The sequence below is a fragment of the Balaenoptera borealis genome (genome assembly GCF_965194805.1).
Source record: "Balaenoptera borealis genome assembly, chromosome: 1".
Classification (NCBI taxonomy): Eukaryota; Metazoa; Chordata; class Mammalia; order Artiodactyla; family Balaenopteridae; genus Balaenoptera; species Balaenoptera borealis.
In genome coordinates, this window is record NC_138860.1 from 155,703,928 (window position 1) to 155,759,722 (window position 55,795).

The following is a 55,795-nucleotide window of genomic DNA, read 5'->3' on the forward strand; positions in this document are numbered from 1 at the left end:
TATCTGTTATTCAGGTCCAGTTACATCTTTTTGGTTCTGGAATCTCACAATGGAAGCATAATCCAAAAACTTTTACCCAGACCTTTGTTAAATCTTCAAATGCTTTGTGTCAGCATTTTAAATGCTCCAATTTTAAAGACTGGGGAAATCTGTGATTGCCTTGTGATTACTTACTTACTGGTGTAACACATAGATTTGGGGAACACAAGTTGATCTTTATCTTCTCTGGTCATTTTTTTTAAGTCAGCATTTTTACATCCTTTCTGTTTCTGCTTTCTGAAGATATTCATGCCAGGTATGATGAAGCAGAGGCCAATGGAAAACTGAAGAATGTCTGCTATGTACAGAGGCCATTGAAACACTTCCTGCAGCTGGAAGACAGCAGCCCCCTGACAGGAGCATTATTGCATTTGGAATTTCAAGTTTACAGAGGGTCTGCTTTGCAAAGTTGGGCAGACCTATAGGTAAGATTGGATGCACATTTTATTTAACCTTTTAGATTGCATCAGGTTGAAATTGCAGGTTCCCCCACTATCTGAAAGTAGTGTTCCCATGAAACCTTTCTTAAGCAGAAATGGTGTAAAGCAATTATCTTAGGACACTTCTTGCTAACAGATGCACAAAATAAACAGAGGTCAAGCGCAGATGCTCACAGACACAGTTCCAAGCTCTGTCAGCTTGATGCTGAGTGTAGTTCCTGGGGAAGGAGCTTGGCAGTGCCACTCTCACTGCTCGTGGTGCATGGTGCCTCTGTAATGTTCACTGGAAGACAAATGCTGAACCCTATTTTCACTTTTCACCCTTTCTCGTAAATATGAAAATCCTCTTGGTATGTCTTGAAAACAGGTACATACTAATGTAGGTCTTTCATAAAAGCAAAGTGGTGTGAAGCGAACTTTCCGAAAATTGGGAGACCTGTGTCTGATATTTCCAGAGGAAGGGGTGAGTCAGAGACTCCAGTGTTCAGTTGGGCAGCTAGGATTAGCTGGGCTTTCTGGCATGCCTAAGACAGTTACTCAGTAGGGTGGAGCACATTTCTACCAGAATAAACTGGCAGAGAGGGTCATAAGGAAAACTATGCAGTAAGGAAAACATATTTATTCCCTTTTAATTATAAAGGTAAAAACGACTGTATCATAACAAAACAAAATCAAATACAACAAAAGTATAAAAAGTAAAATTCTGTACCCACTCAATTTCATTCTCCCAAAGTAACTATTGTTAATAATGGCTTGAGATGTATCTTTCCAGGGTTTAAAAATTTGTGACATATCTGAGGACATTTTGAAGTGTTCTATATGACACACTATCCTGAGGTCTCATCATGCCTGGTGCGTTATAAACAATGCCTCATTTGTAGATTGTTTCAGATGAGGGCTAGGTGAGAATGGCTTTAGCCTGTTCTGAGAGTTTTCAGACTTTGCTGCTATGTCACCCTCCTTCAACTGAAGCTTTCCAGGGGCACAGTCTTCCCCTGCTCCCCATCCCCAACCAGCTTCCCTTCCTGAATTCTCCCCTTCTTTGATGGTACTACTGCTCAGGTAACTGAGTTACCTGATTTTGGTTAATAAACATATATCGAGGTCCCCCTCTGTGCCTGGTTCCATACAGGGCAGTGGTGATAGAGAGAAATTAGACTCTGTGCCTTCCCTTCAAGGAGGATAGTGGTCTTGGACTCCTCCACCATCTCCAGTCATTGGGCAGGACCAGGAACAGCTTTGCCTCTCTGGCTTCATTCCCTCTCCCCATCACACCCCTCACCTCTTCCTCTTCCTCTTCCTTTCTATCCCCACCTCAGCCACACACCTTCCCTGCCTTCCTCCGGGTTGTTGCCACAGCCTCGCTCTGCCCTCTAGTCCCCCTCCAGCCTCCAGTTTGTTCTGCCATCACAGCTGGTTTGATGGCCCTAAAGCATAGCTCCAGTGGGGCCCAGTCCCTCCCCATTGCCTAGAATAGTGGTTCACAAGTGTGCTCGACAGACCCTGGGGATCCTTGAAAACCTTTCAGGTATCTGCAAGGTCAAAACTACTTTCATAATAGTGCCAAGATGCTATTTGTTGTTGCAAAACAACAGTGGGCAAAACTGCTGATGCCTTAGCGCAAATCAAGGCAGTGGCGCTGAACTGCACCAGCAGTCATTGTAGTCTTATTGCTATGCACTCACAGTTTTTAAAAAATGTCGTTTTCACTTAAGTATGTCCTTGATGAAGCAGTAAAAATTATTAATTTTATTGAATCTCAGCCCTTGAGTACACATCTTTTTAATGTTCTGCGTGACACAGTGGAAATGCTCGAAAGCACTCCTGCTGCATACCAAAGCACAGCGCTTGTCTCAAGGAAAAGCACTTGTGAGGTTGTGAAGCTGAACTGCAAGCTGAACTATCTACTATTTTCATTTTTCCTTGAAAGAATGACTGACTGATGGTTAGTGAGGCTAGAAAGTAGACAGGCACTGGATGTTGGAGGGCCTTGTAGGCCGTATTAATAAGCTTGGATGAGTTGACTTCAGCCTTTTTCAGCTTTTTATACTGTCCTGCTCCCACAAATCCAGTCCTTTACTCCTACTTGCTATTTCTTTTTCTTTTTTTTTTAAATTAAGGTATAATTGACATAACAACATGATACTAGTTTCAAGTGTACAACATAATGATTTGATGTTTGTGAAATGATCACCACAATAAGTCTCATTAGCATCTATCACCATACATAGTTACAGAATTTTTGTGTGTGCTGAGAACTTTTAAGATCTACTGTCTTAGCAACTTTCAAATATGCAGTACAGTATTATTAACTGTAGTTGCCATGCTGTACATTCATCCCATGACTTATTTATTTTATGACTGGAATTTTGTACCTTTTGACCGCTTTTACCCCCAATCTCACCTATCCTCCACCTGCCACCTCCAGGAATCACCAATCTGTTCTCTGTATCTATAAGCTTGTTTTTTGGTTTTGTTTTTAAGATTTCACATATAAGTGAAATCCTACGGATCATATAGTATTTGTCTTTCTCTGTCTGACTTATTTCACTTAGCCTGATATCCTCAAGGACCATCCATACTGTTGCAGACTGCAAGATGTCATTCTTTTTTATGGCTATTCCATTGTACGTATATGTGTATGTGTGTGTGTATCTCCCACTCTGTATCTGCTTATTCATCAGTGGACACTTAGGTTGTTTACTTATCTTTGCTATTGTAAATAATGCTGCTGTGGACATGGGGGAGCAGATATCTTTTCAGGTTAGTGCTTTCATTTTCTTCAGAAAAATACCCAGACGTGGAATTCTACGTCATATGGTAGTTCTGTTTTCCTGCTTGCTATTTCTTAAGTACACACTCCCTTTACCCCCTCCACCTTTCCTGTTCTCATTCCTTCCACCAGGTGATGCAGTGACAGCTCTGAAAGCTGCATATGATCCCAGAATCAGAACCGAGGAAGAATATGGGCCTGAAGCTAGACCTTTTGCTCTTGGGAATCTTACCATCCCAGCCCTGTTTGAGGCCTGTTGTGAATCACCACCCCTCTGGCACCTTAGTGGGCCTCAAGCTGCTTTCACTGTAGTTGAGTGAGAGACTGCAATCTGCGTAATGCTGCCCAGCCCCACTACACACTGGACTCTGCAGCAAACCTGTGAAATACCTTAGCTCCTTGGAATCACATTAACAGACCGTCCTTTGATCAGGACAAGCTGATTTCACAGGGGGCTCCTTTCAACCACCGTGTGTTAAATTTGACTAGCTTCCATTTGAGTGTACCCTTGACCTTGTCCCCTACGTGGTAATGATACCATCAGAAACCAAATCAACCAACTAATAGGTCAGACAGAAGAAGAATACAGTAGCCTTGTCCTGATACCAGAACTGCCATGGAATAATGTGGTTGGACTGGCTTGTAGCTCATCCTACAAAACAGGCCAAAACACAAAATACAAAGCTATCTCAGAGCAAGGAGAGGAAACTTCTGATAAATTAGATTTTAGATTAATATAATAGTGATAATGTGGTCGTAATGCCCTTGTGTTTAAGCTGGAGCAGTGCCACCCAACCTTTTGGACATCGTAGCACACAGAGAAAATGATGTTGTTCAGCCTGGTGAGAGGATCAATATCTCACTCACAGCACATCAGTGGGGAGGCTCTGTGCTAAGGTTTCTAAATTAAAGCATTCTTATTGGTGCCCCACTAACTCTGACTGGCTGTCCCCTTCTGCCTTTCAGCATTAATGTTTAAGTATGCTGTAATAGTCAAAAGCTTGAATTCTGAGCCAGACTGTTTAGATTTAAATCTCAGCTCTGCCACTTAACTAACGATGTGATTGTGGCAACTTACTTAATCTTTTTGCACCCAGTTTCTTCATCTGTAAAATGTGGATAATAATTATACTTACCTCACAGAGTTGTGAAGGTTAAGTAAGTCAGTATATGTAAAACTGTGGTACTTGTAAAATGCTTAGAACATTGCCTGGCATGGGGTAAGCACCATGTAAGTGTGTGTACTACCACTACTATTACTACTGCTTCAGAGAGGTAAGTGTCCCGGGCTAGTCTCCCCATTCCTCCTCACTGCCTCCTCCTCTGCTCAGATTTCTTAGTCTTGGCCTCTTCCTTAGGAGTATCCATCCCCCTTCCTTTCATTTCCTCAGTTTCCTTTCGTTTTCTCAGTTCTCCATTTGTTTGGGGGCCCTCAGCCAGCTGATGACTGAGAAGGCAGATGAATTGATAATTACCCTCATCAGCTTACTGTCACCACTATTCCTTCTCTAGAAAGCTCTAGCGACTGAGGGAACTAGCTCTCACACGTTGAGAAGTGAATCATAGATCTTGAAAAGAACTCTAGGGTGGTTGGGAGAGGAGCATGAGCTAAGTTTGTCAAGCTGAGTTAGCCAGCAAAGTCATGTTCTTGGGGAAGAAGGATCGTCTTTGGTGTGACATACCACATGTTAGAGCTGGTTAGTTCTCTCTAAGCTCTACCAAAAGGTGGAGAACAGATCTGGTGCCTTTGGGGGCGATGTGGCTCATAAGACCTCATGGAGAAATGACACAGTTCTTTCAGAAGGGGGGCCTTGAGGTCAGCTTGTGGGCTGAACAGTGGCTCGGTACTGGCATGTTAGGAATATCTGTGGCTCTTGTAGTCCCACTGGGTGAGACCCCTCAGCCGCTCCTCATCTGCTCTGTGAGTCCTCTGGGCCCTCTCCCCATGCAGGAGCCAGGTTGGTGGTTGGATCTGTATCTTTAGCACCTACTACGCCTCCAGTGAATACCTGTTTTACAAAGAAAGGAGAATATGCATCCCTACACTTATTTTAATGGAGAAAACAAGATAAACTTATGCCTAGGAATAGAAACACATAATAGTGATGATGGTGATGATACTGTGGGGGTGAAGCTGCATATGATCTGCCCCTGCTCACCCCTTCAGCTGACTTGTCATCATTCCCCACATACTCTGTGCTCCAGCCAGCCTGAACAATTCGCAGTGGCGCTAGCCGGCCACGCTGCCTCTCCTTCAGGCCTTAGCTCATGCACCTCCTCTGTCTCTCTCCCCAGCCCCAACCCTGGCTGGTTCCTGCTCATCCTTCAGGTGTCAGCTTAGCTGTCCCTTCTTCTAGTGACCAAACTAGTCACTAGTGACCTATAGTGAGTTAGCCGCCTGTCTTTTGCTCCACAGTACCTGGTACCCCTGTCATAGCACTTGTCCCACTGAATTGAAATCGTTTTACATGTCAGTGGATTTAAATTCCATAAGGGCAGAGACTGTGTCTTCTCTTGTGTTCTCACTGTCTAGCACTGGGCAATCAGTAGGTGCCAAATAAAAAACAGTATTTGTTGAATGAGTAAGTCAGCAGTGCTTTCACTTCTCCTTTCTTATTTGATCCTCACAAAAGCCTTGTGATCTAGGGAGGCCAGGCCTTACTCTGACCTTATTTTGTATATGAAGAAACTGATACTCAGAGAAGCTAAGCAACTTGCCAAAGCTCACACAGTGTGAAGACCAGAATTTAAAAGGGTGTATCTCAGGTGCAGATGTTCAATGCGTTATTTGAGGGTTTTTTCACAAAGTTTTTCCTTTTAAAAAATAGCATTTATAAAGATAAAAGTTAAAATGCCATTTGTTCTTTTTCCAAGATTATAAAAAATCAGGGCCCCAGTATTCCTGAAATATTTTTTCTTTACCTACTGTTGAATTTCAATATAAAGAAATCTAGGTATAATTTGTAAAACTGTACAATCAGACTCTAAATTCCAGTGTGCATTGGAGAAATGTTACTGTGTATTTTGTTGAAAAATGAAAATTGACTGAAACAATAATAGCACTTTAAAAAAGTAATAAACATCATTGTATACAATTTGGAGAATACTGAAAAATATAAAGAAGAAAATAAAAATCACCTATCACACAGAGAAAACTACTATAGATCAGATGTGACCTGGACTTGAAAGGGCAGCATTGTGTTTGAATCCAAGTTAAATCACTAACTAGATGTTTGGTGTTCGGTAGATAATTTAACTTCTGAGCCTCAGTTTCCTCACTTGAAATATGCTGAAATATTTACTTTGGAGATTAGTGTAAGAATTAGAGATAATGTATGTAAAATACCGGTGCTTGGCACATAATAGGCACTCTTTCAGATTGTAGTAGTTTAACAATTTTGTGTATTTCTGTCTAATCTTTCTACTCTGTTGTGTGAGCATACAGACTTATGCATACATATATGTTTTTTTGAAGTGCATTTATATAAGTAGCTCACTGGGTCCTCACAGCATTGCTGGAAAGGGCAGGTGTTATTTTTAAACCTAACCTGTAGATGAGGAAACGGAGACTCTAAGAGGCAAAGTAACTTGGTTTGGGTGCTACGTCTGGTAATATCTGAACCGGACTTTCACTTAGGTATCCTGATGCCAAGCCCACGAGCCTTCCCTGTCAGCAGTGTGCTTCCTCTCCAGCTCTTCCTCGCGGATACACAAGTAGTGGACCGACCGCCAAGCCTGGCCCAAGAGGAAAGCAAGGGCTGGAGGCAGTGAAGTGCTGGGAGCCTCCACGCCAGCTGAGGTCTGTCTACAGACATGAAGGAAGTGCTCACTCCCTCCTCTGAAATAGCAGACACATCACCCAATCCTATAGCAAAGACCAGGCTTCTTGCTAGAAAGTTAAGGACCTTTTGAGTCATAGGGCTTTGTTGAGAGGGAGTTTATCAGGGAATTCATAGACTGAGTAAAGTCTTACTCTGTGCTGCCTGCAGGGCAAAGGTGTACCTACTTTTCTTTCAGCGTGTGCACTCGTTACTTAGAGGACCTGTGTGACAGGCCTGCACCTAACCCCGAGGATGTGCGTCCTCTCATATCATACTCATTTCAGTGCATGTTTTCTGATGCCTGATACATGTCTGACACCACACCACAACTTATAGGAGACGCAGAGATGAACAGGCAAGGATAGCCCTGGCCTTTAGGAACAGTAGAGAGAGCTCAAGGCCAAATAAAACCAGTGCTCTAGTATAGCTGCTAGCAGGGTGTTTGGGAACAGAGGATGGAGCACCGGATTCGAGTTCTGTGCAGTAATGCCATCTATTTGCATAGATTTCAAAAGTGTTTGTGCAAACCTTAACTTACTCTAAGGTGGGGAGACTTTTGAGCTGGGTTTTGATGGCTGAGAGGAGTTCTTAGTCCAAGGGAAGGAGGTAAGCCAGCTTGATTGTGGAGCCTCGCACCCTGAGGAAGCCTTTCTCAAATGATTGCGTGCATAATAAACTAAGGTCCCAATAGAGTGTATGGACAGGCTCCAGGTGAAGAGCTTTCAGCCCTTTGGTAAGATTATGACACGTCTCCATCCCACTCCCCTGCTGTAAACAGGGAAGTTAAGCATGTTTTTTTCACTTCACTGTCTTCCTACATTTTTTTCTTCCTAGTTTCAAAAACAACTCTCCTTCAACAAGTTCTGTTTCCAAGGAAAGTCTTAACCATTTGTCCCTTCTGGCGCACCCTCTTCCATTGAAATCCATGCAGAATAGACCAGGTACTCGATCTTTTTGTGTGTGAAGCCATAAAATCTAATATCGTGTATGCGGCAGTGCTCAGAGGTATGCTTCTTCCACGAGAGGCTCCCTCAGCCCTGCTGTGGTGAAAACCAAGTATAAATTGCAGCTAACGGGGTTTTCTAGCTAGAGTCATAAGTATGTCTGAGCGTCCCCCATGAACTGTAACACTGCCAGCTGTCTTGCTGCTCCTCTCCATTGCTGCCTTTGGGCTGTTTTGCTCGTCCTTCGGCCCTCCTTCAGAGTGTGCGCAGGGGAAGGAGGAAGAGAAGTGAATCCCAAATCTGTCCTCACTGCACTCAGCTCGCAGTGCTGGTGAGAAAATAGATGGGGTGGGGAGGGGTGCCACTGGACTGCACTCAAGGGCAGGGCAAGAGGGACAATGGTCCCTCCTTCTCAGCCTGCTGTCCCAATGGCCAGTACCCCTTTCCTGGGGGGCTGGAGATGAGTGACCCTGTGTTTTATTTCTGTAGAATTTCTCACTATGTTGGGCAGCTCTTTTCCTTTTAATTTCCCTTGGTGAGGGTGGATCTTTGGCTGCTGATGTTTAAGTTCAGTTCTTTGAATTCATAGCATGTTGCAGTCCCCAGGTATATCTTGTGCTTGAAGCTGTTGGCTAGAGTAATACTTTGAGATCCTCTGTGGATTCCTTTTCTCCACATGTTGATCTTCTCTAAAGTGTAAATGAAAGTCTGCTGTCATCAGATCCTAAAAATGGGAGGAAGAATGCACCTCAATTGAGCTGTCAGACACTTGGCTGCTTAACCAGGTTCTGGATTGTGGTATTGAAACGTGCCATTGTTCTGTGTGCTTTCTCCTAATGGTTGTGTGTACTTGCTTCTGAGAACAGTGTGCAGTAGACATGCATAGGCTCTAATCAATCTTCCTGAGCAGACTTGCCATTTTTCTGATCATGTTCAGCTGGGGTCCTCTGAGAAGAGAGTGGGCCTTTCCCCTCAGTGGGCAAAGAACCAGCTTCCATTTCAAAATCTCAGAAAAAAAAATCCAGCAACCCAGAGCCTGTGTTTATTGAAGGTTGGTCTAAAAGTCTCTCACATTGTATGCCCCATCAGTGCTCGACCGCCTCTATTTTAGAAGGATGTAAAGGTTTAATCACCCTGGTGGGGATTTAGACCCAGAGACTTCAGAGAAATCTTATTATTTCTAACTGCAGGCGAAGAGTATTAAGGCTCCACTCTGGATCAAGGGCATGACATGTTCTATAAGTAATTTATCTTTAACATGGGAAGGCCCTTACTCGAGTGTCTTAGAAACAGGACTATGATTGGCTGCTGGTTCATTATTCCTCCTTTTCTCTTTCCCCCTCTCAGTCTTCATGCTTATTCTTTCTGTCCCCACCCTTTCCTGCCCAATCTGTCCAATATCTGAATGTTTGCCTCACAAATCCTCCCTTTAAGGTGGGGAGCCAGGTGCTTGCCAGAGAGATAATAATGTTTTTGCAATAAATGACTGCATCCAGCAACCCGGTGTAGACCCGTCAACTGCAGGCTTCTGAATGGACCCTACCGCCTCCTCTCAAATAAGGAGCTGAGGAGGGAGAGTATGCGCTGGCCTCCCAGGCACTCAAGTCTGTGCTCTTGGACATGAAGGAATTTAGGGCCATCCTCAAACCCACCCCCTGCCCTGTTGTACCGTCACAGAGGCAGCCTCCACTGAGGGCCTTTTGAGTCCCTATGCACATCCACAGGGATGTTATTGAGCAGCATGTGATTTCATTTGCATGGACCCCCCCCCCCCACAAGCCCACCTCCCTTCCTGCTTAAGCTCCCTGGGTCCTGCCTTTCTGGTGCTGAGGCTGAAGGAGGATGTCACATGTGGGATTCTGCTTAAGGATTCATTGTTCAGTTTGGGAGCAGATCTAAATCCATGTGCTAATGAGCTTGGTTACAGCAGGCTTCTGCTGTCCTCTTTTAATCTAGCCTATCTGTCTGAGTTCCTTTCCACAGTTAATGATCTATAATGGTTTTGCTTTTAGTTTTGCCTCTTGGGTCAAAACAGATAAATAGCCCTCATAGATATTTTAAAAACGTGAGTGTAAAGCTCCTGGGTCTCCCCCTCCTTTTTTTCCTTTTGGGTGAACTTATCGCTTGATCAGTCCAGTGATATTTCCCTTCCATCTCCTCTTTTCTCCCAGAGATGGGCAGCAGTGAACCCGTTCCCATTGCAGAAAGTGACAAGAGGAAGAAGAAGAAGCGGAAGGCCCGGGCCACTGACTCCTTGCCAGGAAAATTTGAAGGTTGGTCACTCTCTTTGATCTCTTAGAGCTGGGTTGGTGGCTTCCCAGACATGGGAGGAGTGTCCTGGTAGCCCAGGGGTAAAGGTCATAGGATGCATCATCTTAGAGCCAGCTTCATGGTTCTCCGTGTGATAGGCGTGAAAGATAGGGGTGAGAGAGTTTACAGAAAGAGGTGATAGAGTGCACGGATGGGAAAAGCTCTTGGATGGTGCACAAGCCTCCTCTGAATGGTCTGAGCATTTCATCAGGGAACAGAAAGGCCAATGTGTCACAGTTGCACATGGAGTGAGATCGCCTGGAATGTTTCAACCGCTTTTCAGATGTGATCTTTCCCTCAGCTTGTCCTGGAGGAGCTGCCGAGAGGTAGAACAGCCATGTCAGAGGAAGAGGGAACATCAAGGGCCATGGCTGCAAATGAAACTGAAATCTTCTAGGGAATTCCCTTACGGTCCAGTGGTTAGGACTCTGTGCTTTCACTGCCGTCGCCAGGGTTCAATCCCTGATTGGGGAACTAAGATCCCACAAACCACGTGGCGCGGCAGAAAGAAAGAAAGAGAGAGAGAAAGAGGGAGGGAGGAAGGCAGGGAGGGAAGAAGGAAGGAAGAAAGAAAGAAAGAAGGAAAGAAACTTCAGTCTTCTATAAGCAGAGAATTCAGCTTATAGAGATTGCAACTACTTGTGCTGGATGAGTTTGACTCTGTTTTAATAGTGCATGTTGTGTTCAGGGGACACGATGTTGAGTCGTCAAACATTTTGAACAGTGTGTGTGAGGCACCAGGCTCAGTGCTGGTCCTGTTATCACTGGGCACCAGATGGGATGAAGTGACTCACTGGACACTCCTGCGAAGGACTGAAAGGATAAGTAGCTACTCCTAGGAGTGACCGAGCCCCCGTCATCTATTTTGTTTCTTTCATTGTGAAACTTGAAATAGCTTCTCTTTACGGTCCCTCTTTCCAACACTGCAGACATACTAGTGAATTGACTGTTTTGTAGAGTGGTCCTAAAAACAAGCCCTTTATGAGTCAGGAATATTGGACCTCCAGCTACCAACCTATCCTGACACATGCAAAGGCTAATACCCAAGTGTCCATTGTAAGAGAAGCACGTCATTTAAAATACTTACAAACAGCAGTGTGCTTTCTTACAAACAGCTGTGAGACCAAACCTTGATGGAACCAACAAGGTGCTTAGTGTAGGTTTTGTCTGTTTGTCTTTAACAGTAGATGTGTGTGTATGGCAGAGGGGGTTGGGGAATGAACAAAAGTCCCAAGGTTTTTTAGAATAGTTTCCAAATCAACAGGTCTTTCTCTTTCAATGAACACGAGAGTATTTCCTGTTATTCAAGGATGGCTTGTGCAGTTATGGGGTTTCTCATGACTAAGAGTGATAAAATCTAATTTCACGGTTAAAAGTATTCTGCTCAGTAGTCTGTGGGTTTAAATGCTAGGCTGCCTCAAGAGGAAAAAGCTGACAAATGGAGACCAAGGGAGGAGAGGCCTCGGCAGAGACCATGATAGAGCTATGGCTTCCTTTGGAAGGGGGTCAGAGAGCTTGTGCTCTTTGTGAGGAGCGGGCCTTGGGCAGGCCACCTAAATATACTTTCACCCAAGCCTGTTGCTGTGTTAGAACCGCTCTGACTCAGCACCCTAAAAACCTCAAGGCATCCGTTTGCATCTTACTTCTGTCTCCTATTTCCTGTCGGTGATTTCTGAAAATGTCTCAAAAACCTCCGACTTCCATTGTGTGTGGTATAAAATAAAACAGTGCTTTATTCCCCTTTGTATCACCAGTTCCTAGCACAGAGCTGGGCACATAGCAAGTGCTCAACAAATGAGTAAATGAATGATGATGTCCATTCAAATCACACCCCTTCTGTGAGGATCCCCCAGACTCCCTGAACAGATTTAACCTTTCCCTTCCCCCACTCTTTTTTACTGTGTCTTGTCCCTCTGTGATAGTAGAGTGCTGACCACTGCCTGGTTTATTCTGGGGTCACTTGTGTATGTGTCTGTCTTCCCCACTGGATCGTGACTCTCAAAGGGCAGGGACTATACTTTATTCCTCGCTGTGTCCCTATCGTGAGTCTAATATGTCGTCTGGCACATAGTAGGTACTCGGGAAGCATGTGCCGAATTGAACCTCTTTCACTGACCTCATCTCTAAAATGAGGAACAAGATCCTTCAGCGATGTGGCCTGGTTGTTGTGAAGCTGAGTCCCGAGGCGGCTGGGAGCACTAGCCTCTCTCGTCATTGAGAGCTGCGGAGTCCTCGTGCGCCTGCGCTGTCAGACTGGGGAAGCCAAGTGACACAGCTCTTCTTTCCTTCTATGCAAAGGGGTGACTCATCCTGTTATTCTTCTCACCCATTTCACCTCTAGATACGTACAAACTGACCTCTGAGCTGCTTGGAGAGGGAGCCTATGCGAAAGTTCAGGGTGCCGTGAGCCTGCAGAATGGCAAGGAGTATGCTGTCAAAGTGAGTGTCTCATCTGGGTGCCAGGCTTTACTTTGCAGGTAGTCAGTCTTAGCTTGTCCTAAACCAGATACATTTTATATTCTGTGATATAGTGGCTTAATAAGAATGGGAGCTCTGAAGCTGGATTCACTGGATTCACTGGTTTCTCTGCTTACTTGCCGTGTAACATTGGGCAAGTTACTTAACCTCTTTGTCCTTCAGTTTCCTCATCTGTATAATGAGTGTAATAACAGAACCTATATAGTATTGTCATGAGGATTAAATAAGTTAATATGTGTAAAGTGCTTAGCACAATGCCTCTAATGAATGAAGTTAGCTTCAGGGAGCAGACAGTCAGATTTGGAATTAGAGGGCCTATCTGAATCTCTCTTTTGACAAACTACTACTGTTTGACTTGGGGCAAGTCACTGAACCTCTTTCAGCCTCAGTTCCCGCATCTCTAGAATGAAGATAATAATACCTGTCCTTCCTGTCTCATGGAGTAGTTATGAAGATGAAAACAAAAATGAACTGGTAGAAGTAGAAACATTTTATAAATTACAAGATGCTCTACAAGTGATGTACAGCAATGTGGTGATGAGGACCGAGCACTTGGCTTTGTGGCAGGAGAGGTGACTTCCAGCTGCATGACCGTGGAGTGGCTCACCGTATCCCTCTGTGCTTCCGTTTGCTGACTCTACATGGAAGAAGAGATGGATCTAGAGCAGTGGTTCTCAAAGTGTGGTCCCTGCACCAGCAGTACCGGCATGGCCTGGGAACTTGTTAGAAATACAAATTACCTGGCCCTATCCCAGACCTCCTGAATCAGAAACTAGGGGTAGGCCCCAGCAACATTAATTTTAACAAGCTGTCCGGGTGATTCTGGTATCCAGCAAAGTTTTCAAATCATCTGCCGGAGCCACCAGGTCTAAGTGCTGCCTCATATGGGCAAACCCAGCCAAACTGGCTCCTGAAAGAAATGTTTCTTCTTTTAACCAACTGGTCATAGTCCTAGTCCCAGCTGGATTTATAAAGGAGAACGCTTCTGCTAAGCCATGTCCCTTTTTGCTGGAGTGTTGCTTCATATGGTAACAAAAGCATTATCTCGATTCCTTGTTGGAAACAGATCAGTATAAATTACAAGTAATTTTTTAAAAAAAATATGCCTAAGTGTGGTAAAAACCACAAATGTAAATTGATTTTCAAAGATGTGAATACATTTATGGATGACAGAGCTATTTCTTCAAGGCTGCCGTTCCTTCATGCTCCATGGCATCTTTGGGCAAACACCAGACCTGGTCTTGGCAATTCTTTGGTTTCAGCAGTTCTGCCCATGTCTCACGTCTCTTCTGTTCTTTGAAAGCTCCCCAGACATGGGCTACTTCTCCAGCCTGAATCCACAGTACTTGGTTTTATTAGGACTTTCCCTACAGGCATCCAACTGATGAATCCTAGAGTCTCATGGTTGGAATGGAATTTCAAGATAATCTGGTCCTCAGCCTCCCCTGTAACTCTTCACATAGTTTTCCGTGTTTGGCACCCGCCACCCCCATCCCTGGTAGCAGGAGCTCATTACCTCCTCAGAGAAAATTATGCCATTGCTGAATAGTTGCCTGCTAGAAAGTTCTTCCTGACTTTGATCTGCTTGGTGAACAAATGAGCTGAATAGCTTCTGTGCCCCAACACCTCACCTCTCTGACAGCTCAGAAAATGGGTCCAGTGGTCTACTAACAGACGTGTACTTATTTAGAAAATTAGTCGATTGTGGATGTTTGTGCTGCTGCATATTGGAGAAGTGTGAAGTGTCCTTGACAGCAGTCTTGGAATGAAGGAACCGGATGTCCGCCCACTCCACACATGGGACTATAAGGCAGAGCCAGCTCTGCAGAAGACTTGCCCACAGGCTCTACTAGCAACGGTTTGGGGCTCTGGATGGGTCTGTAGAGATGTGCACGGTCAGCCAGTCCCTGTGTAAACCACCTGCTCAGCTGTTGGCTCCCCCATTCCTTCAGTCAGTACTTGCCAAGCATCTCCAGGTACAGGTGGGGAGGGGGAGCAGCCCACAATATCATAGGAGAGACAGAGCCTCTAGGTTCTGTGAGAAAAAGCTGTGTAGGATATAAGTAGGTATAGGACAGCAAGGGCTTTGGAGGCAGCTCTGGGCTTGAATTGCAGCCCTGCCACTTACCAGAGATGGGGGCAAAATGTTTTACCTCTGCCTATCTTTCGGGATTGTAAGGATTAAGGATTAACTGAGATTATGTACCTAAATGACTTAATACGGTGCCTGCCAAAGGTAGATTCTCAGAAGAATTGCAGAGGTGGCATCTGAGCTGGGCCTTGGGGCTTTAGTTCCTCTTCACTGTATTCCTTATTCCCCTTGCTCTTCCTCCAGCACTAGAAGATCCTTTAGTAGAGCTTGTAAATTCTTACCCTTAAAGCAGAGAGAGATGCCTTCAGGGTAGGAGCTTGGCAGAGCTGGTTCTTTGTCTTGCTGGCTGCCTCGGTCTCCCCTGGGCGGCTGCGGGTAGCAACCTCACAGGCTTCGATGGTGATGTACTTGGCCAGAGTCAAACAAGCCCAGGTGGGCTAGAAAGCCCTGGGGCCTGTCGGTTGCTTTGCTGACAGAGCCGCAAGGCCTACTCCAGACTTGCGCTTGAAACTGGATTTGGGCTGAATTTGACCTTGCACTCTCCCAGAGGGCACCCGCTGAGGGGTGTTTTGACCAGGTGGGTGTATATGACAGATTTTATTTTTCACACAGATCATTGAAAAACATGCAGGACACAGTCGGAGTAGGGTATTTCGGGAGGTGGAGACGCTGTATCAGTGTCAAGGAAACAAGTGAGTATAGTGTTGGGTTACTTGCTGCTTCTCTGGGGGGATGCTTGGCTGCAGAAAAGGAAGTTATTCTTACCATCTCCTGACCCCAGCAGTTAGCTCTCACTCTTTCCCCCACAACTGTGTATAACTCCTTCCATCTTTCAATGTTTAGAGAGAGAGAGAAAGAGGAGAAGCAGCAGCAGCAAAGAAGCTGTCTTCTATTTAGGCTGAAATACTGTACATATCAGGAATTTATGCAAGTTAGAAGAGCAAGCAATCTGAATCAGTGGCTGCTTGGGAAAAAATGGGATTTTATTTCTTTCAAGCACCTGTGGAAAGCAGGCTCACTGAGTGTTGCCTAGTAGAAATCTGTAGGGACCTGCTTTAGTTAATAGATGAGGATGATGAGAACTGTTAAGACTATTTGCGCTGTTTTCTGCTCCTCGCATATTTACATACGTGCAGCTTCTACTAAGGGTCCTGAAACCTTGTTTAACACTCGTTGCTTGATAACTGGGCCAAGGTGGTCTCTAGCCCCATCTTAGTCTACTCACCACCCTCTCCAAATGAATGGCTCTCCCACTGTGGCTTTAAATCAGGGTGACCTCTAAGACGCTGCTCCCCCCTCTCTCTCCCTCCATGGCAGGGTCAGCAGGGAGCCAGTGGTCAGTATTGATGGCTTTGTCATTAAGCTTGGAGGAAGGGGGCTGCTGTTGATTTAACTCCAGGCACTGCCTCTACAATCTTCTTTCAAATTAGGCCATTTGGCCATCTTATTCGGACACCTTTTTGCTAGTAAACGCCCGGTGTCTCCCAAAATGGTCAGCATTTTTTATGAGGGACAGATTTTTATTTTCAGCCCTGCAGCTTCTGAGTTCAGCATTACAGACTCTACTTGGTTTATTTCGTTCTTTAAAAGAAAAAAAGCCCCCAACACCTCCAATATCCAGGCTGGTGGCTTCCCTACTGAGTTACAAGACGACCTTGTTGGCAGAGCGCAGTAATGCTCAGGCAGGCAGAGAGTGCTCACCGGGGAAGGCCACAAGTGCTACAGTGGCCGGGAACGCGGCCGTTTCATTAAGTAGCGCTTAGCAGTTAGGGTCTAGCGGTGCCCACGTTAGGCCCCAAGTCTATTTGACAGATGTTTCCATTTTCTCCAGGCAATGTAAATACTGCCCCGTGATTTATGGGCAAGAGGGAGGGCAGGTAATTATTTGCTGCTTGCCTCCAGGACACACACCTACTATTCAGTGTTATTAGCCGCAATTGCTTCCAGTCGGCTGCAGATTTTATTCAGTTTAATGTGACCGGGACTTTTTTATAACTCTACCTAGTGGGTTTTAGGGTTGGGGTTTGACAGCACAGACTTGGTGAAAACACCAGAGACTAAACATTATGGAAAGATAAGGTGACCTGAATCTTGCTAACACCATTGGCTACTTCTCAAACACGGGGCTTTAATAAGCATTCTGATTTCAAGTTGATTTCTGCCCTGTTACAGGGCATTGGTTTTTGTTTTTTTTTTTTTTCATTGTGTATTTGTAAGTGGGCTTCAATATATAATACTATTTTCCCTATTTAAGGAACATTCTGGAGCTGATTGAGTTCTTTGAAGACGACACAAGGTTTTACTTGGTCTTTGAGAAATTGCAAGGAGGTACTTACTGTTGAGTATGTGTTTGGACTTCTGATTAAGACCCAGGGCGGTGATCATCCATCATGAATCCCAGAGACTTCTAAAACGAGTCAAGCTAATAAAAAGGATGAAGGACTTAAAACTGCCCTTGATTTGGGAGAAGGGAGGCCGGAGGGAAGGATGTAATTAGCATTTTGCAGAACTCAGAATGTCACCTGTGTGGACTTCTATAAATGCCTTCTCATTATAATAGGACTCATATATAGATACATTTAGTCATCAATTTATCAATCCATTGTTTTGACACATTCACTATTTAATGAAGTTAATTATGGGGTGGGAGCTCTTGCATTCATTGTGAAGTCTAAAAAGGCTCACCAGAAGGTGCCATCCTTCAGATGGACAGATGCCATTCTCGACCATCACCACCATCACCCACACACATGATCACCGGAATATATATTTAAGTTGCTTTTCTGACATAGAGAAGCCCTTTCTCTCCCCATCACTCACCCAGCCCTAGGAAGCATTTGCAAGGTGAAGGTTAGGGAGGATGTCTGGAGCCTAGTGGAGGGCTACACGGAGGGGTTTGGTGGTTAAGGGAGCTCCATCACTTACTAGCTGTGTGACCTTGAGCAAGTCACATAATCTTTCCCAACAGTATTCTCTATATCTGTAAATAAGGATAATGACAGCACTGGGACACTGTGAAGATTAAATGAGATAATTCATGTGAAATGCTTAGGTCAGCGCCCCGTAGGCGCTAAGGGTTCAATAAATGTCAGCTGTAACAATTGGGTATGCTGGGGGCTATCTTAGAAGTGTGTAGAGTATTACTCGCCACTCTCCCTTTTAACAAATTTGAAAATAAGAGACTCACTGCAGTAGAGCAAGCCTGAGACCTAGCCAAGAGCCAGTTTTCTCAGAATGTTCCACAGCATGTTGGGATCCTTTGATTGTTTAATCTGGCAAGTGAAAGATCTTTCATCCCCTCCCCATGACAAAAACCAGAGATAATAAGTAAACATGTGCCATTTTTAGGATACAGAGATGACACCTTCTGCCCAAAAATACTGGCTTCCGGTGGTGAGCACAGACCACATGGAGCCAAGCCATATGTTCGTGCCTGTGTCTACCCCACCCCTCCCAACCACACCAGCACCGTGAATTACCTATCTGAGATGCTTGATGCAGCCAGGGTCATCAGTAACTGTATCACTTAGAGCGCAGCTCTACTGAGGGCAGACTCAGCGGGTAAAGAGAGTGTGTGGTTGGCTCAGGAAAACCCATCCCCCCAGGAGTCAGACCATAGGTCCTGCTGAGGAGAAGTCTGCACAGGCTCCGAGACCTGACTTACTGGGCTTGGGTCCTGATGATGCCACCACTTCCTGGTGTATGATCTTGAGCAAGTTGCTTAACCTTTTTTGGCTTCAGGTTCCCCATCTATAGCTGTGTAATGGGGATGACTCTATTTTGTACATCTTGTACAATTGCAGTGAGAATAAGATAATCTATTTAAAGAGTATCACATAGTGCTTGGTATATAGTTAACTACCCAGTAAATGTTAGCCATTGCCAACAAAATAATAAATAACAATAATAATAATAAATGGGAAAGTTCAGGGGGAAAGCCATTTTTTTCCCTTTTACTAGACCTTTACATAACGCGTAAAGGTGTGGCTTTTCCATTTGAAGGCATGTGCTTTTGTTTGGACTGGGATCAGATGCAAGGGAGGAAAAGTTCCTCTAGAGAGGCCCCCAACCCCGTGTGGATTCACTTTTAGTTCTTTTCGATTTCAGAAGCCGAATCTGCCCCAGTGGCATTAATATTTTTTGGTCACTTAAATGGTATTCTCTCTCCCTTCTGTGCTCATCATAGACAGGTACAGAAGATAGGCTTCCAGTTCTGTTTGGTCCAGTTTTGTGCTGGTACCTGCTCTGTGCCAGGTACCACACTGGTGCTGGACATTTAGCGATGAATAAGCCTATGTCCCCACCCCAAACTTTTGAAAACCTGGCCTCTGAGAAGTTACACTTACTAGAGCCTGAAAGGCATTCTTCTGTGTCCCTCTGCTCTCCAGGCTCCATCCTGACCCACATCCAGAAGCAGAAGCACTTCAACGAGCGAGAAGCCAGCCGAGTGGTGCAGGATGTCGCTGCAGCCCTTGACTTCCTGCATACCAAAGGTTAGCCAGGCCTTGGCCGTGGTGGGTGGATTGGGCTGGTTGCCTCTGAGGACCAAGGGAGAGGGGCAGGCCAGGTAGAGGGCTGGGCCAGGAGCTGGTGCAGCTAGCAGGCCCACCCAGGAGGGTGAGGGGGCAGGCCAGGGTGGCTTCTAGATCTCTGATGTGAATGGTGGGTAGATGTGGAGCTATTAAGCAGGATAGGGATACAGGAGAAAGAGCAAGGAGTAAAAAAAAATGAATTTCATGTTGAACAAGGTATGTCTGAGTGTGTATATGTGTATGATCTTTTCCTTTACTAATGAAGAATGCAAAAATCATGCATAATATGACCTAGACTCTAGTATAAATATTTGGATATTATTCAGTCTAGTCTTTTAAAATATATCACCTGTATCTCTCTTTTCAAAATTGGCATGGTAGTATACGTGTAGTTTTATATATTGTTCACAATAAATGGGAAATGCATTTTTCTATTAACATGGTGAGTTTGAGGTATCTGTTGAACATTGTGTAAATAGCAAGCTGCTATTGTTTGAATTACGCTTCAGTTTACAGTTCCTTAGCTAGAACTTTTGTAGTAAATTAAATATTTTTGCAAATGATACGTTTTTGCATTTCTTGAAATATGCTTGACTATTACATATGTTTTTAAAATTTGCCTAACAGCAGTGCCATGGCAAAACTGAACTCTGGCTTCACCTTTTTACCAGCTGTGTGCTCTCTCAGTAACAATGCCTACCTCCTAGAGCTATGGTGAGAATTAAGAGAGATAATAATGACATCATCAACAGTAGCTAACACTTACATAGCGCTTGTTATGTGCCAGGCACCATCCTGGGCCTTTTATATATATTGATTCGCTTACATAATTGTGTGTCTCTTGCATATGTGTTGTATACTTATAACATATACATATATAGGTGGAGCATAGTGCCCGGCACATAGTGGTTCTTCAGTAACATTTCCTCCACCCTCCTCCCCCGCCAGGCAGAAGGCATTTTTACTCCGCATACTGATTCCCTTAAAATTACGCACTCTGCCTGGCGGGCATGGGGGTGGAGCGCATGCCCTGAGGCTTAGTTCTGCTCCCTTCACTTCCATGGACGTTGGCCAGCCTCATCGGTTGTGAGCGCTCAGGTCCACTTGCAGGCATGCTGCTTCCGCATCCTGCATCCCGCTATGTGCCAGTGATAACCGTGCAGACTGGTGAGGCATGTGCCGGAGGGGAGGTTCACCAGTCCACCTCGCTTCCTCCGGTGGCTGAGGAGAGCACTCCATGCTGACGCTGCCCAGGTTGGGGGCCTGACTTGCACATGGGATGAAAATTCCTAGAAGGGAGTGTCTGTACGTTGCACAGCATGATGAATAGCAGTAGTTCTGTTTCTGAAAGCTGGGATGCATGTACGTAACACCCGCCTGACAGAGATTTACAACTGCTCCCCAAGCCGCCTCTGTAGATTGCAAAACTGGGTCACGCTTTTTATAAGATCCATACCTTGGAGGCGGGTAAAGGCGGGTTTTTTTGTGTGTTTTTTTTTTACCAGAATGCACTACAGGGAACAGAGGCTGGTGGTGTCTTAGGAGTTCTGAAGTGCTAGTTAACATCTAGCTGGCCAGCTGCCCATGTGACTAGAAGTTGGAGGTGATGAAAAACAATTTGCAGCTGAATTTGGCTGTTTTCTAAATAACTTCATGCTGGAAAGATGAATTGGGTTAGAATGGGTCAGCCTGAAACAAGTTCCATACTTTTAAATACTGGACATACTGCAGCTCAACCTCTGGGAAATGAACTGGAGCAGTTCGATGGCTGGTGTGCTCACTGAGGCAGGCCCACTATTACGGCCTGGCTCTCAGTTCGCAGGCCGGGGGACAACGGGGCCATCGGCACCTATTTGGAGAGTAAGGCTCCACGTGTGGCTCGCGACCCTTCTGTGGGAGCACTTGCTGTAATGGAAAATATCTTTCACTTTTAGCGCGGCGAGCTGCAGCCCAGCTCAATTTGTGCAGCCTGGACGTAGCCACTCTGGGTTCTCATTCAATTAGGTGACTGATGAAGTTACTTAGCCTGCTGGAGCTCAGGTTCTTCTTCCCTAGTGAAGTGCCTCCTGCTGGGGATCTAGAGGGCTGCCTGAGAAGTTGATCAGCAAGGGAGTTGTAATGAAGCAGAGTCTGCTTTTCCCCATTATTCCACGAATCCTCTGCTGCTTCCCAGTACTTCCAAGCAGTAGCCGTTTGGCTTTTGCTTGACTTTACAGCCCTCTATCTCTGTGCCGTACACTCTGCAGGAGGAAAAAGGAATGGGAGATTTCTGTGTCCACCACTAGAACACCATGGCCATGAGTTGGTTCTTTGTCCCTGTCTTTGGTTAAAAGGGGTTTGCCCCCAGGTGCCTTCTTGGCCAGGTCAGCAACTTTTAATGCCTCACGGGGTAGGCTGTAAATCCGCAGTCTCCTTCAAGGAGGTCTGACCAAAATACAGGAGAGGTTTCTCTTAAGAACAGCACCCTCGGGCCAAAGCAGTCCTTGCTGAGCTTCTGGCAGGACTGTCTTGGACATGCAGAGCAGGTGAGAAGGGAACCAGACAAGCTTTGGGAGACTTGTTAACTAACGCTTGATCCTCTGAACATTCAGGGAGTCCCACGGAAGGAATCATTTTTTTTTGAATCGGCCACACAAGAAGAAATGAGGTAGAGCAGTCCCAGCCCCCTGAGATGCTCTTAAACAAGGCACTAATTATTTCTTCATTGCTGTTCCAAGCATCGCTGTTTGCAGGGCTCTTTGCTGTGCTTCGTATTAGGCTGCTTATTCTGGGTTGTCAGTGCAGTGCTGAGAGGTAGGCTGGCTGGGATTCATTTAGCCCTTCTTATCCCTGACTGACTTCTAAAGCTTCCGCTTCAAAAGAACTTGCAGAATCAACTGTGCTTTTGGTTTGTGTTTCTGGTTACTTCTGCCTCCTGCAGCTCGTTGATTTTTTAATGTACCATAATTGGGAATTAATCTGCGAACAACAGCATTTGGAAAAAATTAATTGTGTGTGGAATGTTTGATAATCAAGTGCATATGTTAACCGTTTCTTTGCTCTTTGTCATTTCAGGCATTGCTCACCGTGATCTGAAGCCAGAAAATATATTGTGTGAATCTCCAGAAAAGGTACTTAGGGCCTGATTTGGGATGTCACAGTTCATACTGACTCAGGGAAGCCACCCTTACTTTCAATGTAAATCATTAGCAGCTCTCTCGGCCTCAGGTACCAAGTTGAACTGATTATTATAGGCACATGAGAATATTATACCTAACGTGTAGTGTTTCTACATCCCAAGTAGGGCTAATCCTTGGCCCTTCTGTGCTCTTTATCAGCAGATTGGCTTAAACCTGAGTGTTTGTAAAATATATGAGACCTGCACAAAATGAATGTTTTCTAATCCAATGCACCTACCTTTAGAGCAGTAGATGTGAGTCAGACAGCAACTCCATCTTACATCAAGCAAATCTCTGCCTGTAAATGATGTTTTTGTTATGGTATATATGCCTGCCGGTGTCCACCACTAGAAGTGATAATTAGGAAGCAAGTTCTTGAAAAGGGTTTCTGCTTCCATTTTTATTTCCAAAGGTGCCCATTAAAAAGAAGACATTTTTACTTGGTGTTGAACAAATGCAACCTATTTTAATCTTTATCTTAATCTACTAGTAAATGGAAGTGTTTGCATCTTCATAGCATGTATGGATTTGACAAAGTCTTTGTTTGTTAGGAGGGACTTAGGCCCAGGTGGTTTTGATGGCCCACATTCCTAGCTGTGTGTGTATACATGTGCATATACATGACACACGTGTCTTGGTCTGGATTAGGGGAGAGCTCATAAATAAGGAGTGGCTGTGAGGGAACATGTGAGTCAGCCTGCTACTTACAATGCTTTTGTGGGGAATAGAAATGTATTCACTCAAATAAATCTTGTGACTTCCTGTCAGTGGCTCTGGCATAAAACTTTATAATTTATCATGATTATCACTATGGTTATTATTAATAATTATGTTTAACATTTCTTGAGCACTTAACATTGTACCAGGCACTTACACTTCTTTTATCTAGTATTTATAAAATCTCATGAGGTGGACACTATTATTATATTCATTTTATGGGGATAAGGAAACTGAAGCTTAGATAGATTTAGAAACTTGCCCAAAGTCACTCAGCTGATAAGTAGTAGAGATTAAAACTAAGGTAGTCTGACCCCAGACTCCACTGGTGCTCTGAACTACTCTGTCATAGTGTCTCTGGTTTACAGTGTACTTTCATGTCCTTTGTTTCATTTGATCTTCATGACACAGATTTGTTCCCCCTTTTTATGGCTGACATTAAAATTAAGAGAGACTGAGTGTAAAAAGGCATCATCAAGAAAGTGAAAAAACAACCCACAGAATGGGAGAAAATATTTGCAAATCATATGTCTGATAAGGGTTTAATACCCAAAATATATAAAGAACTTCTAAAACTCAATATCAAAAAGACAACTTAATTTAAAAATGGGCACAGGGCTTGAAAAGACATTTCTCCAAAGAAGGTATGCAAATGGCCAGTAAGAACACGAAAAGATGCTCAACATCCTTAGTCATCAGGGAAATGCAAATCAAAACCACAGTGAGATACCATGTCACACCTACTGGGATAGTTACAATACAGAAAATAGAAAATAAAAAGTGTTGATGAGGATGTGGGGAAATTGGGACTCTTCCCCATCACTGGTGGGAAAGTAAAACGGTTCAGCCACTGTGGAAGACAGTTTGGCAGTTCCTCAAAAAGCTAAGCATAGCATTACCATAGCACTCAGCAATTCCACACCTGTGTATATACCCAAAAGAGTTGAAGACAGAGACCTGAACATCAGTGTTCATAGCAGCACTAGTCATAATAGCCAAAGCTGGAAACAGCCCAAGTGTCCATCAGCAGATGAATGGGTGAACAAAATGTGGTATATCCATATAATGGAATATTGTTCAGCCGTAAAACAGAATGAAGTTCTGACGCGTGCTACCACATGGATGAACCTTGAAACCAGTATGCTAAATGAAATAAGCCAGACACAAAAGGACAAATTTTGTGTGATTCCACTTATATGAAATATCTGGAATAGGCAAATTCATAGAGACGAAAAGTAGATTAAATGTTACTGGGGCTGGAGAGCAGGGGAATGGGGAGTTATTGCTTAATGGGTAGAGTTTCTGTTTGATGTGATGTGACAGTTTTGGAAAAATACTGGTAATGGTTGCCCAACAGTATGAATGTAATAATGCTACTGAATTGTACACTTGAAAATGGTTAAAATGGCATGTTTATGTTATATGTATTTTAACCACAATGAAAAAGAGAAGCTAAGTGAAAAAGAGAAGAAGAAAGCTAGAATGTAAGGCAGAGAAAAGGGAGGGAGGAAAGAAACAGAGGTGGGAGCTGCAGCAGGTAAATGGCGAATGGGGACTAGCACTTTTTTTTTTTTGACTCGCTCGCTGTGCTACTCCACCACGCAGGCCGTTCTCATGCATGCACACAGCACCTCCCGCTCGGCTCCAGAGATGACTCATGCTCTGTGCAGTCTCGGGTGCAGCATCTAGTCCCAGTGGACTGGGCTGCTATGTTGATGCTGCCTAGAGTGACCAGCCATCCCAGTTTGCTCGGGCCTAAGGGATTTCCTGGAATGCAGGACTTTTCGGTGCTTAAACCCAACAAAACCCCAAGTAAGCAAAGACAGGTTGGTCACCCTAAGCCACCTGAGGTGCTCAAGGGTTTTATGCAAAACTCCGTTGCCCTGCAGTGAGTGAGCTACAAGGAGTCTTTCAGGAATACGTGCTAACTTCTCTAACTTCTGAGTTGCAACCTACATTGTTGGCAAGAGTTCCATAGGTTTGCTCCTTGTCTTATACGAAGTTCACAACCACAGTCTGACCCCATGTAGTGCACACATTTTCTCCTAGTCGGGAAATAAGGAAGGAGCATGGAGAAGAGGACACCTTAGGACAAATCCTCAGGTGATTTCTAGTTCACTCAAGAAGAGGGAACACGACTGCCAGGTAAAGCTGGGCTTCAGTGTGGCAGCCACACTGTGGCAGTGTACCCACATAGTCACGCTGTCTCCTCACGCCCTTTGGCTGCTCCTATTTGTAACTTTGCTTCCTGCTTTCCTTTTCAGGTGTCTCCGGTGAAAATCTGTGACTTTGACTTGGGCAGTGGGGTGAAACTGAACAACTCCTGCACCCCCATAACCACACCAGAGCTGACCACTCCAGTATGTATGGCTGGGCACCTGTGCCCTCTCCTTCTGAGCTCCTGTCCCTAATGCTCTGCAGACCAGAACAGAGGGCTAAGGAAGGGAAACCGAGTGTATCTGCTGCTGCCTGAGTTGTTGTTTGGCCTCACTTCCTATCTTGACAACCACCCCCATCCCTCACCCCACCCCTGCTTAGGTGCTAGTGGAACTGACATTAGAGCTTTCAGTTTGGGGTGGGTCCACTGCTCATGAGGAGACAAATTATATCCATAATAACAGGCTGAGCCCTGACTCCTGACCCAGGTGAAGACAGACACTACTCTCAGGCCCACGCTTTTGCATATGAGCGTGTGGACAGCTCCCATTCCCATGGCGGAGTCGGGGCGCGTCCACCTTACGGTGAAGGTTAGGAGTGTGGCCTCAGTGGCAAGAACTGAGAGGTCTTTGCACGTAAGGGCCTGGCTGAGTTATCCTGTTGCTTCTCTCACTTCCCATTTCCTGCTCAGATGGTGCTGCTGGGAGCTATTTCTTCCTAAGACATCTCCTGTACATACTGGATATACTATAATTATTATAATTCTTTTGAGATTTGCACGCTTCAAAAGTGAGTTTTCCTAATTTTTTTTTTGGCTGAATTGGGCCTTCGTTGCTGTGCGCAGGCTTTCTCAAGTTGCGACAAGCCAGGGGCTACTCTTCGTTGCAGCACGCAGGCTCAGCAGTTGCGGCGCACGAGCTTAGTTGCTCTGCGACATGTGGGATCTTCCTGGACCAGGGCTCAAACCCATGTCCCCTGCATTGGCAGGCGGATTCTTAACCACTGCGCCACCAGGGAAGTCCCTAATAATCTTTTTTTAAGACGTTTTTAAATATGCCCATGTCTCATTCTAAGCAACATTATTAGAGATGTCTCTGTATTAGCTTCTACTACACTGAGCTACCTTATTCTCAAAGTCATTAACTCTAATTGCCAATAACAAAGAAAACGTCCTTTCTCCACTCACCATCTTCCCATCCAATTAGTTGTGTATGTTGCAGGGCTGGGGGGAGGGTTGCCTCCTGGTGAGCCTGAAATAATGAAGAGGGAAGCAAAAAGAGTTTGTTTTGTTTTTATCAGCAGTCTTCCATGCAAGTATGGGAGGAAGGAATCCTGGATTCTTGACCTGGGTTTGCCACGGATGTGCTTGAACAAATCCCTGTCCCATTCTAGTCCTTGGTTTTCCCATCCATAAATGGGAGAAGTGAGGAAATCAGCTTTGTTCTAAGAGCTCTCCTAGCTTTGATGATCTCTTAATTCTAAATTCTTATTCTTCCATGCTCAAAGCTAGCAGGGAAGCTTGGCAGGACTTCACTTTAAGAAATCCTTGCTGGGCTTCCCTGGTGGCGCAGTGGTTAAGAATCCACCTGCCAGTGCAGGGGACACAGGTTTGATCCCTGGTCCAGGAAGATCCCACATGCCACAGAGCAACTAAGCCCGTGTGCCACAACTACTGAGCCTGCGCTCTAGAGCCTGTGAGCCACAAGTACTGAAGCCCACGTGCCTAGAGCCTGTGCTCCGCAACAAGAGAAGCCACCGCAATGAGAAGCCCGCGCACCGCAACCAAGAGTAGCCCCCACTCGCCGCAACTAGAGAAAAGCCCGTGTGCAGCAACAAAGACCCAACTCAGCCAAAAATAAATAAATAAATTTTTTAAAAAAAGAAAGAAATCCTTGCTTTATGGAGTTGGATCTCCTCCCAAGAGCTGTGCTCCTGGTACATTGAAGTACCTGCTCATTGAGTGACTGTTTACAGAGAGCCAGGTCAGGGAGAGATTCCTGGAGCTTCTTGACCAAGGGTCTCTGCCTACTGGAGAAGGACCTGAGAAGATAAGAAGGTGACCTGGAACTAACTCGTCCTGTGGATTGTGGGGAATGATAGGACTCAGTTTACAAATGTCCAGTGGCCCAGCTTTTCTAAGTGCCTGCGTGGCACCAGTCAAGCTCTCTGGCTCACTTTCTCGACAGCTTCTTACTCTGCAACTCCATCCTCTTGCTCAAGTCCCGTTACGGTCCCCTGCCTGTGACTAAGCCTCTCTCTTCTCTGCCATTTCCCCCTCTCCACCTCTGGCCCCACCCAGTGTGGCTCTGCAGAATATATGGCCCCTGAGGTGGTAGAAGTCTTCACGGATGAGGCCACTTTTTACGACAAGCGCTGTGACCTGTGGAGCCTGGGTGTGGTCCTCTACATCATGCTGAGTGGCTACCCGCCCTTTGTGGGTCACTGCGGAGCCGACTGTGGCTGGGACCGGGGAGAGGTCTGCACAGTGTGCCAGGTGAGCACAGGGCCTGCTGGGAGGTCAGGCGGCTGGGGGAGGCCAAGCAGGACTGGGCTTGGTGATTGTGCCTGATCTGGAATGGGGTGTATCGTGCCCTTCCCTCTCAGTCCAAGAGCAGCCACCAGGTGAGATGGAGATCATCAGGCCCTCAGCCCAGAGAGGAGTTCAGGGGAGGATTGTTAGAGAAGATCATTCCTGAGCTGAGTGAGTCTCAAAGGAGGAGTCTGGCCCCCTCCAGGAGGGGAAGAGATGCAAGAAATGCAAGTAGAAGGAACAGCACGAACAAAGATAGGAGGTTTGAAACAGCGGTGTATGTCGAGGGAGGAAGAGGAAGGATAAGGATGCTGGTGGCGGGAGATGAGCCCGGTTATCTGGATGAAGGGCCGAGGAATTGGGCATTGTTCTCTAGTGGACATTCCTCACTCATCACCCACCTGGCCCTCCAAGTAGCATCGCCATCCCACCCACCCAGGGCGTTCTGTGTGGTTGGATGATTTAGGGGAGGGTGGGGGTTGGGGAAGGGGCCCTAGTCTGGGAAATACCCAGGCCACTAGCTGCAGGTGCAGCTGAGGTCGATTGGACCCACGTGATCAGACCATGACAGGCACATCCTGCCCATCCCCTGGCCAGTGTGGCCTCACTAGGAATCTTCTTTACCTAGAACAAGCTGTTTGAGAGCATCCAGGAAGGCAAGTATGAGTTTCCTGACAAGGACTGGGCTCATATCTCCAACGAGGCCAAAGACCTCATCTCCAAGCTCCTGGTTCGAGACGCGAAACAGAGACTGAGTGCCGCCCAAGTTCTGCAGCACCCGTGGGTGCAGGGGGTGAGTGACTGGTTGCGGGGGTGGGGGCGTCCACCTCTTCAGGGCTGCAGCAAGGCATGAGGAAGCTCTCACACCCCGGGGGCTGATCTCAGCTGGAGTGCGCCAGATGGCAGCTTCAGCCCCTGTGCACGTAGAACTGAACTGACCCCTGACCTAACCCCACACCGAGCGCCTTACAGATATCACTGACTCGGCTCTAACCTTGGCCACAGACTAAGCCCCAGGCGGCCCATGCCCCCTGGAATGGAAGAGGCCTCTGGGAGATTCTCCGTGTGCGTCCCACTATTGGCAGAGGCACACAGCAGAGGGAGCAGCCTGGATGGTCGCACCATCCCCTAATACAGAAATTTCGTTAGCTGAGAGCGCGCAGAAACAAGGCCTTCCCACCCTGCTTGCTGTGCGGCTGCAGTGGGGGCTCATAGGTTCCCCTTGTGCTGCTGGGGTCTGGCTGCAGCTTTCCTGAAAGGCAAAGGGCTGGTGTTTTCCCCAAAGGAAGGCTCCAAGTCTTCACTAGAAAACATTTTTAACCATCCTCCTCAGTTAATCATGATACCAGACCTCTGTCCCTCCAAGGGGTCTGCCAGACCTCCTGTGATTTACTGTGTCTCCTTGGTCTGCCAGTCCCTAGCCAGCCTCAGTGGCCCTGACAGTGGAAGGAAGCAAGCGTTGCCAGCCCGTTACAGGTGGGAACCCAATCCGTGGGTCTCCAAGTGGCTGATTCCCAGCCACCCAAGAGCTGCTGCAGCCACCCAAGTGCTGCACCACTGAGCGCTTACCACATGCCAGACACTGGCAGTAGTGGGAGGAGCGAGAACCAAGCCCTCTCTTCATGTTCTGATGGGGAGAGGGAACCAAGGGAATGAATGATAGGATAGTATGACAAAGGTGTTATCAAAAGTGTTCAGGGCACCAAAGGACAAGGACCCACCTCTGCTTGGGACAGGGGTTGGGGGGCAGCAAGGAAGGGGGACTGTCTCATGGGGGAAGTGACCCTGGAGCTGGGTCTCGGAGGGTGATTAGGACTTTGCCAGGTAAAGAGAGGGCTCTCCATGCAGAGGCAGCTGGATTGGGGGCTGTACCTTGCTTTCTGTCTCCTTGGAAGGTCTGACCCTGCAAGCACGCATGGGCAAGTCCCTGTGCTGGGCCCGAGCCTCTAGTAACCTACCCGCTCCGCTGGCTTGGGTGGGGGCAGCTCTCGAAAGAGGGAGCAGTGCTTACCCACACATCTGTCCTTCCCGTTCTAGCAAGCTCCAGAAAGGGGACTCCCCACGCCGCAAGTCCTCCAGAGGTAAATGCTCCTGCTGCACTCCACGCCCTTCCTCATTTGGCTTTGACTTTCCCCTCAAGCTCTCAGCCACACTGGGGCCCATCCTCCCGTGGGGGACGGGGAGCCCATCTCTAGGCTCAGGTATCCTCTTCCTGAATGGGCTCCTGGCCTCCCTCTCCTCGCTCCTCTTCCTTGTCTCCCTCTACACTAGGTCTGGCTCCCTCTCTTCTCTTCTTCCACCTGGATGGCTTCCCCTGCCCCAGCATCTTTAAGATCCCGCCTTAGGCTATTTGCAGGAGGAAAACCTGTTTTGTGGATCCACATGAATCCTAACTGGAAATCACTATTTACAGCCCGAAGCATACCAAGGTTTCCTTCTACTGCTGCGGGTTGGTGAAAGTAGCAGGAACCTGGGGCCTTGTAAGGCAGAGGGACCAAGTGTCATATACACTACTAGACAAACAATAATAATGGCCACTGTACAGGAAATACTTAACCACCCGCCAGGTATCGTACTAAGGGCTTTACATATATTGAATCTCATAAGCTTTACGATACATTTAAAAGAGAGGTGCTCCTATTGCCCCATTTTATAGATGAGAAAACTGAGGAATAGATAAATCAAGTTAACTTACTCAAGGCTACACAGTAGCCTAGGGAGTGGGACTTTGAACCCAGATGTGTTTGACTCTAGTGCCTTTTAACACTAGATCATGTTCTCAGTGAGCACTCCCTATTCCCCAAGGGCCAGGGCTAAGTAAAGCCTCATGGGAAGCCCTCTGGGAACCAACCTCCTGGCCAGTTTCTGGGAGTTAAACGGGGAAGTATTACACCTTTATAGTCACAGTTCATTTGGGCCCAGCTTGGGTTCCTCCCTGATTCTCTAGAGCTGCATCCAGATGCCTTGAGGCTCCAAACCTCAGATCCACCTGAGAAAACTGATTCAGCAAACCCAGAGTGCCCGTTACATGCTAGCCCTGAGCTGGGTTCTGAGGACACAGACGTAAAGGCACAGCCCCTGCTCTTGGAGGCCCCGTCCTGACGGGGGAGAGGGATGTACATGGGTGAGTTTCAAGTGCCGTGACCCTTCCTCTGGTAGAGCGTGTGCAGGGCTCAGAAGAGGGGGCTCTGTATGGAAGGCGGCGTTTGTCCCAACTCTTAAGTCCAGAGACTGTCCTTGAGGCTCAAAGCCTTTCCAGCCCCAGTGAAGTCAGATTCCAAACCCATGCAAGAACTTCTTCAGAGAGCAGCCTGTGCCAGCTCAGAAAAATCCAGTGGGAGCATAGAACCGCAGCAACTGGTGCGGGTGTCGAGGAGCTGGCTGGCGGACCCCACTGAGCCCTGCCTCCCTCTCTTCTCTGCTCCCCCGATCCCTGCAGAAATAGCAGCACAATGGACCTGACGCTCTTTGCGGCCGAGGCCATCGCCCTTAACCGCCAGCTGTCTCAGCACGAGGAGAATGAACTGGCGAAGGAGTCAGAGGTGCTGGCTGAGGGCCTCTGCTCCGTGAAGCTTTCCCCTCCCTCCAAGTCACGCCTGGCCCGCCGGAGGGCGCTGGCCCAGGCAGGCCGCAGTGGAGACACGCAACCAAGCCCGACACCCACAGCGCTCTGACCCACTCCGGGCCCCAGGCCTTGCCCCACTGGAAACCTGTGAGGGGCCTGCTCTGCGGCTGCATCCAGGCCTTTTCATCCACAGAGGCTCTCGTCCTCCTTTCCCCAGAGTCCTCAAGGAAAAAGCTTTTTCCGAAGGGGTTGTCTTTGAAAGGGAAACTATCACTTGTCACTTTGCATAATCGCCTGCGGCAGGGACATCTCTTTACTGGGCTCCTGCCCACCTGCTCACCCGCCTGCGGATCGAGGATCCAGCCCGCTCTCACTGGCTGGGGCTGCGGCCTTCAGGGAGCCAGCCTTGAGAAGCGTCAGTTGACAGAGGCTCTTCCCTCTCTCTGCACTGTCACCCCCCTCTGGCGGTCCTTCCACCTTCCTCTGTCCTCCGGACGTCCTCCCCCTTGGCTGAGCGAAGCCATCCCCTCAATTCAGGGAAGGGCAGGGAGCCTTCTGCATTCAGGAAGCCAGATCAGTCTTCCAGTCGATAGCGCAGAGAAGCACATAATCTTTCTTTGCCATGACCAAAATGTGTCCGTCATTTATCATCCTCTTCCTTGTTTGGGATTGCTGCTAAAGTCAGTATTATTTCGTTTTTTTACAATATTTGGCATTTTTTCTAACCGTGCTCTTCCGACAAAGATGAGACTTTAAACTCCCACTGTGAGCCCATGGACTTTCCAGAGCTCTTAGGGTTCACTCTTCTCTCCTGAATTTCCATGCATTTGGAAGGTTTTAATGAGCTATTTCCTCTTACTCTAACTGGTTTTAAGCTGTTCAGATGACGAGTGACTTAGGGACCAGTGTGTCTGCTGCTTCCTTCCTCGAGCCGGCGTGGAGGGCAGCGCGGGTCTGGGGCACTGAGGGGCTCTGCGCCTGCTGTGGAGCCAGTCCGGGGGCTGCCCGGCCACCCTGCTCTGAGCCGTGTGGTGCCTTCTGCTGGGGAGCTGATAGCTGAGCATCAGCCGAGCTGCTTAGTTATCTAAGAAAATCGATTTGCATATGTCAGATGTTCTTACACAACACAACACAAGGATGCTATTATGCATTGTGCTTATTTTAATAAAACTGTTTTAAATTCTAGTGCCTTCCTGGTGGTCCTTTCTTTACCTGCAACCCTGAGGAGGAGACAGGCCTTCTAGAGAGGGGCTGGGTCCAGCCGAGTGGGGGTGCCCCTTGTCGAGACCTCTGAATATAGCACTTCAGAGGATCCATAACACAAGGTGAAGGAGAGATCATTGCTTCTCTTTTTTAGGTGAGGAAATGCAATTCATCAAACATTTGTCGATCTCCTTTTCTGTGCCAGGACCCAGAGATAAGTGGGAAACAGCCTCTGCCTTTTAGGCTCTCCCTATCCAGTGGAAGAGGCCGTGTCAGCAACCATCACGCAAGCTGGCTTCAAAAAGCAGCTTTAACAGGCGTGCCCTGTACCCAGCCCAGCCCACCCACCCAAGTGGAGCAGAGTCCCGTCTGTCTGAAGCAGCGCTAAGCCTTTCTTGAGGCTCCGTCGTGTGCCTGGGACTGTGGTTGTCCTGCCAGAGTTGGCAACAAAGAAAGATGGCACCTCGATCCACAGCCCTCATGTTCTTCGAGCAGAAGGCTTCTGTGCGCGTTGCCTTAGTAATCCTCAGAACCAGACTCACAGCACTGTATGAGGAGCGCCTTTAGAAATTCCCAAGGAGGTGGCAGAGGGAGCTCTGAGTGTCAGAGCAGAAGACTGGGCGCTGCTGCCAGCTTTGCTCCCTGGGGGAGCAGAGAGCCGAGATGGGGAGCGGGGCTCTTCCCTGTGGGGGCAGGTCATGGGCCAGGCTGCCAGGTGTTCTACACTGTGAATCCTCCATGTCAACGAGGACATACTTTTTGTTGATGGTCCTTCCTTTGCAGGAACCCTTAACATCCTCACGTCCCTTCTTCATCTACCCGGTGTGGGATGGGCTGGATAAATTGGCCTGCAGAATCTGAGCCTTTTGACCCAAAGTCTCCCTGTCCCTGGGGACTGGGAACCAGGGTGTGACTTTTGTCTCTGGACTCCAACCCCACCCTGGTCAATCCTCCAGGTTGACCCAGCAGGGATGTGACTTACAGGAGCTTCCTGGACCGAGTATTCCACCCATCCCACTCCCCAGGTCCACCTGGCAAGGCCTCTCTCATCCACAGCTCTGCTTAAATGCTACTGTGCCTACTTCAGTTTTGCTGGCATTATTGTGCACTTACTCAGTAACAAGTACTTTCTGAGAAGCTCACAGGCATTATCTCATTTAATTCTCAGAGCAGTTATATGAGGTAAGGTGCTATTTTACCCCACTTAACATGAAAAACCAAGCAGAAAAAGGAAAAAAATAGCTTGCCCACAGCTGTAGAGCTAGGAAGGTAGAACTAGAATTCTTCCCAGAGAGACCTGATACCCAGAGCTGTGCTACCTGGGTTCAAATCCCAGCTCTTCCACTTACTGGCCTTGGGCCCTGGGCAAGTTACACAATCTCTGAGGGTCTCAGTTTCTTAAACCAAAAATTGGGGAGGCTAGTGCTTACCTCTTAGTGCTACTGTGAAAGTTACAAATTAATAAATGTAAAGTGTTTAGAGCAGTTCCAAGCACACATAGTAAGTGCTCAATAAATATTACGGTAGCCGTGATGGTTGTACTTACTTTTATTGTTGTCTCCTGGGGCAGAATTGCTCAACTGGGCCCCAGTGATGAAGATGAAGAAACCTTTTTCTTGGCTTGTGTGGGTGGAGATGTGTCTGGCCTTTCCACACGGGGCTGGCCTCTGGCCCTTTGTGGGATCCTCCTGCTGGCAGGCTGCTCTATCCCTCTTGACGGGGGTCCCTGTCCCCACAGGGCAGCTGTTATGCCGCGGGAAGAGCCAGGTTGGGGGCTGGGGCCCTGGGTCCTAGTCCTTCCTCTACCGCTGTTCACTAGGTGACCTTGGGAAGTCCCTTGCCCTTTCTGGGGACCAGGCCATGTGCCTGGCTGTGCTGGGCAGAGGCAGACATGCTGAGGGAGGCTCTGGGGCCTGGAACTGTGGCAGCCAGAGCCCCAGCTCTAGGGCTCACGTGCGGGCTGCCCTTAGGAGAGGGCTGGAGTGTCCTGGACCTCAGGCTTCTTGCCTCAAATCCAGTCTCGGCAGGCCTCGGCCCCAGCCCGTCCTGATTCAAGTGGACCCTGAGGACTCCTGTCTGAGCTTCGTCTGGGGGCTCAGGTACAGGGATGGAGTCTTTCTCCCTCCAAGTGTCCACCTGCCTGAGCTCTGAGGGCCCCTCCTCCCTTCTGGCTGACTGCCCCTCTCCAGATCCAGCTCGGTGAACAGCAGTGCCCTAGTCCCATGCCAACTGCTCCAGCTGCTGAGCTCTGAGGGGAGCAGCGAGAAACAAGGTCCCCCCAACGGCTGGCACTCTTGTTGCCATGGTAGCAGTTGCCTTGGAAGCCACTTCCCCGACTTCAGCTTCCAAATAGTCCGGGAAAGCTGCCTGTCCCCCAGGGGATCGGTGAATTAATCAAACTCTTTTCCAGGGTCCTCATCCCTCAAGGAAAATAAACAGAACTAAACCAAGCTGAGGCCTGTTCACCCACTCTTCCTCCCCACCCCCATGCCACCCTTGGACTTGGTGCTTCCGGGAAGGAAAGAGCATAGGCAGGCACCCTCCAGCCCTGGCCTCCCTGTCAAAGAGATTTTGTGACAGAATTCAGCAGTGACTCACGGCCTAGCCACACTCTGGATCCGGGGGCCTGGAGGGCCGAGGCTTCAGCTAGGAGGGCTCTGAGTTTGGGGATGGGGAAGTGTGGGGTGGTCAGGCTCTAGAGCCTTGGGCTCCCATCTCATCCACCTGTGACAGTAAGCTCATCACCCAAGGGCAAGCATGCACTTTCTTTTTCAGAGCTGGTACGGCCAGTATTGAGGAAAGAATTGGCAAGTCTCCCTCTCTACATTTGTAATCAACAGAGGAGCAGGTGTCACAAGTTTCCAGTAGCCTTTAGTGACACTCCTGTCAATGCGGGAACGACGCAGGCCTTGACTGATTCTTCTGAACACCATGTCTCCCTCTGATGATGGGGTTGCCAATTCCTCCCACCTCAAATAAGATAATTTAGAGATGTGCTAGCGTACTTCCCAGCTGAGCGGGGAATCTGGACGTTGGGTTCCATCATGGACTCTGAAGCCGTCCTTCCACCTCCCCATGTCTCAGTTTCCCCATCTGTTCTGGAAAGGAGCTGGGAGGTTCTGTGATCTTGTAACTGACGGTGGCTTAATGTGTCTCTCCTCCATATGCTCTGCTCTGCCTCTGTGCCCTGAGAGATTTACAGTGTCAAAGGAAACTCTAATTTAGAATTTGTCTCCAGCTTTTAGAGGTCAGGGTGTCTGGAATCTGAAACTCACAATGCACAGGCATCCCTGACTGTGGCCCCTGCCACCCCCATCCCCATTCACCAGATGAGCAAAGTGAGGCCCACAGTGCAAGGTTCCCACCTCGGAGATGTGGCCGGGGAGCCTCTGTCTTGCTGATGGTTTGGGAGCGTCGCCCTCAGCCTGACAGCAGGAGAGGAGCCGGCACAGGCCCTGCCCGGCCAGAGTTACGCAGACACTTAATAGGGGCCGGGGGCGTTGTGGAGGGTGTTCAGGTTCCCAAAGCTTCATGTCTCAGGAACACGTTTTCATGGACAACTATTTTGATGGCTCCTTCTAAAACTAGTCAGTGGGGGATAAATTATGTGTGACAGAGACATGAGTTGTCATTTGATGCCTAATTAGAGGAATAATCAGACCTCATCCTGGCGAGAGGCACAAGGGATGTTGGCAGCAGCAGCTGTGGCTGGGATGCCCACCTCCAGGGCCTTCCTCGTATGGGGCCGGGAACATGGCCCTGGGGCCCATCGGTGCTCGGCGGTCACCCCTCCTCTCTTCACACCTTTGAGTTCATACGTGTCCCCGCCCAGGCCTCACTCCAGCTTCCTGACAGGGCCTTCCTTCAGCTGAAGCTCAGTCAGATGACCCTGGCCTTCCCAGACCCCTACCCCCACCCAGGAAAGCCTCCTGTTAGAGACAGAGGTCCCATGGTGCCCGCGGCCCTCCTCTTTGCCAACCCGAGGTGGTCATACAGGTCCAAACCCTCCCCGAGCTCTGTCCTTGTGTCCAGAAGCCCAGCCCAGGTGCCCTCTATCCATTCAGTGGTGCTCACTCCCTGAACCTGCCCTCAGGGGGCTCACCGTCTACAGAGGAGACAGAGCGTAGGGACAGGTGGCAGGCACTTCAGTGTGGGGATGCAGCCACTCAGGTGCCATCAGGAATGGCTCTGCAGAGTTGGGGCTGCCCAAGCAGGGTCCTGCAGAATAAGGGTTCTCCAGATGGCGGAGTCCAGGTACACACTCAGCAGAAGGGCCACAGAGGAGAAGCCCCGGGTGGGGGGTGTGTGGCAGGAGGAGCTGTGGAGGCAGGTGGAGGCCAGAGGCCTTGGGCCTGGCTGCATCGGACGGCAGACATGGAGGGGAGAGATGGGAGATCCAAAGAGAGGCCAGTGGGGCTGGTGATGGGACCCTGGGAACTGTGCTGATTCATTAAGGGCCAGAGAATGCAATTAGTGATGAGGGCTGGCACTGGGGTGCGGGGCCGGGCTGGGCTGGGTTACCGCTGCCCGGCCTTGACTTGGTGGCTTCTGCAAGTAGGTCAGACAGGCTGGGCAGAGCTCAGCCCGGAGGTCAGGCGGCGCCAGCCTTGTCCCCGTCTCCTGACCCCGACTGCTGACGCCCAGCCCCTGCCAGTTCCTCTTCCCAGCCCTAGCCCCCTAGCTTGCGTGTGTTTCCTCCCACCCCTGCACCCACCACTGCTCTTCCCTGTCAGCCCCCCGCCAGGGATCCCAGGGCAGATGGAAGGGCTCACCTTCTCAGCCCACTGGCAACTGAAAGGAAGCCTACCTGAGGAGAAGAGGGTCGCCTGAGATCGTCCTCAAACTAGGACCTCTCAGCCCTGCCTGGGGGCCCAGAGGTTGATGGGAGGGGGGAGGGGGGGGGAGAGGCGGGGTTAGCGAGGGGACTTGGAAGGACCCTCTCCCACTCCTCCTCCTCCTGTCCCTGTCGCTGTTCCTGTCTCCTGAGCCTCGTCCGGGTCTCCTTCCATGCCTCCGTCTCTGAGTCCCCAAGCAGAGGCCCCCAGGTGCACCTCCAACCAAAGGGACAGCAGAGTGGGTCCTGAGCATGTGGCCAAGGAGTCTCCTCACATCTCTGGCTGCCGAGCCGCTTGTGAAGCTACCCGCTCATCCTGCCCCGTCCAGGACCAACAGTGGAACCTGGGCTGACTGCCCTAGTGGGCCTGTGGGCAGCAGATCACATTGCGACCTCATAAATAACTCAGCACCTCCTGCTGCCTGCATCTCTGAGGAAGCCACGTCCTCTGGACCACCGCCCCTCCCACCTCCATTGCTTTAAACTTTAATAGGCCGAGGCTCAGTGGCAGCTGAGCAGGCTCCAGGGAGCTGGGGCAGGAGGTCCTGGGCAGGGGAGCTCGGGCTGAGCTCTCCCGAGAGGAGGCTGGCAGGGGAGGACCCCGTGGGGCAGTCCCAGCTCTCCAGAACTCTGGCAGCCAAGGCAGGATGTGACCAGGCAGAAGTCCCGAGAGTGGCTTCCAGCTTCAGGGGCCTTTAGGGGAGGAAGAGTAAGCTGGGGCGACCTGGGAGAGATCCTAGCTAAGACTATTGTCGGATAGGGTTGCAGATAAGCCAAGGGTTACCAGCCCAGAACCTTACTGCCCAGAAACTCCCTCCCTAAAGGTGGAGCTCCAGCAAGGAGACATCCGAGAGGACTGAGACCTCCAGGGCTCTTCAGGGGAAAAGGCTCCGCTGGCCGGGTGGGCCTGCATGGACATCCCCATCAGCAGCAGAGACTTCCGCTGCCTGCAGCTGGCCTGCGTGGCCCTCGGCCTGGTGGCCGGCAGCATCATCATTGGTGTCTCCGTGTCCAAAGCTGCAGCTGCTGTGGGCGGAATCTTTATTGGTGCCGCTGCTCTGGGTGAGCAGGTGCTGGGCTCGGAGAGGGAGCTGGGGCCATGGTCAGGTGAACGAGGAATGGAGGGAAGGGCTGGGTCATCAGGAATTTGGTTGGGGAGGATGGAAGCGGAAGCGAGAGGTGTGAGCAAGGCAGCCATGGGGGTACGGGGAGGGAGAGGGAGATTGGGGTGAGATTCCCACAGCACGCTGCAGGGGCCAGGAGATGTGGAGGAGGAGCTGGCGACCACCCCTCTTGGGCTGCTCGAGCTCCGGCTCCCAGTCCCAAGCCCTGGGCTCTTGGGTTAGTGTTGGGACTCATAAGCCTGTTGGGGCTGAGTTGATGGGGGGCAGGTGGAAGAGGACAGAGTTCTCTGTGGGGCCCTCCTTGAGCCAGGACAGGATCCAGCTCAGAGAGAGGGCTTCCTTTTCTTTTCCCAAATGTCGCAGCAGCAGGTATGTCTGTCCAGGCATCTATCTGTCTATCTGGGCCAGTCCCACTCACCTCCCCACAGTGGTGTTGGGTACCATCCCTCGCCCCACTCCACCACCCTGGGCCACAAGCAGAACCAGAAGCACGAGGCTGGTGGACTCTGGGCATCTGTACCTGTGAACTCAGGCCAAGGGCCACAGACCCTTGGGAGTGAGCAGAGCAGGACTCGCTCTTCTGCTACCCCCTCCCCAGGTCTGGACTAAAAAGCACACTGAGGAGCACCCCCAGCCCTGCCCTGGGGGCCCTAGGGGAGGGGGGTGCATCAGAGAGTTGGGGAGTGTCAATGGGCCCATTTCCAGCCAGCTGGGAAGGAGGAAAGCCACCTGCTCATCACCTGGGCGGTGTGGAGGCAGGGGCCTGGGACTTCCCAGCCTGTAGCCCCTTCCGCAGAAGGCACTGCTCCCCAACCCCTCCTGGGGCCGGGTATTGGGGAACCCCCGACGCACACACTCACAGGCTGCATTTACACAACCACAGTCCCAACCCTGCCACTCGGGTTCCTCCCATGCTCACCCATAATCCACCCCCAGGCTCACAGCCCACAGCTTCATGCAGCTCAAACTAAACAGGCTCCCTCCCCATCACGGAACCCCTCTGTGTCTCTCTTCTCAGGGCTCCTCATCTTTGCCTACCCCTTCCTGAAGGCTCGGTTCAACCTGGACCACATCCTGCCTACGATAGGTGAGTCCTCTCCCCGGCCACCAGCAGACTCCCTGACAAAGGCTGTGTGAGACACTTTGTTTGTAAGTCTGTGGCCCACTCTGCAGTGGAGCCGAGCCCACGTGTGTCGCTGGTACTGGCTGTGTGTGAGACCTTAGGACCCTTGTACAGCTCCCCTCCTCTTCTCAGCTCCCCACATATGTGCTCCCATCTCCATCAATCCTGTGGGGCTACGTATCCCTGGGTCTCCCCGGGACCCCCACCTCCTTAAAAATCTGCCACCTTCTCCTTCCAGTGCCCATTTCTCCCACCTTCGCTCCCCTCCCCAGATCAGCTCAGATCATGTGGGAGACGTAAAGGAATGTAGTGGAGCAAAGACAGCAGCAGGGATGGAGAGTAGACAACAAGAAGGACTTCCCTTCCCAAAGCTGGACTTGATTTGAGAATGGCTTGGTAACCAGGGGGCTTGGGGTGGTCTCATCCTACAGGGAGCCTGAGAATCCACCCCCAGCCAGGGCCAGACCACGGGGAAGGAAGATCCAGCGCCAGTGGTAATAAAGAAGGTAAGTTCCAGAAATCCCAGAGTCCATCTGCCATCTTCCCCCTCTGGGTGCACAGCTCTGTGGGGCCCCAAAGAAACCTTGAGGGAAGTGCAGAGGGGACTTCTCCAATCACAGGGAGGCAGCAGCATTGGGTATTTCTTCCATGAGCTTAGTCAAAACCCTTCTTGCTCCCAGCTGAGCTCAGCTCCTCTGGTCCCCAGGGTTTCTCTGTCAGGCCCAGCAGGGCACCACACTGCCCCCTTCCCTCCCCTAGGCCCACTTATTTTCTCACTCTCCTCTCCCATTGTGGAATCCAACTCTCAGACCTGAGACCTGGTACCTGAAACTGGGCATCTCCCTCCTCCCTCATCCCCACACACTGGAAGATGCCAGAGCAAGAGTTTCTCAAAGATGCCTCCACCCTCAGGGTCTGCTGCCAGTGGTAGTGCCTAGTACTCAGCAGAAGGTTCCATTCCAGACACCGTGCCAAGCACTTTACATATGTTAATTTGTTTCATTCTCAGAACAGCCATATGAGGCAGGTGCTATAATTAGCCCCACTTTATATATGGGGCAACTGAGGCACAGGGAGGTTACGTGAGGCAGCCGGGAAGTGGTGCGTCCAGAAACCAGGCCTTCAGCCCCGAGTCCTGCCTCTAACACCCACACCATGCTGCTGTCCTCCAGAAGGGCCACTCTGACCACCCGCGCCTCCCTCCCTCCCCATTCTAGCCCTCTCTGACCCCGGGTCCCTCTGGGTGGCTCTGACCCGGGACCTGTCTACTCAGCAAGCCCTGTCCTGGCCTCTCCCGCAGGAGCCCGCAGCAGCCTGTCCACCGTGAGCAGAACCCTGGAGAAGCTGAAGCCAGGGGGCCGGGGGGCTGGGGAGGGCTGAGGCAGGGGCTGACGGGCTGCCCCCTGCCCTGCCCTCTCTTCCCACCCGCTACCCCAATCTCAGAGCCTGCCTGGGTCCAAACCAGAGATGAACCAGGTCCTGGAGATGCCAGAACTGCTTTCACCAAGGCCATTGGAAATGGATTCCCTGTGGTGGGGTGGGGCCTGGACCACGGTGTCTCTGGTTTCAGGCTCTTGACCTGGATTTTCTCTCTGAACTGCAGCTCAGCTTTCTTCCCTTTTTGATCTACTGGCTGGATCTTCTGGAATTTGGGGCCCAGTGATACCCCAGTCTCTTGCTCCAGCCTGGCCAGGGAAGTGAACCGCAGGCTCACAGGAACCACACCAGGTCTGGGCCTGGCCCTGGGCCTCAGGAGCTCACGGGCTGCACGGAGGGCCTGGACCAGACTCCCCTGAATATCAAAAGCTCCAGGCAGTTCCTCAGGAACGGGCCCTGAGCAGCAGTGAACCAGACAGCGGCATAGCCTAGAAAAACAAAATGGTCGCTGCCTTGACAGGAGCCCAGGTGACGCACGGGCCTGGAGGTTTCCAGGAGGAGGTGTCTCCTGAGCTGAGCCCTGTGCTGAGACTCTTGGGGTTTGACTTCACTATTTAAGGCTTTTCATGATCTGACTGCAAACAAGACCTCCAGCCTTCCTCTTCTCCCCACCCTCTCACTGCTCCGGAACCATCTAAACACGTTCCAGCCCCCAAGCCTTGGCTTGTGTTCTCCTGGATGCCCCCCACTCTGCTCCTCTCTGCCTATCAAATCCCCCACCCTCAAAGGCCTCCTTCTAAGTGTCCCCTTAACCACAGTGCCCTCCTCATCCTCTTCCACCAGCCTCTGTCTCCCTCTCTCGACACCCTCCAGGCAGGTTGAAGTATTCTTTTTCACAAAACAGTTACTAATCCTGTTTAAACCTACTGTCTATTGCCCTTTTCCAGTTACCATCAGGGTGCACAGTAAGTGCTCAATAAATGTTAAATGGCTTAAATTTAGTGGAAAAACAATTCCCTAGGCTTTCCCGGGAGAGCCACTTCAAGGCTCCACATATGTACAGGGTTTGGAGCCAGGCTGTACAGGAAACATTGCTCCTCCCTCCACGCCACTCCTCATACACCTGCGACCTCAGGGTGAAGCAGAGTTGTATGACCTCTATGGAGACATCTTCTCCATGTGGCCTCTGTCCTGGTCGGTGAGCGAAAGACAAGCTAGGAAGAGTCTCATTCTTCAAGGATCAGTGCAGATGACACCTCCTCTTGGAAGCCTTCCCTGACTTCTCTGTGCTCCCACAGCCCCAGGGCTCCCCTCCATCACAGCCCCCAGCACTCTGAGTGGCCTCTGTCTATTTCCCCCTCACGACAGTGGGGGCACTGAGGGCCAGGCATGTGGAAGGTACCCAGTGGATGTTGGAAAACCACACCAAAAGCAGGAGAGAGCACCCCATTGTACAGATGGGAAAACTGAGGCCCTGCAGGAAAAGGACTCATCAAGTCCCATGGTGAGAGACTGCCCCAAACCTCGCATCCAGGCCTCTTCTCTCTCCCCACCCATGGCTCTACCCTCTGCTGCCCTCTGCACAGGCCCCAGGGACCAGCTCCCTGACCACAGTGGGACAGACCTCCATGGATAGAACAAATTTCACAAATGCTGGTGGGCTGGGGAGATTTTGGTTCCTCCAGCCCGAGGGAAGTCAGTGTTCCCCTCCTTGCATTTCCCTCCCACCTGCTCCCTCTCCCTTCTCCTTTTCCTCAACATCATCGTCACCAACAATAACTCAGGCTTGGTTTCCTTGATCAGTAAGGAAACGCTTCCTCCGGTCCATCTTCCTCCTCACCAGCAGCACCCCAAAGAGATGCCTAGGGGTGGATGGGGTGGAAGTGGGGAAGGTGGTGCCTGAGCTGTAGGGATTGTGGTCCCCCCCTCACCCACCATCAACCCTTCCCAGCCATGATCTCCCCCAGGCAGGGCTATGGTATCCCAGATGCCTGGCAGGGCCAGGCACAGAGCAGCATTGGGCATCAGAGTGGATTAAATTAGGAAATGAACACGTGAAAAGGCAAGAGCTATGTCCTTTGGGGAAGAACTGGGTGGGGCTCCAAGGACCCTTGAAACTCTGGGAGTTCTCAAGGCCTGGGCCTGTTTCCTCTCTTTCCCCTGCCATGGGCTTCCTGAGAACTCCCTTCCCCCAGTCCAGGTGAGTGTCCAGATACCTCCTCCCCAACTGCATCTCTACCCCGACCCCCACCCCCTTCACCTGGTCCCAGTAGTGGCTGCGTGGCGACACGTGACTTCTCCCCATCCATGCTTTGGAAGAAGCTGAGTTTGGGCCAAGCAGACAGGAGTGGGGCGGTGGGTAGTGTTAGGGGAAAGCGCCCTCTCCCCTCTGAGCAGGTCCGGAACCCTCCATTCCGTGTTGGGGGTGGGGGGACAGGGACAGGTTGTAGGACAGCGGTCTGTTCAATAAATGAAATCAGTTCTATACAATAGCCCTGTTCTGACCTCAACTGTGGGTGTGCCTAGCCAGCCTTGGGCTGGGTGCTGAGACTATACCAAAGGTGGGGAGTGCTTGGTCCAGGCAGCCCCCTGGAAGTCACATCCCCACTGGGCCAACCTGGAGGACTGACCAGGCTGGAGCTGGAGTCTAGGGATAAGACTCACATACTGGTTCAGCAACCCCCCTCCCCCCTCCAGGGCCTGGGCAACAGACTGTGAGGCCTCGAGCCTCAGTTTCTTCATCTGCAGATGGAAGATGAGTGGTCCCTCCCAGGCCACTGTCAGGATGAAGGTTGCCTGGCACGTGGTTCACATCAGGGCGGATTTATGAATGGATGAGTGAATGAATGAAGGGGGGGTTGGAGATGCTCCTCCAGCTGAACTCCCCCAGGTCCTGGAAAATCAGCACCTCAGACTCCCACCCAGTCCTCGCCAACACAGTCCAGCCTGGAGGCAGGCCAAGCACTCCCTCCCCGCTCCCACCCCCAAAGAAACCCTTACAAATCCCACCAAATCCCACCAGGAGCTGTATAAGGGGCTCGTGGCCACACCTCTTTCTAGGATGCAGGATTTGTGGAGGGTGATTGGAGAAGGGTTGCTGAAAACAAGCCCCATCCCTGGAAAAATCTTCCTGCTCCCACGGCTCCATCCTCCTCCCATCCGCCCCCCAAGCCCCACCCCCGCCCAGGGTTGGGAATCCGCCAGAAACTGAAGACAGAGCCAGTGAGACCTACACCCCTCGCTCTAGAGTGAACGGCAATGTGTCCATCCCGGACTCACGAAGTCCAGACTGGAGAGTGTGTGGGCGGCTGGCGGTTCATTGCCAGGCGCTTGAAAAGCTTAAAACCTAGAGGCGGGGAGGGGAGAAGGGCGGTGCGGAGCTGGAGCCAAAGAGGAGAGACTTGGTGGGAACGCTGATCCGTGGGGGGTCCAAGGGAGCCGAGGGGCCGCAAGGAAGCTGAGATGGGTGCTCCGAACCGGCGCAGCCCACAGCCAGGGCCCTCCCGGCACCTCGGGGTCCCCGGGAGCTGCTCCCTGGAGCCCCTCCGCCCTCACGCCCCCGCCCACCCGCTAAGCCCGGGATCTGCAAGCCGCCAGCCAGGTGAGTGAGGGGGGCCAGCCGCCGCTCCCCCAAGCAACCCCCTCCAAGTCGGCGCCCCCCTGGCTGCCCTCCTCTCTAGGGATCCTTCCTCCCCTGGGGGTTCCCGGGGCAGGACCGGCAGAGAAGTGTCCACTGGGCCGGCTCAGGCAAGTGCAAGCTACAGGCGTTGGGGGAGGCTGGAGGGAGGGCAAGGGGATGAAAGGAGAAGGGAGACGATGGGGAGGGTAGCTTTAGGATTGGAGGAGATACTCTATCCAGCCCTAAACCCCAGGGGAACTGAGTAGTGCCCAGACAAGAGGTCAAGCACCTGTAGCCTTGAGCACAGTTCTCTGAAAAGAGATGAGAACGACAGAGAGGGAAACAGGAGAAGGGGGACACACGGCATGGAGAGGCTGCCTTGGGCCCCTCTGCTTTACCCTGATCCCTCCCTGGTCTTTAACTCAGTGAGAATCTGCCCTAGAATTCACCTCCAGTCCCCACCCAGCTGTCCACCACACCCTCTCAAGACCCAAAGTGAGGAGGGAATAGGGAGAAGCGGGCACAGAGTGACTTCAAAACCAAGAGACAGATAAAGGCAGGCCGCAGTGGCCCCTCTGACCTTAACCATTTGTCTAACCAATATTTCCTGGGCACCTGCGGAGACCCAGACACTCCAGTGGGGATGTGGCAGCAAACAAGGTGGATATAATCCTGGTCCTCAAGGTAGACCAGTGGGGGAGACAGACCTGGACACAGCAGTTCCCAATCACGGAGGCAAAGGAAGGCTTCCTGAAGGAAGCGACGTCCCAGCTGCGCTCTGACAGTTGAGCTGGAGCTAGCCAGGTGAAAGTAGAGGCAACAGGAGCAGCGTGGCCACCTGACCACACCTGGCGAGTTCTGCTCCGCTCCAGCAAAATCTAGAGGGCTGCCTGGAGGGAGCCAGGGCTGGGAGAGCCCAGGAGGGGTTTCAGCAGGGAGCGATGGGGGAGGAGAGTGGAGTGGGGTAGCAGTGAGACTAGAGAGGAAGGGATGGGTTCTAGATCCCTGGAGGGAAGAATCTGCAGGGCTGGTGACGGACTAGATTGGAAATGTGGGGGGGAAAGCCTGAGGGAGGAGGAGGAGCAAGGATGAAGCCAGGTTTCCGGCTGGGAGTCTGGGCTTTGTGGGAGAAGATGAAGTTTAATGGGCTTGTTTCCAAGAGGAAGAGAATGTTCCCAGGAGGGAGGGTTCAGGGGTCCAAAGCTGTGGAGATGTCAAGTTAGCTAAGGACTGAACCGTCCTCACTGAATTCAGCACCGAGGAGGTGACTGGCGGCCTTGGAGCAAGCAGGTTCGGAGCGCGGTGGCACAGAAGCGCGATGGGAGTGGACTGACCTTTGAGAAGGAGGTACAGTAGGGAGCGCACACAGTGCTCTCAAGATGCAGGCAGGTGTGGGGGAGGTGGGGGCTTTGTTTGGTTTCAAGAAGGAGAGGCTCGAGTGCCTCCAGGAGATGCAGGCGTGGTGAGAAGGGCTGAGCACCGACTAGGATGGGGGACGTTCCCCGGGAGCCTTGAGGCCCTGAGTCGTGCCAGAGACAGGGATGCACGAGGGCCCTGCCGTCCAGCTGGTGATTTTCTTTTCACCTACAAAGCTTAGCAGTTTGGGCACAGACGTGGAGGAGACAGAAAGCTGGACTGATGCAGGGTCAAGGCATCACTGGGCAGCTTTGGCAGAAGGACAAAGGAACAAGTTGCAAGACAAGGTAAACTGCAAGAGGGTAAGCGAAGTAAGGCAGTGGGGGTTCTCGGGTGGAAGCAGAAAGCAGCAGAGGCAAGAGGCTCATGGAGAAAATGTAGAGAGTTCCAGGATTGCATTAGATCAGAGCACTGTTAACAGCAAGAGGCTGTGGAGTCGTGGTGAAGAACACAGATTTAGAAGACACACAGCCTAGGTCTGAATCCCAGCTCTGCCACATATTATCACCATGTCTGTGACCCTGGGCAAGTGATTCAACCTCTCTGAGCCTCTTTGTCCCCATCCAAAATTGGAGATGGCAATAGCATCTATCTATGGGGTTGTCATAGGGCTTAAGTGAGTTAATAATATAAAGGGCTTAAAACAGTGTTTGGCACATAGTAGGTGCTGTACAGGTGTTTCTATAGTGGTAGCAATGGGGTTTAGTCAAGAGTAGGATGGCTGGGTTTCTCAGAGGTGGAAGGATTCAGGGTAATGACAGGGGTGATGAGGTCCTTGGGGTAATGGGGGGAGCATAGTTGGGGTGGAACGGAGGAATTGGGCGTTGGAAATGAGGAGCCAAGGAACTAAGAGGGTGCAGGGTGGGGCAGTTGTGCAAAGGATGCTGAAGTCCCTCAGGGGACTTGGGCTGGAGGAGAAAGAGCGCCTCCCAAAGCCTTGGAAGGAGGTGGGCAGGAAGGGCAGTTCCACTGCCGCCAACCTGCAGTCCACCTCCACACTCCCAGGCAAAGAGAAGTCTCCAGAGGTACCTCTGCTGGGCAACAGCTTCTTTCTACCAGATAGGCAGGCAACTCAGTGTCTTTCTGTCTGGCTATGTGTTGGCCTGTGTTTGCAGCTCTCAGTGTGTAATGCATCTGTGTGTGTGTTTCTGGATATGTCTGGCCACTGAGTGTACACGTGTGATGTGTGTGTGTGCACATGCACTCAGGGATGAGGATCATGGGGCCCAGGTGTCGGACGCAGGAGCTGGGAAGCCACACCTCCAGATTTCATTCTCTTCATTCTCTTGTTTCCAGCCTGGAGAATCTGGGTGAGCCTTGTGCATGTGTGTGTGTGTGTGTGTGTGTGTGTGTGTGTGCGCGCGCGCGCACTCTCTCGCATGTCTATTGCCTGGGCAGAAGTAGGGGAGCAGTGGGATTGGCTAGGGTGGGGGTGGTGGCAGCTTTGGGGGCTCCCAGGAGGCAGAATTCAGTTGGCAGAAGCTGAGAGTTTCCAGAGTAGTTAATAAGCTGGCACTGAGTAATGGTGATGTGGGAGGTTCCCTGAAGATGGGGGTGGAATGGAGGGGGGTGGATGGGGAGGCCAGGGGAGGGAGCTGGCCCAGACTTTCTGGGACTGAAGGGGAACAGAAGGGCCAAAGCTAAGGAAAACAGAGGGGTTCACAGTGAGGGGAAAGAGCTCAGACTGAGCAAATAAGGGACTCAATCTCATATGGAAGACAGGGTGCTGGGACCAGTGCCTGATGCTTGGACGGAAGCCCCAGCCCCCTTGCCCAGAGGCTCTTGGACCCTTGCAGCAGGAACCTGGGACCAGGAGGCCTGGCAACTGCCCCTGGTCAAGTAACTGCTCTAGAACAACACAGACATCCCAGATTCAGGGACTGGGTGGGGCAGGCTGACCTGAGGGGCTTCAGACGGAGACCCCCTCTCTAGGAGCTCTGCATCCACCTATGAGGACCATCCTCCCTGGGCCCCAAGCTTGTTGATGATTGGCTGGATAGTAATAATCAATTACTAAGTTTTAAAATAATCAAATATCTCTATACCTTCTGTAAGTAGAAATTCTGGTGTAGCAGAAACAACATGGCTTTTCAATCTGACAGAACTGGGTTCAAATCCCAGCTTTACCTATCACAACTGAGTAAACCAGGGAATGTTCTTCACCTCTCCCAGCCTCAGTTTCTCACTGTGAACTGGGTTCAGGATGGCAACAGCTCACAGGGTCATAGGAAAGATTAAACGTGTTAGTGCAGGGAAAGTGCTTAGCACAGAGTTGCTGTTCGACGTGAGTGCCCCTCTCCCCAAAATCAGAGCCACCCCCCACCCTACCCCCACCCTGAACAGCAGAGCAGCAGGTTACTTCTGCAGGGCAGGGTGAGGGGAATGACTTAATCCCAGCCCAAAGCAAAGAACAGCCATATTACAGATAATGTACTGTTTTTTTGAGATCTTCTGATATATTGGCAGTAATTTCTGATTGGTTTCCATGTCCACCTTCACAAACCATCAGCAGCAGGAGGACAGATTCAGAGTCAATAATCTGGTTAAATCTTTCCCTTTACATTCAGCAGCTGAGGCCCAGAGAGGGCCCCTGGCCCTCCCAAGTTGCCCAACTAGACCAGAGTCAAGAACCCTGGTTATCTGAGGCCCAGCCCCTAGTGTCTGCCTCTGCCCCAAACTGCCTTATGGCCTGGACTCCCAAATAGAGTCCACATGGTCTCCCAGGCCAAGGCAGGGCAGGGGGGACTCTGGCTGCCTGACCAGGGTCATGCGCAGCTGAACGGCAATGGTCAGAGCCCTGGCTTTGTGGGAAAAGGCCAGGTTCTGGTCTGGCTTGGCCACAGACTCCCTCCCTGAACTTCCTCACACCTAGCCTCAGTGTCCCCCCTCTGTAGATGAAGGAATTGAACGAGATGATCTTTACAGGTTCAGCAGCTTGGGGTGCTCACTAAAGAGAAGGTTCCAATTCTAAAACTTAAGATTCAGAGCAATGACCTTCCCTCCTGCTCAGGCAATGGGGTTGAAGACTGGCCTTGGGATGAGGTAGAAAGGGTTTGAAGGGATATTTGAAGGGATAGCAATAAAACCAACTCGGAGGGTCCTGCTTCTGAAATTAAATACTCCATCCTGGAAGTGACGAATGTCACAATTCATTGGCCAGAACTAGTCACACAGCCCCACCTAATCACAAACTGGCCAGAAAGTGCAATCATAACATGTGTTCAGAAGGCGGGAGTACCAAAAAGATTTGGTGAACAGCACCAACGACACCCAGAGCAGAGCAAGCCAGAGCACTCGCTACAAAACAGTATCCAACAGCCCCAGCTGGAGGGCCACAGTCCACCAGATGGAAATGATGCTGCAGACTGAATTGCAATAGCTGAACGACCTCAACACCTCACCCCTGCGTGCTCCAGATCCCAATTAACCAAGGTGGAGGCAACTTCAGGAATCGGCCCTTAGCCTCTTCTCTGCCTGGGGTGGAGACTCTGGGAGTAGTCTGTATTCCAGAGTCAGTTCTGCCTCCCAGGAGCAGGTAAGAATCATTCGTTGGCAATTAGCCCCTGGAAGCTCAGCCCTTGGGCTGGTATTTGCTTTAGTTGAACTGAGTGTGCTAAGCCAAGGAAGGAGCAAAGTGAGTTTACCTTCCTTAAGAGACACACAAAACACACCCTGTCCTCCTCTGCTGTTGATATTTGAGCAGCATAAGTGCTGATTACAGGAGCTTATCTACAGAAGCCTGTGCCCTGTGCTTCTGTCATTCAACAAGCACTTAGCAAACCTAGCGCTATACTGGGTTGAGAACTCAGGCTTTGGTGTCAAGACACCAGTGGCACCACCACTGCCACTCCATGGTCTTGGGAAACTTGAATCTTTCTGTGCCTCAATATCCTCATATATAAAATGGGGATATGACAATAATACTTAATCTCATGCTGTGAAAATTAAATTAGATGTTATTGCAAAGTGCTCAACATAACACAACTAACTTGGTTAGCAATCTGAAAGTGCTAATTTCAGATTCTCATCTAGACTTGTTTATGGCTAAGAAAGACTAGTTTGTATGAGACCAACTCACTCACTGAGGGTAACTAAAAAGGCTGGATTAAACATTTAAGAAATCTGTTTAAAGGCATGGGAGAGCTACCAAGGCCGTAAGGACTTGAGGGGCCAAAATCTTGGAGAGAAGAGAAGTAATATTTTATTTCACTCTTTCCCTTAAGGCATTTTCCAGTTTGTAGGGGGCAGTGGCCATGGAGTTGGGAAGTCAAAATTGGAATTTAGGACTTAAAAAGGGGAAAGGCCCAGTTAAACACCTCCAGCTTTTAGTTGGGGGCCCCAAAAGGCTATCCTCTGGGAGTACTGGTTAACCAGATATAGACCAGACTCAGGAAGACTGAAACACAGCTCCCAGTCAGTGCAGTCCTAGATTGGGCCTGTCCCTTCTTCAGCTGCATGTCAGAAGCAAAAGTAAATCTTCTCTAAAGGAAGACAACATCATCCAGGGCCTCAAGCTATCTCTACAATGTTGGGCGTTTAATAAAAAAATGATCTGGCATTACAGGAGATAAGACTTAATGACCCAAAACCAAAAGCAATAAAACAGACAATAGAAACAAGAGATCCAGATGTCGGAGTTTTCAGACATGGACTTCAAAGAGTTTAATATGTTCAAGAAAATACATAAGAGAGAGTTTTTCAGTAGAAAACTGAAATCTATGAAAAAGAATCAAGTGGCAATACTAGAACTGAAAAGTTATAACAACTGAAATTAAGAACTGAATAGACATTTTACAGCAGAGAAGACACAGGTGAAGAGAGGATTAGTGAACTGGATGACAGATCGTTAGAAAAATAGCCAGAGAGAAATGGGGTGGGGGGGCGGTGGGGGGGGAAGGCTAGAAAATACAGAATAGAGTATAAGAGATGTGTGGGACAATGTCAAATGGTTGAACATGTATGCAATTAGGTTTCCAGAAGGAGAGAAGAGAGAGAATAGGGGGAAAGATAATGGCTGAAAATTTTCCAAAATGGGCAAAAATCAAGCCACAGATTGCAGGAAGCCATCAGGAAGCCCACAAAGGATAAATACAAAGAAAATCTCACCTTGGCACATCATAGTAAAACTGCCAAAACCCAAAGATAAAGAGTCTTCTCTATAAGGGAAAAGAAAGGAGAGCCTTGGATCCTCTAGCCACCTAGGCCGCCCCCCCACCCCCCGACCCTTGTCCAGTGTCAGCTTTCAGGAGTCTGCCGTGAGATAAGGTGAAAGGCCAGACACTATCCCCTCCATCAGGGGCTCCCTCCATCAGCCTCAGACAGAGCCTTCCCCATAGGAAGGACAGTGTCAGATAATGATGAGGTACAGAAGGGGTGAAATTTGGGAATCTCACAGCCCCTCCTGAGGGCAACAGGAAGAAAGTGTTGAGATTTACCTCCACATCAACACCAAGGGGATCAAACCCTTCTCTTTAAAATGAAGCACGATTGCATACGGTGTGAACTAGACCATGTGTTCTCTGATTCTGGTCTTCCTTTTAGTCCAGCTACTAGACCCAGATCAACTTCCCTCTCTGAGCCTCCATTTCCTCAGTTGTAAGATGTGGCTGTTAATAAGTATCAAGCAGGTGTATCATTCAGTGATGTCATGGATGTGAAGCTGCTTTAAAAACAGTAAATTGTACCCCTTCAGCGGCTGCTATTGCTGCCTGGCAGAACCAACAGCTGCAGATCAAAGATGGTTCATGCAAATATGGAGCTTCCTGAGGAACCTGTGGTTGGTAGATGCCCTCAAGGGTCAACACATGCTTTCTTTGCCAGGATTTGGGGATTTCTGAATTCCTGCCAGCTTAGTGTGTCAGCCAGGAGCTTCTCGCTGGAGTCGCAGGAGAGCTGTCACCTCCCCTGGTGCCACCTCCCACTGTGATGCCAGGGGAGGAAGCCCTGGAGTCATCACATTGGGCAGGCCCGGAGGTGGCCTCCAGACCCTCTGACCTGCTTGGGCCAAGCTGATTCCTACCTGTGCCCAGAGTGACAACCTGAGCTGCCCCTCCCCAGCACTAGTCCTCGTTTTCACACACCCCATCATCAAATTCTCTCCAACTCCTCTGTGTACAGGCTTTGGACTCAGGAAGGATAATTTAGGGCCTGTCCCTGAGGCACTTCCCTCTGAGGGACAGACTAACAGTTCTGTTTCCAAACTTGACATGACTGACCCCCCCAGATCTGAGACCTTAGAGCCCCTTCTTTATCAGCCACCACTACGACATGACTAACATGGAAATCTCACTATGTCCTGCACTGTTCTAAGCACTTGATTTAGCTTACAGCATTTAGTTATCACCACACCCTATCAGGTAGGTTCTCTTATTAGCCCCACATTACAGGTGTTAACACTGAAGCATAGAGAGTTAGGCCACTTGTCCAGGTCATGCTCCGTTACTCATCCAGCATGCTCCATGCCAACCAGTAGTCCCATCTAATTACTCCCCTCCCACCCCAACTCAGAGCCCTTTTCCAACACTTTTTCACAATTCTAACACAGCTCCATGGCTATGATCTCATCCTTTGAGGGCCTTAATACCTGTGATTTCATGTTATAGAGCAGAATTCTCAAATAGAAGTCTTAAACTCCCCAGACTCTAATGACATTACCCTTGTTTCTGTATGCATTCCCAGAATTACAGAATCCAGTGATAGATCCCACAACCAGATACAACGGAGAAAATCCTAGAAAGGGATCCTAGTACCCAGTGATTGGGCTTTTGAGTCCAGGTTCAACACTAGACTCCTGGGGGATGGGATGGGGGTAGGAGTGGAATCTAATAGAATGCCCAGTCTGGTAAGGACCCGGGGCCTTGGGTCTGCTCCAGCCCAACCCATGTAGGGACTGTCTCTTCTTACTGACCATCTAAAACTTCAGGAGTTCCTCACTCTCATGTGGTCACTCACCCCAGGGCCTCATCCGATATTCAGGAAAGTTAATGTCATTGCTATGCCTATCAGAGCCTAGGGTGGTGACGCCCAGGCCAGGCAGCAGGTCATGAGGTCCCGGTCCCGGATATTGGGTAAATCACTAGATCTCTCTGAGTTTCAGTTTCTTCTTCTGGACGAGCTGGGGCTAGAGCAGATGATTTCTAGGGCCTCCACCACTCAAGGGAGGAAGCTATCTAAGTCCCAAGAGCTGCCACCTGGCCTCTGATTAGAACTACTGATCATGATTATCACTCAGTGAGCACCTAGGCACTGTGCCGAGGACTTTACACCTATTTACTCACTTAATTAGCCCAAGAAGGCTTCCTGGAGGAGAGGAGGTGGAGGACCTGTGACTGTCTGGAGGACATAAGGAAGTGGGGAGGGAGGGAAGATGGCAAGATTAGCCACGAGGAACTCCAGGGACCTGGTGGGATAAGGGACTCTTCCCATGGGGGGGTGAGCCGTTGCTTCCCAAAGGCAGAGGCAGAGACAGGGGCTGGCCAAGACGGCATGGCCTCTGCACTCCCAGGCACTGAATGTAACCACAGAACCGAAAATGGGGCTGGAAGCCCAGATGCCCTGCTGACCTCTCCCTTGCTCTGTGCCCACAGGACTACTGTGAGCTGAGCCCCTGACATGTGGGCTGGCCGGGGCCGGCGGCAGGAGGGAGCTGGATGAGTGCCCGGAATCCCCAGGCCGATGCCGCCCCCGGAGAAGAGCCAGGGCCCCCCGGCCCGGGCGCCCGCGGGCCGCGCTCAAGGCCGGCTGCCCGGCCCGCCGTCCCCCGCGCTGTTCTGCGCCTGTGGCCTGTGCGTGCTGCTGGCGGGAGTGAACGTGACGCTGGTGGGCGCCTTCGCCTCTTTCGTCCCGGGGCACAACGCGCCGCTCATCGCGGGGCCGGCTCTGCTTGTGCTGGCGCTCGGCTTCTTCGCGGCCTGCTGCGTGTGTAGCCGCCGTCGCGGGCCCGCGCCCCGTTCGCGCTCGACGGCGGCCGCGGGTCCCTGCCAAGGCGGGGGCGGCGGGCGGGTGGCGCTGGAGATGGAGAGCAGCGAGCGCACGGCGCAGGACACCACGGCCGTGCAGCTCAGCCCCGCCGCCTCGGCGGCGTCGTCGGGCCGCTCAAGCCCCAGCCCCGGCCCCTTCGCCCTGGACGCCCCCTCGCCCGCAGCCGTCTACGCGCCGCGCGCCGACGGGGTCCGGCGCGACCTGCCCCGGGAGCGCGTCGCCCCCTAGCCGCCCGGGTCCCCGGCCCTGACTCCCCTGTCCCGGTTCCCTCCCATCAGTGCCATTAGAAAAAAAGAGAGGGAGGAGGAGAGACAAGAAAAAGAAAATTTTCATACGGGTCGGGTCCGGTGCTGGGCACAGGTGGCCTCCTCTGTCCCATCTCTGGAACTTCCGGGGGAGGGAGGGGGGAGTGTGACGATGGCGTCCAGGCACGGCCCTCAAAGGGTGGGGTCTGCTGGGCCCTAGTCTACCTCACTCCCCAGACGTCCGGAAACGGGGCTGCTGGTCCTTCCCTGCCTGGGCACTGTGAGCAGAGCCACTCTGAGGGGCTCTCAGCGAGGCCCGCGCCCCCAAGAGGTGGGAGGAAGAGGGGAAAAAGGAGGGGTTCAGCCTGGGCTGTCTCCTGTCCCCGCCTGCTGTGAAGGGCTGCCCGCTCCCCTTCTGTCCCTCCCCGCCCTCCTTGTCTCTACCCCAACATGACCTTTTGGGATGAATGGGGGAGGATCTGATCTGAGCCAGATCATCCCTAAGATGGAGCTGTGTTGAGCACACTCCACCCTTTCTGCCTGACTAGAGCGGGGGGAGCTGAGCTGGGGGCCGACAGGGAGCAGTGGGGAGGGGGCTCCTCCCACCCTGAAGGTCTCGGTGTGAACCGCACCGTGTATTCCCGCTGTACCTCGCTCGCTCCTTAATAAATCACCTTTGGAGTCGTCCTCAGCCCTTGTGCAGCGCAGGAGGGAGGAGCGGACTGCGGGGCCTCTGACCCAGCACCCTGGAGTCTCCGGCCCTCCCACCCTGCGGCGGAGTGCTTCATCATCCCAGCACCAGCCCCGCTTGGAGACCTGGAAGGGAGCCCCAGGGAGAGGAGTGCGTGACTGTGAACAAAAGACTGTCTGAGACTGTGGGTGCCTGTGAATGTCTGTGGAGACAGGGTGTCGGATGGGGGGCTGGATGAGTATATGAGTGACTGTGGGTGAGACAGCCTGGCTACGTGCATGAGATGGCGAGTGTGGGAGTATTTTGGGTGACACTGTCTGACATCACACCTGTGTGGGAGCGTGTGTGTGTGTGTGTGTGTGTGTGTGTGTGTGTGTGTGTGTGTGTTGGTGGTTGAGGGCTGGGTCACCCAGCAGGGATGGTGATGCAAGAAGGGCTCCCCAGGTCTTGCAAAGCCTACACCTCTCTCCTGGCCTGGCTGAGCTTGCAGTCTGGGCTCAGTCTGTCTTCTGTCCACGTGGGTGAGAGTGCCTGGTAGAGAAATGCAGGCTGCCCTGCAAGAAGAAACAAGGGGGCTGGGGGCTGGGGGGAAGACACTGCAACCCTGGGACAGCCCCTCCTCTCACT

General features: G+C 50.4%; 3 protein-coding genes across 14 annotated transcripts; all 3 read left to right on the forward strand.

The window, feature by feature from the left end:
* The first annotated feature begins 325 nt into the window (after nucleotides 1–325).
* On the forward strand, nucleotides 326–32,741 carry MKNK1 (MAPK interacting serine/threonine kinase 1). 7 transcript variants are annotated; one of them, XM_082378962.1, is made up of 13 exons: nucleotides 326–464; nucleotides 7,908–8,014; nucleotides 10,189–10,290; nucleotides 12,669–12,766; nucleotides 15,510–15,589; nucleotides 17,152–17,225; nucleotides 19,286–19,390; nucleotides 22,484–22,539; nucleotides 25,569–25,664; nucleotides 27,761–27,955; nucleotides 28,620–28,784; nucleotides 30,029–30,072; nucleotides 31,431–32,741. In XM_082378962.1, exons 2-13 carry the CDS (start codon nucleotides 7,999–8,001, stop codon nucleotides 31,663–31,665), a joined length of 1,266 nt encoding a protein of 421 aa, XP_082235088.1. In that variant the 5' UTR covers nucleotides 326–464; nucleotides 7,908–7,998; the 3' UTR covers nucleotides 31,666–32,741. The 7 variants fall into 7 exon arrangements, with proteins under 7 accessions (XP_082235088.1, XP_082235089.1, XP_082235093.1 ...); XM_082378961.1 differs by lacking the exon at nucleotides 326–464 and adding an exon at nucleotides 6,925–7,051; XM_082378965.1 differs by lacking the exons at nucleotides 326–464; nucleotides 31,431–32,741 and adding exons at nucleotides 6,925–7,051; nucleotides 30,263–31,424.
* Nucleotides 32,742–32,822: 81 nt separating this feature from the next.
* KNCN (kinocilin) lies at nucleotides 32,823–53,921 on the forward strand. Of its 4 annotated transcripts, none has more exons than XM_082379083.1 (4): nucleotides 32,823–38,655; nucleotides 39,736–39,804; nucleotides 40,272–40,346; nucleotides 53,839–53,921. In XM_082379083.1, exons 1-4 carry the CDS (start codon nucleotides 38,505–38,507, stop codon nucleotides 53,847–53,849), a joined length of 306 nt encoding a protein of 101 aa, XP_082235209.1. In that variant the 5' UTR covers nucleotides 32,823–38,504; the 3' UTR covers nucleotides 53,850–53,921. The 4 variants fall into 4 exon arrangements, with proteins under 4 accessions (XP_082235209.1, XP_082235211.1, XP_082235210.1 ...); XM_082379085.1 differs by lacking the exon at nucleotides 53,839–53,921 and adding an exon at nucleotides 41,141–44,279 and having other exon boundaries at nucleotides 40,245–40,346; XM_082379084.1 differs by lacking the exon at nucleotides 53,839–53,921 and adding an exon at nucleotides 41,141–44,279.
* TMEM275 (transmembrane protein 275) lies at nucleotides 44,424–55,554 on the forward strand. Of its 3 annotated transcripts, none has more exons than XM_082379039.1 (2): nucleotides 44,424–46,539; nucleotides 53,839–55,554. In XM_082379039.1, exon 2 carries the CDS (start codon nucleotides 53,927–53,929, stop codon nucleotides 54,458–54,460), a length of 534 nt encoding a protein of 177 aa, XP_082235165.1. In that variant the 5' UTR covers nucleotides 44,424–46,539; nucleotides 53,839–53,926; the 3' UTR covers nucleotides 54,461–55,554. The 3 variants fall into 3 exon arrangements, with proteins under 3 accessions (XP_082235165.1, XP_082235166.1, XP_082235164.1); XM_082379040.1 differs by having other exon boundaries at nucleotides 44,424–46,183; XM_082379038.1 differs by having other exon boundaries at nucleotides 44,424–44,818.
* The last annotated feature ends 241 nt before the right edge of the window (nucleotides 55,555–55,795 follow it).

Coding starts and splice junctions, on each gene's coding strand:
- KNCN (XM_082379082.1), top strand. CDS start 38,505: ATGGACATCCCCATCAGCAGCAGAGACTTCCGCTGCCTGCAGCTGGCC. Junction 38,656..39,735: donor TATTGGTGCCGCTGCTCTGG/GTGAGCAGGTGC, acceptor CTCTCTTCTCAG/GGCTCCTCATCTTTGCCTAC. Junction 39,805..40,271: donor CCACATCCTGCCTACGATAG/GTGAGTCCTCTC, acceptor CTCATCCTACAG/GGAGCCTGAGAATCCACCCC.
- MKNK1 (XM_082378962.1), top strand. Junction 17,226..19,285: donor CTTTGAGAAATTGCAAGGAG/GTACTTACTGTT, acceptor TCTGCTCTCCAG/GCTCCATCCTGACCCACATC. Junction 30,073..31,430: donor ACGCCGCAAGTCCTCCAGAG/GTAAATGCTCCT, acceptor CGATCCCTGCAG/AAATAGCAGCACAATGGACC.
- TMEM275 (XM_082379039.1), top strand. CDS start 53,927: ATGCCGCCCCCGGAGAAGAGCCAGGGCCCCCCGGCCCGGGCGCCCGCG.